The 64331-nt window shown below is 40.7% G+C and overlaps 1 protein-coding gene and 1 long non-coding RNA gene across 2 annotated transcripts; one reads left to right on the top strand and one right to left on the bottom strand.

Annotated features, from left to right (window-relative positions):
• Nucleotides 1–23122: 23122 nt before the first annotated feature.
• On the bottom strand, nucleotides 23123–25159 carry sox14 (SRY-box transcription factor 14). Its single transcript, XM_062396438.1, has one exon. It carries the CDS (start codon nucleotides 24653–24655, stop codon nucleotides 23942–23944), a length of 714 nt encoding a protein of 237 aa, XP_062252422.1. The 5' UTR covers nucleotides 24656–25159; the 3' UTR covers nucleotides 23123–23941.
• Nucleotides 25160–26749: 1590 nt separating this feature from the next.
• LOC133961302 (uncharacterized) lies at nucleotides 26750–32581 on the top strand. Its single transcript, XR_009921977.1, has 3 exons — nucleotides 26750–27005; nucleotides 31960–32028; nucleotides 32150–32581. It is a non-coding gene; the product is annotated as an uncharacterized LOC133961302 (long non-coding RNA).
• The last annotated feature ends 31750 nt before the right edge of the window (nucleotides 32582–64331 follow it).

Here is a 64331-nt window from a genome sequence, read left to right as displayed (position 1 = left end):
GATTTTCGGAGCTTCTAATCTGCCATGCCTCATTCAGACACAGCGGTGGCCACAAATACGCTGCGTCCTCAAACTGTGATAGATGGCTGGGGCAGGGGGAGAGAAGGGACGGTAAGTTAGAGAGCGATAGCGCTCAGTTCTTGGAAGGGAAGGAGAGAGATGTCTTCCACTCTGCAGCGCTGCAGCCTCGGAGAGAACAAAACATGCAATTAGAGCAGCAATACACTGTGAAGTGGTCATTACTAGAGCTAATGAGCGCGCTATCTGTCCGCACATTAAAGTGCCCGCTAACGAGGGCTTGTTCATCATCGGCAAACACAAGTCATCGCATAATCCTATCTCCTGTCCTCTCGTCCCCATTGCAGGGGGAGGCTCATTTGGACAGGCGGTGGACAAAAGAGTCCAAACATGGCAGGAGGATTTGGCTCTGAGACGGACTCTTAAACTCTTTAAAACTTGACCAAAACAGTCATCTCGAGAGGTACTTCTCACCTCAGCACCACGCTGAGCTGTGCAGCTGAGAGACGACCACGATCATCATCTTAAAACACATATTACTGTCTTTACCAAGCAAAAAACGCTGATGATATGACACTCTTTAAGTGGTCTGGCATAACACAACTTCGGGCTTGGACAAGCTTCAGTCGCTGAGGTCTTCTTCCAAGTTTCCACAACACCGTTACCACCAGCCAGCACAAGAGGGCACTGCAGCCAAGCATTTTTTTTTTTTCTGCTCCGGCTGCAGCAGCTGCTGTTGTGTGGCATCCCATTCTGCAGACTGATAAAGAAAAGGCAAGCGATGGTTGCATCAGATAAAGGGAAAGAGAACGCACTCCATAGGGTTCGCAGATTCTTAAACACTTATTATCTATTTGATTTGCTCCTGATTACAAAAATATTTTCATGGGCAAATCCTCCCACGGGGCGAGGTACTACCCCCCCACCCACACCCAACCTCCCTACATCTTTGTGCCCTTGTGTTTCTATTTACCCAAGAAGAAGAAGGAGTTGGTGGGAAGGGGGGAGGAAAGTTTAGTCTGTCACTCTCTCCGAGCAGCAGGAAATCTGTCACAATGAGAGTGAAATCTTTTGGCATTCATCAGCCGACCTGAACAGCAAATACAGCCGCAATGTAAAAAATTTAAGTCAACGCGAGCAAATTTAAAAGAGTGAGTGACACAGGAGTAAATACATCTGTGTTCAAATAAAAGAGCAAAAGAATAAACAGATGAATTTGGATTTTATTTTTTTTCCAGTGTGTGTGTTTGTTTCCCTGCCGTCTCCACGGGGCAATGTTCTGGCAGTCACAATCGGATGAACAAGTTTTTCCTCCGCCATTGTTGAGTCTCTAACACCCCGCTATGACTCATTTCCTAGCCTGTAATTATGTTTGGGAGAAAACACAGTTTAATTCTCTTTAATTGTGTAAAGCTGAGCAAACTGCGGGCTCGATCGCAGCCGTAATGTGTTTAACCTTGGGCACCAATATCCCCACATAAACCACAACTGTGTGAGACTGTAAGATAAAAGATGGGGAGGGAGCAAGAAATAGCACGACAGCGATTCGAGGAGTGGAAATAAACTGGTTTGTCTGCATTGTTTGCAGTGCAGTGCAAATGTAGGCTTGACATATCCTGATTTTAATTTGGATTATCTGAAAAGACAAAATCAGGTCAACATTTATTCTTTTTTTTCCTTGTCAGGATAAATTTTAATGAGAATAATATTATTAATAAAATCACGCAGCTAATTGTTCTATGGCAGTGTAGCAGACCCTGTGGAGGGAGCGTATCTGCAGTGCATCTCAGAGTGCTTCTGATTACTTCCTCTCCATTCATCATTTTGTCGCCTGGCCCCAAGGCATCAATAAACAACTGTCATGGATCCAGGTGATGGCATCAGTCAGCTTTCACAGCACAAAGCCACTAATGCAATTTTATTGTTCTTTATTTTATCATAATATTACATCTAACAGACAGATTCACACATTCACAAGTCTCCATGTTTGATTATCCGGCGAGTTTCAGGTAAAACTGTGTTTCCGCAAAAGAGATTAGCATCGTACAAACCTGGTGCTATCTCAATCTCTTTGTGGCGTAATAGGGTGTGATATAGTCTATCAACTGTAGCTTCACTGTGTGGATGTGTCCGTGTGTTGTATGCATAGACAGATAAACACACACACACACACACACACAAGCACACACAGAGTGATGTGCGATCAGAGCATCAGAGGGTTTAGCTGCAGTAGCATTGCCCCCAAGGGACTACTGCTGTGCCTGTGCAAACATGTGGACCTCGCGCCGCCACCTGGGAGCGAAAAGGGGAAGACAATCAAGATGAGCTGCCCAGATAATCTCTGTTTAGGACACTACATGCATTTAGGCTGAAACGCGAGACTACATGGGAAGTTGTTTTTGATCTGTACATATTTGTTCGGCATCTATATCAGGCGGCGGCTGGTTGCTGCCATGAAGTAGTGAACACGGTGGCCGGAGAGAACAGAGGTGGCGCCGGTGGGAGGAAGGAAGAAGGAGGGAAAACTGAAACTTGCGAGCAGGCTTGAGTATTTTAGCGCGAGCGCACATCACTTGCTAGACTAGAGCTCAAATAAATTCACGATTTAATAGGACTCCAGACAAAATCTGTGCGCAGAACCAATTTCAGAGCGCCCATTTTCGGGGTCAGTCTCATCTCAGCTGTGCTGGGCAGCAATCATGCTACGTGCACACAAATGATGCTTAACCACAATTAACCTGCAGGGTGTGCCTTGTACTCCAGGACCAGGCAATCTCACTTTCATATCGCCAAGAAGTTAGAAGTTAAGAGATTGTCTTGGCACCTCTCTCATCAAGCATCAATAATTGATTGAGGCTTCTGGGACACATTGTGTATTGTGTGATCGGCAAACTAGACCTTCGTGTGGGAGGAGAGGGCACCCGGTGGTGCTTTGCTTGACCCAACCAATCCTCTATTATTTATTACAGCAAAAAGGATCCTGGTGGCTGGGTTAAGGAGGTCAGTCCACATTTAGTGCTTCCTCGACGGACGTCCCTGTGGTTTAGATTGAGCATTTCGCGCTACGCTGCCTCTCCCCCACATGCCCTTATTTGATATTAATCTCAATCTTCTTTTTATCCGTCTTTTCATTGAGATTAGCACCTCTCTTTCTGCCCCAATCTGACATTCATTTTTCTCAGTGTGAAACATACTCTGCGCTAGAAGAATAAAATCCTAAACTGATGGTTTTGTGAGCGCACACACATCTAAGTTACACATGCATAAGATGATGCCACACAAATCAATTCTCCCCCACATGTTCATACACATATGTACACAAACACGTTTTTAAATCTGCCCCATGAACTGTTTTTACTGCATGTAGGGAGTTGGGAAATAATGCACCAACAAGGGCTTTGTGCGAACAGCTAGACTTGAATGGAAATGGGAAGCCGCTTCAGGTTTGTCTTTTACAGCGTTGACAGCATCACTGGCCAAAGGTTACGCCAAAGGCCTGCGGCAACAGCTTCGGCCGAGCCATATCAGTTTGTCCTGTCACCCCCCCATTGTTCACCGCTGACACCAGCATCCCACTCAGACACAAGCAGGGTCAAAGTTCGGACCTCCAACACTTACCCCCGGCGCTAACAAATGGCCTCTAAACCTGACCTTGGGCCCTGAGGCTAAAACAATGAGGTGAAACAACGAGGTTCCTCATGCAAACTGTGTTGGAGTGAGACAATAATTCTGCATGAAAAGTTAGACCTGTGAAATAATGACATGAAGTCATCCATCAGTGGTTAAGAAAGCTTAGGCCAAAGCACTGCAAGGTAGACGCTGAGAACAAACCTTTAAGTCCCTTATCAGCTGATGAAGGAAATTACACGGCTACAACCCTGAAACATTTAATCAGCAGTGTATGTGCTTCCATGCTGCATTGACTCTGTGCCACCACTTCCCTGCAACTGCCCTGAACGCCCTCAGGCTGTTTGCAGTCGGTTTCATTCAGGTCTTTTGTTTGTGCTGGAGTCTGGGCTCTGCTTGGGTGTCATAGTCGAGTCTCACTTAAAGTGGATCCATGTCTCAGATATTCCTCGTTTCAGAAACCACAAGAAGTCATTACTGCTACAACAGGAGAGAGGACACAACAAATGAAATTCCCCTTCCACAATTTGACAGATTTGGAACATTTTCAAAGAGAAAGATCCCGTCTTTGCAGCGCAGCCCTTCACAGCGATCGCAATCAAAGTGTGTCCCTTTGTGCGAGCGCGCACACCAGTGTGTGGTTGTCAAATTTGTGTTGCCGGGTCACCTTGAGCGTTGCGGTGCACATGGCATGAGGGTCCCGCCGCTGTCTGTGGTGCGCTTCGCTGAGCACTTCTCCAAGCGCGACACTCCCACTCCAGCAGGGATTTCCACACACCAACGGGCTCTGGGCCTCCATTGCTAACCATTAGCGGCGGATTAGGAGAGCGGGTAAACGCAAGAGGGCTCGGGGGGTGAGCTATCAGGTGGCTTTCATAACTGGCGTCCTCGGATGACCATCCACTGTTAGAAACCAGCTCAGCCATTGGTTTAAACATGCTTATCAAGTTGCATTAGGATATACAATCCAAATGACAACTTTTACACAAGAAAAGTACAGAAAATAGAGGTTGTCCATCTTTGTGTCATTCAAGTTTTCAAAGCTTTTAACTTCCCAGGTTAAGAAAGAAAACCTTGACCTCGACAGTCTGGCTGTCCTTCCACCCGGCATTTACTACCTCCCTTGACAGGAGGACATTAGCAGAGCATAAAGCAAAGTGGGTGGCTGAATTGATGATCATGGCATTGCCCCATTTAACAAGTTAAAACTTACACGTCTGCACCGGCCCCCACAGTTTCCTCTTCATAAAAGGAGCCGTTGGGGCAGAGCCAGAAGATTTTATCACTGCTACCAGCTGATAAACATACAAACAAGGCTCAAGAATCTCTTCTGTCTTCAAATTATTCAATGACCTGTCATAAAATAAGCACAATGAAGAATTAGGCACAGTGTTACTCTTTCCCTCTGGTCAAAAAACCCACTTACATCTGGCTTTTGTCTGCAATGGGAATGGATACCATCTGCATTCACTCCCACTCTCCCGTGTCTGTGCTTTGCAGTAGACACTGGTTTTTATCAGCTCTGGCTCCAGAGGGCAGTGATGGAAACATGACACCCTTTCTTCTTCTGTATTTAAGCAATCTAGACGCTGATGCTGCACCTTTTCTGGGTGATGTTATGACGCGCATTGAACTTCCAGGCATTGGTGCCAAAAGAACCAATAAACGTTTGTGTACTTTTGCAATGAAGGTACATATACGTCATCTTACTTATTGTTTTTTAAATCTTGAGAAAAACATACAAATCGCTGTATGATGCAAAATGCGACATCAGCAAGACAGCAAGGTGACAGAGCTTCTCAGTTTCCGACACGTTTGTGACGTTCATTATGACTCACAGGGGAAAAACCGAAACTCCTCTATTGGCAATGGGATAGGGGGTCAATGGCCCTTTTACCAGTTTAACCGACTTTTTAAAAAACAGTGTATATCTTCTCATTTTGGTTTAAAAGAGCTAATAATGTCTCTCTTTAGCAGCTAAATGCGCCTCTGTGCTCATCAGCTAAACTGCTTTCAGCTACGTGTCTGAACACATAGATGAGAAACCCTTACAGTTGCATGATGTCAAATCAGATCACGTTAACGGCGAACCAGGTACAACCAAGTACTAAGTCCATGTGGGTATATCAGTGTGAGTGACACCTTTCACATTATACAAACATTACTGCTCCATTGATAATTTCAAAAGATTGATTAAAGTGGCTTCAACGGCATTGAAGAAAGTTTTAGCTCAAACATTTACAGTAAAGAGTAAACTGCACTATTTGGCTTCATGATACAATTAAAAAGATTTGGAGATGTGCTGATATAACCACTAAATCTGATAAAAAATCCTGGCCCTGAAGCAAAGCTGTTGCTGAAAAGCCTCAGCAGAAGCTAACATTGTGTCCACAGAAGGAGCCCGCAGGCCTCGCAACCAGGGGCCACTGAGGTGTAACCAAGCGAATCTGAACGTTGAGCCTCTATTTGTCAAGGAGACAAAGGTCTGGTTTTCACAGCGAGGTCACAGTTGCATGGAGAAGAAAGCAGGACCCCGCCAGGTAAATAGGATGTCATTGTCCCACGACAAAAGCATAGTCTTAACCCTGTGACCTCATCAGCTTTGGGGAATGCTTTTCTATTCTCAGTCAGTCATCAGAAGAGGGAGCCTGGCTCCTTTCAAGACCCTGCCCAGACAGCACAGGTATTAGTTCCCTCAGGAGCCACTGGTGCACTTGCAGAACAGGATACACGCACTGCAACTTGTGGCAACATGGGCGTTTGCTTTAATGGCATTTAACAGCTTCATGAAGGAGGCAGTGATGCTACCGCACCCTTTTGTGCAGAAAAGGCTTTTGTTCAGAGATAATCAGATGATCTATTCCATGAAAAGAAATTCCATGTATTGTAAACTGTGAAACTGATATGATTTCCATGACACACACAGACACATTTAGCAGGTTGCAAAGAGAAACGCTCAGCTGCCTGATGTCTGATTTCCTGTTTCCTTTTGCTGCTGCCCCACATTTCGTTCAAAACCCCATCAAAAAACGACTTTCAGAAAAACGCAGTATCACTTGTTCTGTGATCACGCTAATCTGAACGCCTTAGCAGATTGAGAGCTTCGAGTGCTGAAAGCAAAGGCAACTCAATCTTAGAATTTAAAAGGCTTTTTTTGCCTCTTACAGCCTGCAGCCAAATGGCACTTGTGTTCTGACACGGCACATAAACAGACACAAAAGAAGTTATTAGCGTAGATGCAAATCAAATTACTAGCAGTGTAAACTGCTATTCCTCTCTGCACTTGGGCCTGTAATTACTCTGGCTTATAGGACTATAATGAATGCTAATGACACACTACTGCAAGGCCATCAGCAACACTTGTGTGAGGTTGGGTGATTTTCACTTAAGTTTTCCTTTTCTTCCACACTCAGTGCAAGATTAAAGGGTACAAGCATTTTAGTGAGGAACACTTGCCTGGAATATGTTTCAACAGGAAATCATTTAAAAATTAAAGGCCATAATTGGATGCATTCAACCATATCATATATAAAACGTATTTTTGCATTTCAAAAGGGATTACAAATTCAACTGCACAATGAGTCCTTGTGGAAATGACAACAGTTGCACACGCCTCAGAAAAAGAATCCGTCAGTGTTCATCACTGAATCTAATGTCACCGAGCAAACATTCTTTCTGTCTCTGGTGCTGGAAAATCAATACACAAACAAATAACAATAGTTTAACTACACAGTCCAAATTGGCAAGGAAACTCCTGCATGTTAACCAAAAGAAGTATGTTCAGGCTGTTTGGGTCTGACAACAGCTGGTAAATAGAAATATGGGATCATTATCAACAACAGTGACATGTAAATGTGGAATTCAGAACATTTTGAATGTACTGTACATTAAAATCACAGAGCAATCACACAATTCACATCCTAAAACTAATCAGTTTCTCAACGTTTAAGTGGTTAAATGTCAATAGATCAACAATCTTTTGTATATCTATATCTCGCCTGTAGCCACATTACACAAAACTGGGTGATATGGCCAAAAATGTCATCAATATAAAAATATCCATATCAGTCAATGTTAATAATTGTCATGACAAATGTCATTACTATTTCTGTTCAAATTTAGACCGAGACTCAAATTTAGACTGAGACTGAAAATTAGACTTTGACTGATGAGATACTGTGGTTTTAAACTCTTCTTTACGACCAGAGATTGACAAACACTCGATAACATCACAACATTGTACAAATCTGAGGTAAATCAATATTGTGAATAAGAATTATATTGATCTATATGGACATTTGGTATATTGCTATTTGTAAAAAATAATATGTATTGATATTGTTTCATGCCAGGCCCTACACACAATAACACAGTTGACAAAGCAATCTAACCCTAACCCTAACCCTTATTTGCATGTTTGAGTACACACTACCACATCTTCACCACAGTCATATCAGTGTTACATAATACTTCAAGTTGTATCAACCATAACCGCAAGTTTTTCCTTGACAAACCATGAAACCCATCAGGTGCCTAATTTGGTATGTTTCCCTGACCTGGTCTGAAGATCACTAGTACCAAGGAAATGCTGGATTATAGGAACTCAAAGAAAGCTGGTGGCACCAGGACCTCATAAGCAAGATCTGGGAGCCTGCCAGTGATGTACTACTGTGCCGTGTCCCACAGAGTAAATGGTTGGGCTCAATATCTAGTAAAGTGTCTGCATCAGGCTTTTTCAGGAGCAGAAGTTCTGTGGCAGGTTTCACAAATAGGCACAGTCTGCAGAGTCTTAATGATAAGCAAACAGACCCAGGCAAAGAGAAACACATCATTATGTGTATTTGTATATTTTTAACATCTGATTGTCATCCAATTTGAGACCTTTAATTAGATCACAGTGTAGTGTATGTACAAAATCTAAAGTGTAAAAACAAAACATTGTGGCTTTGGAGGAGTTTATGTGACAGATTATGTCCTGGCTGGATGCAGGGACTTCCTGGAAGCTTGTCATCACTGTGAGGTTGCCAGACAACAAGCAAAGACAGCTTTTAAGTATCCATAATGTGTTATGCTAGCTTCATATTCACTGTTCAGTCATGAGATTGATAAGACATTTCTCACCAAACTCTTAGCAAGTAAGCAAAAAAGCAAACAGTATTTTCCTTAAAATGGCATCTATTGCTTTAGTGGGGAAAAACACAATCTTCACATAGTGTGTGTCTACAAATTGAAATCTGCATTTTATTGTTGTATTCACAAAAAATAGAATGTTGCAGACAGTTTATTTTGCATCCATCCCCAAACCTGCTTATCGGTATGCTTAACCATCCAGGGGAGGGATGTGTTTTATGTGTCCCACAAAAAGGCTGCTGCATTATTTTTCCTGAAACGTATTTCTTGGTTGTTTTCTGGTCCACTTTGAGAGTCAGAAAGAGTGTGAGGCAGGTTAGCACGGCAGATTAGTCGGTGTACAGCCTACAAATACAGCATGTGTTACAAACGTGATACAAGCTTTGTTTTTATTTATATTTGATTTGTCACATACTAGGTTCATCCAGTGGTTATCAGACACTTACTTAGCTATAACTCGTCAACTCTAAAGTCCTTCAGAGAAGCTTGAGATAACTAGAGAACAGTTGGTCTGAAACGAGTGGCTATCCAGCAGAGCTCTGATAATCAACAGCAGTGACACTTCAAAGTTCCTCAGGCCTTCTTTTGTGGCTTGAACATCTTGTAGAACAGAAAATGTTTCATAAAGGTTCAACCCTCTTTTGTCCATGAGGCCTATGTACTGGTCATGTGAAAAGGCTGGGTTGTCAAGAGATTACCCTGTCCATCACTCTCAAAGTCTGTAAACAATCAGCTGAAGGTTATAGAAGATAGTCTCCTCATTTATTGACCATTTCAAATCAAATAAATCTCGATTTGTATATTGCCTTTCAACAAATTTGAAATACAAGGTTATTAATAAATATTACAAGATTACAAAGCTGTATAAGGAAAATACAAATATTGACATGCATTTAAATGAATTGAAGCTGCAAGCAGCAATGAAAGGTTCTTGCATCTTTGTACCGAACCTGTGTTGCTACTAGGCGTCATGATTCAGACCCTCTATGATCTTTGGGTTCTACACGAAGAAGCAGACTCTTCTGTTGTGTGAATGGATCATGCACATGCACACATGATCTTGCATCCTAAACAGGTACTTGTTAGCATCTTTATTACCAGTGAATAGAATTTTTTAATATTGTATAAACCCAGGCACAGACGTGTGAGTTGATGTAAAATGAGCAGTTGTGCTATTAATTTGTGTCTCTAAAACCTTAAAAACAATGCAGCAGTGAAGCCAAGTGTGATATTACTGAGTTAACGAGGCCAGAGCATTTCTGTGTAACTCCATTAACCCAGTGGACAAAGGAAGTATTCAGCACATGGAGCAGATTTAGTTCTAGGTTGTAGTTCTCGGTCAGGTAGTTTTAAAGGCAGAGAAAAGAGACTAATTAAAAGAAATATCAAGGTGAATACAGGGGTGACAGTGTCAGACCAAATTATTACCACAAACAATAGCAAGAGAAATGACAGACAAGAAGAACGAGTTAGCATTTTTCTGGCTTGTCTGGATTGTGCTTGAGCCAAATTGATGTTCTCATTCATTGCACCTTTACTCCTTAAATGTGTCCCTTGATATAATACAACTTCAGGTTTGTGTTGTGTGATCAGACAATGTCAATCATATTTACCTTGATGAGCGCCACATCTCCTCTCTCACTGCGGAGGAACAGGAGGATTTTTCAGACCACGGCGGACAAAGCAGCCAGAGTAAATCCCAGATCAAACAACATGCTGAAAAGTTGGGTCTCAAAATAAATAGCCGCCGTCAAAGAGGCTGCGGGTAGGTAAAGGAAGAGAAGATTGTCTCAAATGAAAGACAACCCATTGAAATCCTACTGAGCTATTTTCAGTAAGGCCCCTAAAAAAGCCGGAGAAAGGAGTGCACTGCTAAAGGTCAGCGTGGACCCAGATCATAGAACCTGAAACATGGCACAAAGATAAAGGGCCCGCTGAGAAATATCAATTACGCCATGACATTTTCAAGAGAGACAAAAGAGGCCCATATAATACCCCACAATGCAGTGGTGCTGGGGCCACGGCAACCTCTTCGAAAGTCACCAACTGGGTTGTCTAATTACATCACTACTGTAAATTTGAAATGTATAAGAGCAAAGAAATCTATCTAGTAATTCCAAAAACGTCTGTATGTACTGTATGTGGAAAGCATATCTCATGATCCCTTCATCTTGCCGCTTTCACACTCGGCATGTGTGACCTTAATGGCCAGAGACAGTGCGGTACTTTTCTACAAAAAAAAGGCACAATGTTCCTTTTGTTGTTGTAATGCTTTATATCGTGTTGAATTACAGAGTTAAAGTTTTGAACTTGATTATAATCATATAAAGTTGCACACAAACATTATTAAGGCATTTCTTTTTTCATCACGAAAAACTTTGATTATAAAATCTTCACTGCAGCTGAACCAGGTAGGATGAACACAAAGTTGTATAACTTCACTCTGCACCACAGACTGTTTATAAAAACCTCTGCACACAACGTCCAGCACACAAATTATAATAAGTGACAGTATATTGTAGAACTGTTTGAGGAGAGCTCACTAATGACAAGTAATCGTTCTGAAGTAGGAGCATCGACACAGGAGAAGAGAACAGAACATTCCAAACAGGCAGATTTACAGTGGGAACTGCACAAATAATTTAAGAGTAAAAATCTTCAAGCTTTCAAACTCACAATCATCAGAACGGTACAAATCATCACAGTTCCACAGCTTGATGGTTTTTTTTTGATACCACTTTACATAAAACGCTGTGTCCGATCTGGCTGTGAATTCAGATGACTTGGCCGAGAAGTTTCAGCTTCACCTTTACACTCGCAGAATCTCAAACATGTTTTTATTCATTACATTCCCAATGGTCGTCCAGTGAGTTGCTCATCTCCAGCCGCTTGAAGCCAGCATTTTCCGCTCAGGCAGTTCAGACCACATATCATCTGGTGAGGAAGCTGCCTCACAGGAAGCTGAGGGACCACTCTCCAGCTCTGTTGTCCCTCTTACATGGTGCACAAGTTAGTGTTTATATTACAAATATAAGGATCGAAACATTGCTACAAGTATAATGATAATTTTCTTTTATTTACCCCAAAGTGTCTCAATAAGCGTGTTTCTGTGATCAATGTGGGACTGGCCATTTGATCTGATATCAGCGTGTTCTGCAAATAATAATGTTAGATCTTTTTTGTACTATGCTGATTATCTTTTTGCTAAAATGTAATTTGGTGACAGTACATGTTCAAGGGGCCCAGTCAAACCAACAGCAAAATTAAACATTGATTGAATTTTCATTTGGATCTGCACCAAATTGCGCCATCTCATAAATATCAGTGCCTTAAACATGCCTGAATTATTAATGAATTATTGTTGATAAAAAATGTTTAAAACACTATGTTAAAGAAAGTGAAGTAAAAATCATTGGATCCAAAACCTTTTGCTGGTTGTGCACAGAACAGCTTCTTCATTGCATGAAATCGGTTGAACTGGTTTAGTGTAATCCTGCTAACAAACAAACACAGGTGAAAACATAACCTCCCTGGTGGAGGGAATAATAAATGATAAACGAGTAAAACACATTTGGCATGACATAAAATAGCAACATACAATAACATAATGGTTTGTTAAAAAGCGTTTATTAAATATTGACATGCTGCTTATTCTTTTCAAACATGGGGAACATGGTGTTCTCTGCCAGTTGTACACACAACAGTAACTGACAGGATTCCCTATTTCAACCACACCTCTTCAATATGGCATGTTCTCAACTGGCAAACCCGTTACTCTACCATAGTCACTTTGTATAGTCTGTGCGTCACCAAGGCTTTAACAACACCTTTTCCACTGTTCCACTCTCTGTTGAGGCTGAAGCCAGGTAATTATACAAAACAACAACTTAACCATGGGCACCCGTGCAGCATTACGTTGTGCTTTGGGCTTGTTGGTGCAACGATTCTGACAAAACATTGACCAGTCTTAAGAAACCTGTTTTAAGGAACTGCCTCAGTGCCTGATCACAGTGCAGCACAGTTAATAAAGTGAATGTGAGGCCCGAGAGATTCTCCTCCAGATTTACATTGGGCTTTACATTTAAATACAGAGTCATATGCAGTGCTAGACATTTTCAGCAAAGAGCAAGTCAGTGTCCCACACATCCAAACTAGTCCTGACCCACATATCACAAGTAAACACAAAAAAAGACATTGTTATTGGTATTACTATAATGTCATTACACTGCTTATAGGGGAAATATTTATTGGGTTTTACCCCTCTTTCTATGTTGCACAGTTCATTATCTGGAAGTGTTGGGCAGTTGCCTGTGTTTACCTGTTGGTTACCCAGCTTCAGTTCCACTGGTGAAGTGCCCATTCCACACATGCTGGTTTGGAATGGGCTGTTCACTTGTTCTGTGGTGATACTGGTTAGTTTTCTGTTTGAAAGACTTGCTGCTTGACTCAGTCCACAGAAGGCTGCATCACCGCTGCTGCACAAATGAGATGTTCCCCAAACTAGTTGGCCACTTGTTCATGGCACCATGCTCCATCGCCTGGAAGATGAAAAACTGCTAAATGAAACTCGATGTGATCCTCAATTAAGTAACATGTGTAAGACGTGACTTTATACTAATGGGTTTGGTCTTTCTATTGGTTTCAATCTTGCTCTTAGCCTGCTCTTATCACATGTCTGGCTCGACAGTCAGTGGTGGTTCTTTGCTTTGTTCCATTGAAGCCAAGCTTTTGTGGCCTGCTCCAAACAGATGTGGACAAAAAGAAGTAATGGTGGCTGTGGCTCAGGGGTTAGAGTGGTCCTTCTCTAACCAGAACGTCTGCAGTTTGATCCCAGTCTTCCCTACTCAGGAAGTACTGCATGAATGTGTGTGTGAATGGGGGAAAGTAAAACCGTACTGTGAAGCACTTTCAGTGGTCATCGAACTAGAAAAGCGCTACATTAATAGAGACCATAGATGTACCATAAGGGAGAAGGTGGAGTGAAAGTATAAAGCTCATTTTGAGGGGAACTGCTTCTTGCCATCAGGAATACTGAAAAGTGTTCTTACAGCTAACAAATAAGTTCAATTAATCACTTTTCAATCTTTATATACATATATTTTGGTGGAGTTTGGTTGTATGCTGGTTTTACGTGAACTCACAGTTGTGTATATATTATTTCAGTCATTTAAATGCCTTTTAATCCCATCGACTGTATATAAAGAGGCTCAACATGTCTCCACTACCTCGCATTGTACAAAAATTAAACCAAAATACCTCGGATCAAGGGGAGACCATTTTACTGTGATGATGTCATTTGGAGCCAGAGTCTGTGCAGTGGTCATTTTGGAGAGCAGCAGTATTGCAGTTCCGCCAATACATGTGCCTGACCAATCACTGAGCTGTGTCATGAAGTTTCACTCCCACTTTGTATAGCATCACAAAACGACAACCCACACTTACTGGAATAACTAACACTAAATAAAACATCAGGGTGATAAGAACTATCTAAAATGACAGAAACCATCTTTGAGAAAAATATATTTGACACATACTTTAATTTTGGCTATGTCCCATTCACTAACATGGAGGAGGTGCACTGCAGCTAGCCACCATGGGACGATTACGATTATTTGGATTCATTTTTGGGGGGTCGACCATCTTTATAAACTGTCTAAAGTTAATTCAGAACAGCTGCTACCCATCAGTAAAATGCAGTAGCGCACAGAGTGCATAACTTCATAATGAGCCTGATGTGAGTGTAACAAGCTTTAAAGATCGTGATATGAGGATGTGGTCACTACAACAACTTTAGCAACGGAAACAATGTGAAATTCACCACTCACCTTGTGTGAAGCTCACTATCATGTCAGGTCCTGGGAGGCACCTGATTCCTTACAACACTCAACAATACAGCGAATCAATCCTCTCTACAAGGCTGATATCTTATTCATCTGTTGCGCTGCGCTTCCTCCAGTATTTTCTGGCATAATGAGTCGGCATAATCAACACTGTACTGCTTTGTGCGGAGAACAATGTCGTACAGTGCCCGTCATTTCCTTCAGGCTGAATGGAGAGTAAAAGGGGGCACCTCTCATTCAAGGTAAATCAATACAGCGAACCAAAAGATTACCGTATAATTTTGCATACAAGGTTTTCTACAAATGATCTAAATGGTTATACAAATTCCATCTGAATATGTTTAAGAATTTTTAAGACAATCAATGTGATCACAAACCACGGCTGTAAGGCACTCAAGGCCGTTCTGTTTTGTTTCGTCAGATAGTGGAGCTGCTCAATTCAGTGGGTCTGGCCCTGACAACTTGTATTCACCTGGATTTACAGCATAAATACACAAGGACAAACATGAGCTCATCAGGACATGTACAGCAGCATGGCCACTGCAAATTCTAACAGTTTTATCAGTTGAACAGTTTAATTTATTTTAATTTAATGTTAGTGTATATAATGGTTGGCATTCAAAATGCAGGACCTTGATAATTGAGTGTGAGGTTTGGTTTGGTTTGGGACCGATTGTAGCTTCACGTAAATGTTGTTTCTTGTGCCTCCAGTCATAATAATCATAATAATGCTGCTATTTTCCACAGAAACAGACATTTTTTAGCAACAAAAAAAATCTTTTCAGTGAACATTTTACTTGAGGCCTTTGTAGCTAGATTTCGTAATCTCTAAGAGACAGGATGGAGAAAAAGATTGATTTCTTATATAACAGACTCACTGATCTTTTCATACTAAAACCCTCAATGAATGTTGGCTATGTTTTGTTTATTTATTGGATATACTGGTCAGCACCGTCGCCTCACAGTAAGAAGGTTTCAGGTTGGAATCCTGGGTCTGCTGGGGGTCTTTCTGCATGTTCTCCCCACAACTGCATAGTTTTTTTACGGGTACTCAGGCATACTTCCACAATCCAAAGACATGAGGTTAGGTAAATTGTTAGTTTACTTTAGGTGTGAATTGTTGTTTGTCTATATATGTTGGCCCTGCGATAAGCTGGCGACCTGTGCAGGGTGGACCCCATCCCTCGCCCAATGTCAGCTGGGATTGGCTACAGCAAACCCCAACCCTCTTTGAGACCCTCCAAGAATAAACAATACAGATAAAGGTTGTTGTTGGACGGATGGATTCGTTTCTGAGCAGTGGCTCTGGTCAAATAGCAATTACATGAGGTTAAATTATAATTTATACATTGTGTATATACAGGTTAACAGAAGTATGAGTAGAGAAGAGTCTTTCAGGGAGAAAACTGACTTGGTGGTATCACACCCATAGACTGCATATGAAAAGGTCACATGACTATCTAGTGTGTGGTGGTTAGCTACTGGTAATATTGGCTAATACAAGCCACCATTAACTACACACATACCAGACCAAGTGTAGACTGAGAGATGATCTGAACAAGAGGGTTACTCTGTCTCAACTTAAAATTGAGAAGTGTGGAAACTAGAGAGCTGAATGTTCATTTGCTCTATATGATAGTTTAATAATAGAAGGCTCTAAATGAAACAAAATTCAGATGCAAACATTAACACGCACAAGTGTTTTTGGATCATTTTGTCAAACGAGTCGCTGAAACTTGGATTAAATAACTTTTTTTAATCGCAGCAATGAAAGATAGACTATAACCATGCTATCCCCATATCCCTTCAAGAAATAGAGATTAATTTGAAGGTAATCATAAGTGTGAAAATTGCTGTTATCTTCTCACTATTCCTTTCAGTGCTAACGGCCTGTCTGGCTCCGAAGTCGTCTCCATAATAAATATTCATATACCTTTCAGGGTCTTTGTTACGTTGACTGGCTTCCATCAGTGTGATCGGCTGTGGCAAAAAAAACACAAACGGAGAAAACATACTACTGAAAAAAAAAAACGGAGTTAATATATAAATAATAATGACAAAGAGTGAACAGGGGGGATTTGGTACATCAAAGAGTGCTCTATCTTTGTGGCATGTAAACAGTGCGTGCCTTCAGTGAGTGGAAGAGCCCTTTTTAATGATTCAATGGAAGATTGCCACATCGACAAGCATCCTGTAATAAATAAAATTAACAAACATTTCTGTAGGGTCTTTTCACAGGGAAAGGGAGCCCAATGTTTTTTTTTCAGATAAGTGGTCTATACATCCCCTGCTCCTTCCTGATTAGTCTAATCCAGTGAGAAGTGCGTGCAGGGTTTTGATTGAGTCAGCCGTCGAGGACCCCGAGGTGAACCCTTCTGATAAGTGCCTTTACCTTTCACCTCCAGAACCCCACGCACGTCGCCTCGCCATATCCCACTCCCTCTAATCTCATTTGGCCCAGGAAGACATGCTCAGGCACAAGAAGCAACGATTAGCATCCTCTTTACCAGGGGATTCCATTGGCTTGGACTGCCAGAGCTGCCCTCAACCTGAGTCGCTCAAGGCTCTAAATCAGCCAGGTAGTTCTGTGTGTCTGTGTCTGTGTTTCTGATGTGGGTGTGTGTGTTTGTGTGTGTGTGTCATACCTTCATAATTGCATGTTTGACAACTTGATATCAGTATGTGTGTTTCCTCTGTTTGCCTGTCTGTGGTCAGGGTCACTTTGCCAAACATGTTCTCCTTTATTTCATGACATGATGTCAGGGCTGTAGCCAAGATTTTCTATTCTAAGGTATGGTTAGTGATTAAGTAACTAACCAACCACCAACCACGTTGTTTACATTTTATTGGGGGGTATTATTTATTACAAATTGACCCATCTTATTTATGCACTTATCTGCTGTGTTATATATTTGGTCATTGAGTTTAGTGAAGATATGAATTCTCTTTTATTATTTTTGACTAAGTTCTTTTAAGTTTTATTTGTCTAAATCTGCTATAAAAACTCAAACGTGAGTGATATGTGTGCAATCATAGAATATGCAAATCCTTCTAAATATCGGAAAAAGAAAAAAAAATCACTTATGAATATATCACAGACACATTCCAAAGGCCATGACCCCATTGACCTCAATGAAACAGTACTGTGCAAAGTGTAAAATACAAGCCATCGTATCATTCAGTCATATGCACAGTAAATTTAAAGAAGCTTTAGAAGCTGTTATTGTGGTCATAAATGTAAATGTTCACTCAAGTGTAATTCTTGGCAACTGTATTATCTTTAATTCCACCTTCACAAACCATCATGGTTTAATTCAATACACCAGGAGTTCTTTCTACTATATATATTGTTGTTTATGTCCGAGTGTTGTTTTATGTCCGATGCACCAACCACATTCATTTAATTTCCTATATGTGTAAATATTTTTGGCAATTAAAAAGAATCCTGATTCTGATTAATACCAAGAATGGTTAAGGACATTTTTCCCAAATTTGGTGAAGCGATGTTTAGTTGAAGACCTTGAGAACATGTACTGGACACGCCTCCCATTGATAGTGATGCAGAACCACGACAGTTAATGTTAGCATGTGAGGAGCTCACCACGCCTCAACTGACAAATAGTAATAATTCACATGTCACACCCAGCGCTGATCACGTCATCAAATATTTAAAATAGTGTGTCTAGTCATCTTTTAATCGATGCAAAGAATTTTCTGAGAGAAAGCAACTTTATTTATGAAAATGTAGATGAATGTGGTCGGCCAGTAGTTGTATGAAAGTCTCTACCAGGTTGTGCTGGCATGACCTTGTGCTTGGTTGCTGGCAGCTTCTCAGTGATGGGAGCTCCACTCCTCTGTATTTAAGAGCTGGTTTTCAAAGAAGAACTGTATCTTTATTTACATCCTAATTTAACTTTTCACAGGAACAGAGTCTGTGTTTGTTTCAAACAGTGAACTAACTTCTCATGGGAACTTAATAACTTCAACCTTAACTGAGTTAATACATTATTTTTAGAATCAGTAATTAAAGTGTTGTTATCATGACTACAGGTAACTATGCTGAGCATTGTGATATAGTTTTTTAATGATGTACCAACTTATGCATGTGAAAAGAACACAAGACCGAGTATTCATGAGCACAGACGACAACAAAAGAAAAATGTATTCATCCGCATGATGTGATGGATGGAAAGTTTATGCCAGATGTGGGTGCATAAGCAACAAAGATACAGCACAATAACTCAAAAGTGCACCCTGTATGAAATCAGGCACACATACATACACACACACACACACACACACTGTAAATCACCACACACCACTTAATGTATGGAAGGTGTCTGTGCAAAGCAGGACATGCAGAGCAATAAATATGCATGAGTGAATCAGGTGGACTGATAAGTGGCCTCTGAGTGTTTGTTTGTGTGTGTGTGTGTGTGTGTGTGTGTGTGTGTGTGTGTGTGTGTGTGTGTGTGGTCACTTGTGTGATCAGAAACTTCGCAGCTTCTGCGGCGGAAATACTGCCGAACATTTGAAAAATAAACTAAAACCCACTGCAACAAATGAGAAGAGCAGCATTATCAGGAAGTTTTAGAACGTATGGAAAAAATGAGAAATTAACCCAAATGTATGAGACATTAAGGACATGCGGTTAGTTTAGAACACTGGTCTCACACATGGGTGGCCACTCCAAGTTAATGAGAGAATAAACAGTCAGTTGAGCAAGAATGAAGAATAAAACAGTCTACAAAGTTGAATTGATATAAAATACATATTTTATTCTATATAATTGCTTTGTATTTTAAAAAGGACCCTGAGTCGGAATAATAAATATCATCAAGTCAATCTAGAGTGAGACTGTGTATTATTCACATAGAAATGTATGGCAGAGGTTGGCATGTGGACATTTATAATTTAAGGGGCCAACAGATACAAAGGTTGGTTTAAGTTGGTTGTCAGCTAACTTAGAATTGAAGTTTGAATGGGAAATGACAGTAAATGACAGTAAACCCGTCATCACGTTAGCTTTAATGAAATAGTTAAAAAGTGAATAGGCCTGTATATAAAGTAATGGTTAATGATAATAAGTATTTCCAAAAGAATTGTTAAACATGAAACAAAATAAATCAAGCAGCTCCAGAATGGAAAACTTCCAGTTATATTGAATGTGTGTGTCTCAAAATATGGGCCTGGCTGCATTAATAAATAAATAAATAAAACAATGGTGGGTTGTACTTAAATGTAGCTTCAACTAACAAGGAATCTGCGCAATTTCAAAAGATTTAAGAAGTGTTTAAGGAGTCTGCTTAATTTATTAATTTCTTATATAAAAAAAACCCATCAGGATTAGCATGTTAATTTATAAAATATCATATGAGTATAATAAGGTGCATAAGGATTCAAATATCATCACCACACATCAGACTGAGATGTTGGAGACCTGAAGAGCTGCAGGGAAGCTGCTGCATGTTATAGTCGCAAAGAGAAAAGTGAGAGTGAGAGTCGGCAGTGACGAGAGATGCAGAGTGAACTCCCAGTGTCCGGATCAGATCATCAACCTGCTGCTGCTGCTGCTGCTGCTGCTACTGCTGGAGACAAGACGCTGCTTCTGTAAGTGGTGAAGCATGTGATAGTATGTGTGTGTATCCTGCTGATGATTTCCATATCTGTACCCGATGAACTGACCACGTGTGTGTGCATGTGGGTGTGTGTGTCGGTGTGTGTGTGTGTGTGTGTGTGTGTATGATAGCCTGAATAAAAAATAAAATGACAAAGTAACACAAAGACACGCACTGTCTGTTCTATCTGTCGGGGAATAAAGTCTTGGTGTAAATCACTTTTCCGTCTGGCGCAGCACATTAAACAAACCGTGGCATGATTCTCTTTCTCTCAGCTCACCCTCATCCCCCCTTTTTTTTTTCTTCTTTATCAGCTCGTTCACGATTTCATTTCCTTCAAATGAGAATTCAGGGGACCCCAAATTCAAGCCCCCGCGTCTTCAAACAACACAACTGTACGGTTTTTACTTTTTCTCCCGTCAGAATGGTATCCCAGATTCAATTTTAGATAGACCGGGATTTAGCCAGTGATGATTTTCTTTATATTATTTTGGTCTTTCGGGAGACAATATTTAATATGCTGAAACGAGATCAGGTTTTTCTTCTCAATTTCCCCCCCACATTTTGTCAAATCTAAATGGAAAATAAATGGATCTCTGATAACCATTTAATAGCTTTTATTTATTCTCTATCATCACAAGAAGACGTAACAATAATTCTGTCATCACCATCATCAATAGATTTTTTTTTGCCAGCTTCTCCTTCAGGGCTCTACTTTCCTTTTCTCTCCTCCTTTTGATTTAGGAAATGAGTGCGCCTAAATTCAAAACCTCATTCTCAACAGCCACTTATCAAACTCCATTTACTGCTGATGATTTCAGGGTAATACTTAAAGACAATAATGTAAATGACCCATGGCCTTTAATTAAAAGTGCCCCCCCCCCCCCATCCCCTCCTCCCCGCCCCCTCCCTCCCTCCGCTAATTTTTGTTTCATCGGTTTCGTTTTATTTTATTATTTTATAAGTGTTGTGGAGGGGAAAGTAAAAAGCGGCTGCCTTGCCCCTCCCTCCCTCCCTCCTCCTGGACTTTTATCACTAAATGAAGCATATAAATGACCTGAAAGCGCTTGGCTGTCGCGTTAAATTAAATAAAATAAAGAACAATTATCCTCTCCTTTTTCTCTCTGATCTCGCGCTATAAAGGAGTCCTGAAGAGATAAGGCAGATTGAATTCTCTCTGTTGTGCTCCAATAAAAACGTCAAGGGAGGGGGGTTAAAGAGAGAGATTTAAGACACACGCACGCACACACACACTGCTATAATTTCAAATCATAATGTCCCCCTCCCATTAAACCATTATACCTCTCGGATGCCGTTTACCGTTGTGGGTTATTTATTCCAGGTTGGTTGTAACCAGGCTACAGTCAATTTCCGTGACGAAGTTGGATAATTGCAGGTGAAGTTACAGTGGCTGGAATGAAATAAAAAATATTCAAACATACATAGATGTAATATATATATTTATATATAAGCCTGATTTTAATTTGTGGGGAAGAAATAATATCCACGTCTGCTGCTCCTCCTGAAAGTAATTATAATTGTCTCATTTCAAAGTTGAATTAGGACGCTTTAGGGGGTTTGGATGTAAAACTTCACATTGAGTTCAATGAAGTATCACCCTAATTTACAGCTGTAGATAAGGACTAAAGTCTGTCACAAAAAAATCTACCCGTCCCCCACCCTCCATCTCCCCCCATCTTTCCTCCCCTCCCCAGGATGGAATTGCACCTTGGGCAACAGTGCACAAATCGTGAATCTTAACTTCTCTCAGCATATGTTCCTGGCAGATAAGTAAACAATTTGGATGTGGAAATGAAAATGTTCCTCTTTTTTTATTATTATTATTATTACCACAGTGGTTAATGTGGGGGCCGTGGACTCGGCGCGGGCCTGCAGCATCTGTCCTCCACGCGCGGTGCGGAGGGAGTGGACAGATGTGCAGCCACGCGGGGAGCTTTGAAACGCGTGAACACGAGTCCTCCACCCGCTCCTGGTTGTAAGCTGTATTGTCTTAATGAGCGCCAGAGCCGTCACTCACAAGTTAGTGCAGGTTGAGACACGTGAGTCAGTGTTTGACTCGGGGATATAAAGGCTTTAGTTGGGTTTTGGCTGCGGCACCTTAGTTTAAAAAAAAAAGAAAAGAAAAGTCAATGCACACACGCAGAGATGTTTAAACCGCAGTGTGGTGGTGGGCTGCTCTCCAGCCCAGCCAGCAACACGGAGGAGCAGAGAGAAAAGAAATCACGTCACATTGAGTTTGTTCCATTTGTTAAACCTATAATTAAGCAGGAGGATTTCTCCTTGAAGTGATTAAGCAGTCAGACAAGTCGGACGGGCGGATTCCCTCCGGGGAGGCCTCTGCTGAGCTGTCAACCATCAAAAAGATCACAACCGGTTCAGCCCGGTGTCATAATAATAATAATGATTATAATAATAACAGCAGAAATAACTGCTTCAGTTTGCGGAACACGCCTGGAACCTGTTTTAAACAATAGAAGGAGAAGTGGCTGCCAAATGCGGAGGCAGGAGTTTCACAGGATCGATTTTGGATGATTGATTTACACGCTATTGTTCCACTGCCAATGCTATTGATTAGTTTGGGGTCAAGTTGAGTTTACAACTCTTTAAATTTAACATACATATTTTTTTAAATAATTTTTTGAAACGTAAAAAGTATTTCAAAACTATATTTCCCTTTTATATAAATATTATTTATATTTCAAGTATTTATCTTAAATGTGTTTCATTATTGATTTATGTATCCCATTCTTCGTGTTTGTTTTAGTAATTTATGATCAGTTTGAAACCAGTTGAACTGGGCCTTTATACAGTTCTCACAACTATCATCTCGGTCATCTCAAGCACCCAGTAACCTACAAATACAGGAAATTGATCTGGTTGAAGACAGATTGTCTTTATTCGGAACGTCTTTGCTCAGCAATAGAACAAAGAGCAGGAGGTATCACCCTTACATACATTATCCTTTCCATAACATGACAGGTTTTAAATTACCATCTTAGATAGAAAATACACATATAACTCCTGGAAATCAAATAGAAGTTATCCTCAAAAAACAGAAACCAATAAAATGACGCTTGTGACTATATTTTAGCACTGAACCACAGGAAAAAGGCAAAATAAAACATTTGGATGTAAAGTGATTTTTTTTTCTTTCCTCTTAAATAGACGGTCTAGTTTTTATGTGCCGGTGTTTTTGATAAATAACCCGTATATAATCCAGCCTATAGGCCCTGATTTTATCGCTATCCAGAACATCATAAAATTACGAGTGCCAAATGTAGAATACCTTTAGGCCTATACAGGAAATAAGAATGCTAATTGTGCAAGCCAAATCGTTCAAAACAAAAGAGTAGCATATCAATAATCAACACAAGTCAGACTATCAGTATTGAAATGTACACAATAAATAAAGTTAAAGGCCTCCTTTTCTGGTTGCCATAAATGTTATAACATTTACATTTCTTACAGTTCACGGGCACTGTCCTTTTACACCAAATCCCAGCTTCTCTGCTCAGGTCAGGAACTTCTGGAAAAGTTTTATTTTCTTTCTCTTTTTTTTGTTGCCATAACAAGTCCAAGGCAGTGTTTGTATTGTTCATGCCTTTTTAATGGGGCGCGCTCTCCGTAATATATTTACATGCATTTCAGTATTCAAGTGAATGAAAAAGAGGAGAAGAGTCTTGTGGGTTACATGGCAGCGGCATGTGCGGATGAATATGGGTCTAGCCCACTCTTGGTCATACCTGGAAAAAGTATGTAGGCCACCGGGGGCTGTAAACTTGACGAGGACCAGGCTGTGCAGTTACACGGGACGACGTAGCCCGGGTTCGTGGGCGACGGGTGGGTGTGGGTGTGCTGACTGGGGCACCCGAGGGTGCCGAACGCGCCGTTCTGGTATCCCAACGAGGACGCGTACGGCAAAGCGCCGCTCAACGCGTGGGGCATCTCCGTCATCTTCTGGATGGCGCTGGAGCTGAACTGGCTCGGGTCGAGGAAGGAGTAAGGAGAGGACGTCGGCGGCAGAAACGCCCGGGCTTTGTCCATGGAGCCAAGCAGAGAGTCCGCGGCGGACATGGGGAGTCCCTTCAGGTGGTCGGAGTCCCCGAGGTAAGGCAGCGGGAACACGTACCTGTCCTTCTTGAGCAGGTTCTTGGGTTTGCGCCGGGGTCGGTACTTGTAGTCGGGGTGCTCCTTCATGTGCTGAGCGCGAAGCCTCTTGGCCTCGTCGATGTAAGGTCTCTTCTCGGATTCGGAGAGCAGCTTCCACTCGGCGCCCAGTCGCTTGCTGATCTCCGAGTTGTGCATTTTGGGGTTTTCCTGTGCCATTTTCCTCCTCTGGCCCCGGGACCACACCATGAACGCGTTCATGGGTCTCTTGATGTGATCAACAGGCTTCGACATCTTCAGACGGGATACTGTTTTATCCCCGGTGTTAAGGGCGAGGGGGGAAAGTTCTTGTCGCAAGGAAGGAGGAGGAAGGACGGAGGGGAAACTATTCACCTGTCCAGATTCCAGATACCAGTCATGCCACGTCTGGGAGCTTCTGAGTCTGGGAAAAGTAAACTCAAATAAAATAAAAAAAAGGGAATCCGTCCGCGGCTTGGCTTTTCTCTTTCCTGCGTTAAAACACTGGTGCGTCTCGGTGTTAAGTCCACTTACAAGTCAGAGCTGCGCCGCGCCACGTACAGGACAACAACACATGCATGCAGGATGCACGCACGTAACAAAATCCACAAAGGTGAAAGCGCTGTTCCGCAGTCAGTTTGCAGGAGTCGTAAAAGTGTTCAGTGTTATTTTTCTCCCGTCACACACACTCTCTCTCTCTGTCGCGCTCCCTCTCTTTCTCTCTCTCTCGCTCGCTCTCTCGCTCTCTCTGAGGTTGGTCGTCGAGCACCTGGTTTGTTGGGAATGAGCGGAAGAGCGTGAATGCGAGCCAAAAGCGGTGAAGTTCAAAGGCTGGGCTGGTTTGGTTTCTGCACGCAATCTGACATAATCTGCAGGGCGTTCACTCACCAACCTGAGCGCCAATCAGCACAGAGAGCGCCGATTATAATGGCTCCTGCAAAAAATAAGACATTATATATGTATGTGGGCTGCATTACAACATAAACAAAGAGCGGGTGGTAGTAGAGGAAGAATAAAAAGAAAACATAAGGGAAGTAAGGGTGTGTGTGTTAGTGTGTGTGTGTGTGTGCCTGATTCAATTTAATGTAATGAATCTCGACAAACATGGACCTTTGCAGTAAAACTTCAATTATGGGAGGTGACTACTTCCTGCAAAACAATCACCCTATAAAGACAAACACATGTCGAGTAATGTGTGTGCATTTATGTTATCATTTGTAAAATAAAAATGTAAAAATCGTAGATATAAATTTATATAATATTCATCTTTCACAGGAAATATTCGAATATTTATTCTCGAACATGGTTGTTCCTCTGCACCTGCAGGGTTTGGTATCTTGCTCAAGGACACTCCAGCAGGACCCCTGTGTCTGCATGTTTGTGTTTGTGTTTATGTGTGTGTGGGTCTAAAGAATTCGCATACGATACAAAAAGTGTCCTATCTCTCCTGTGTGGTATAAGAGAAAGGCCCATGCCAAGCGATTACGCACGGGCAAATACGCGCCAACACACGCAGCCATGGGCGCGCACACACAGTTCAGGGCCCGTGCCGGACGCTGCACCAAAGGAGAAGTCAGTGACAGCATTACAAAGAGCAAGGAAACATTACACGCACTGTACAGGTTCAGGGGAGCGTCACTGTGAGTCTGTAATTGTTGCATTAGCTCACATCACTGGCAGTGTTTTTGTAAGGAGGCACAGAGTGATCGTTTTCAAATGCTAATTTCACTGAGGACCACTGCCTAATAGCCCCCGGGCTAATGTGGCTGATATATGATTCCTTCAGCTGTGATTATACAAACCAAAGCGCAGGCAGCTGATTGTGTGCGTGTGTGTTTTCACACAGTCGGAATAGCTGTGATTAGAGAGACAACCCTCAGAGTTGTGTTTAGTTAGTGACATTGCGATGTATTTAAGGTTGTCTGTGGTCTATATAGGTGCATGCATGCTCGAAGACAAGTACGTGCACCCACAAGCGGAGGTTGTTGACCACATTCTATTACAATTACCATTTGATATTTCTCTCTCTCTCTGTGTGTGTCATAACATGAAACTTCAAAGTTTGTCTGACATGTCACCACATCACAGTTGCAGCCAATTTAGTGTAATATGTTTGGATGAAAAAAAATATATAAAATATTTTTTATCTTGTATGTTGTATATGGGAAGATGACCCATTTTATACACATTTGTGAGCTTTATATTTTCAACTCTAATATGGAGGTATTATCTCACACACGCAGGTTCTGTGTTATTTTAACAGCCACACTGGGACAAAGCGGTCCTACATGTGGCTTGATTTCCCAGCCTGTGATATTCAACATTACTGCACATATCTGCGTCTCTTTCTCACGCTCTCTCTCCGCTCCCCGGCTCCTCGCACACGCATGCGTCAATCGGCAGCTTGTAATGACACGATTTCCATCCACCTTTCTTGAAATGATCGTTGCCAAAAGGAGAAAATATTAATAAAATCGGGAGAAAAATCCTCCTCAGCCGGACAGAACAATGCAACCCCACAGATTTTTTCTTTGACAAGCGCTGATGGGATGGCTGCAAAAAGAAAGAGATCTCCTCACATCCCCGATCAGTCGGCAGCACTCTGATGTTCATCTGCAGCCGTGAGGTAGTATATGCACTCGCATGCTTTGCACTGTATGTTGTGGTTCTAAATTGTGTTGCGCTATATTACACACAGCAGAGCAGCGTGTGCAATTGGACATGTGGCGTTTAAGGCTGCTAACGTAGCCGCAGCAGCTTATAGTCTTCATTCTGAGATCAATGAATTAGATAGCAGCAAATTATTTTAGGGGCTGAGCCTCCCACTCACCAGGGAGAAGTCAGCTATGTTTCTTATTCAAAAACTGATTGTCTCATAAACGCGCGCCCCAAGTTCCCTCGACAATTCAACGGGATAATGAGAAATGCAATAGGTTTTGATTTGTCAAGGAGTCAAATGATTATTATTATTATTTCCATCGGCAGGTTTTTTTCTCCAATATTATAATATAATAATAATATCATAATCGTTAGTGCATTTGGAGCAGTGAATTTTCCGAGGTAAAACCCTTAAATACAGTTAATGGTCTAAATGGAATATTTGCTTTTACACCTCAGACAGAGTCGCCATAGAGGTATCCATCTACAAACTTTAGGCATTTGAATATGTAAATAGAATTACATTTTCAACGAAGAAAAAATAAAAACAATATAACATATAACATAAGTACATTTTACAATATATACAAATTCTGAGACAGGGAAAATACTAATGTAAAAATCTCTCTCAGGAAATGGAGGTATACATTACATTGTATTTATTTGGTTTATAAAACACTGTTCATATACAAAACAACGTCCCAGTCGTTGATAACATTAATTATGATACAAGACTGGTGAATGATTATTTTAACTCACTGAAACTTTGAATGAATAAACAAGTGATTCAAATCACACACAAGCAGAGACGTAGTGACCGCATTCGCACGCACGCACGCACGCACACACTCAGACACACAAACACACACACACACACACACACACACACACACATACAGAGAAAACTGGGATTATCTTGGGACACATGTCCATCCATCTCGCTTTACAAAGTGAATGGGGAGCGGCCCGACACACACAGAGCCTATTAACCAACTTGGGCTCCCGTGGAGAGCACGAGGTCTAAGCTCCCCCACCGTAACTGTCCATGGTGCTGAAGCGGTAAGAGGGTTTCACCACTGCACACATGCGTCCTCCCTCAAAAACTCTTAAAAGCCAGAGTTGACATTTCAATGCCTCTTATTGTATTTCGGGTCGTTTAGCGACGCTCCGGTGTAAGAAAAGAAGAAATTTTTGAAACTGAGGAAGACTCATGTGGGGAACAACTTTCCTAACTTTTTTAAGCAGAAGAATGTTGTGTAAGCCTATTTTACCACTGTGTGGATAACCACAACATTTGTACCATATTTGGAACTAATATATTATGACACCGTGAATTATCATAAAGACATTGCAATACTGTCAAAACATCCCTGTACTGACTGAACCTTACTTAAGCAACAATAGAGTCAATAGAGCACAGTGGAAAACACGTCGGACCAAACACATTGAGCTAATAGAAGATGTTACCATGTTGCTCTGGAAAATTGTCTAATATGAATGCTTGAATTGTTGAGAATGATGGTTGTGATATTAAATCAAAACATATTGTCTTTTACAAATATAAAAATACTTCAAAAATATATCCAGCATAATAATACTGATGATCTTTTTACATCATCCACTTACAACATCACTGCCACTGAGAAGAAATATATACAATGACCAGTGTGTGAGATGTATTGACAACATGGGGCATACATTGCAGTAAATATAAATACATATCATATCTATGAGGTGACATCATTTTTCAGTAAGATAGTAAAAAGGGACTTGATTGGAATATAAAATGACTAAACTTAAGCCCTTCTCTCTTTTATGCTTCAACACTGGATAGTACAGGGCTGAGCAGGGAAAAAAAATTAACAAAGGTTCAAGGCACCAGGTAATAATGAAAGGATAGGGGCAATACTTTAAAGACCATGAGGTCCACATCACACAATTATACAATACAATTAGGATTAAAGGGGCAAAACAGAGATAACAGGAGATAGGGATAAATTATCACAAAAGGAAAGATGTGACTCTCTCCTGACCTTCATTAGGAGGGAAAAAAACTCATTTAGAGCTGGCCTTCCTTGCAGGGGGATTTCAGCCTTTCACATGAGACTGTGACTCACAAGATAAGATTTTTAAATGAGTATAAACGAGAATATTAACTTTGACTAAACAATAACATATAATATATATTCAGGATAAAAAAATGATAAATAATACAATACACAGTGATACATGTAAATGGTGTAAAATATACATTTTAATAATTGTTGTTTCAATGGAACAGGACTGATTTCAAACACAATTTCATGCCTGTGCTTATGCATGGAAAAGCCAATTTCCATGCATAAGTATACTATTAGCATACTGCACATTGCATTATATTATATTATATTTTACATAATGTAGTTATACTGTTGGGGGAAGTAAACAGTCGACTATACAGGGAACTCATTGTTTCTGATATTTTGTACAATTGTTTTCTCATCAACATAGTAAGTTGACACCTAGAGGTTGTTGACGGTTCCTAGGTCAATAATGTAGATTTCACCATTTCTATTCAAACAACAACTTTTGCCTGAATAGCATCCAATCGATGATTTCACTACAGCTCTTTGGAATCACTGCTTAACCAAAGGAGCATTTAATCGTGTTATGTTCAGTCCATCTGAACACTATACGTCGAGGTGAAGAAGCTCGACCATCATGTTTTCCTCCTTTCCTTGTCATAATAAATCTACTAATGACTTGACAAAACTATGAAAGCAGGGGGCCCAGAAGAACAGACGCACTTGCTCAGATAGCTCTCTTTGGTGATTTGGGGACTGACCGTAGCCTTTACCCACAAAGCAAAGACTCAAAGTGGAGCGAGTTGGCCGTCCCCTCTTTCATCTTACAATGTAACAAACACTCCTAGGACTAACATGCTTCCCAAGCAGTTTGATAACACTATGAGGACTAAAGCACAGAGTAAAGTACATGTCCCAAGGCACCGGATTGTGGAATTGAGTCAATAATTAAGAGATTCTCATCCAGATCTCACGTCGTCCAAACCTCACAGATCATACTATTGTCCATAATTTGCTTCCATGAGCAATTGTAGTAGTGGCATTCCATGGAGACAAATGTCCAAACATCCATTTCCAATGCCCGATGACCATAATGCTCCATAGTCTCCAATGACTTTTTCACTGAGAGATAGCAGCGTCATCTCCTCCGGCGGCGCTCACTTGGCTCTGCATCCTTAGCTGGTTTCTATGTCTTCCTTTCCGAACTATAAGGACTTGTCCAGACCAGTCCCCCAGTTCATGTCTCTCCTCAGTCTTAGGGTATTCTGTTAAATATTGGCTCCTCCACTAATGTAACCTCACACTTCTTTGCCCTTGTGGCTGCTGAGAACACTTCAGTGAGGACCTTAAAGGGCACCCTTCACTTCCTGATGCTTGAGAATCCGCCACCTGGAGAAGTCATCTTGAGGATGTGAATACTCCTAAATCTTTTCTTATGAGTTCCTTTGTGAGTCCCTCTCAGTGCTCCCTTGGGCAACAGCCACCTTTTCCCAGAGCAGGAGAAAGAAGTAAACACGGGATCATTGCTGCTTTCATCAGTCCAACTTGGAAAGATGTGCTGTGATACCAGAGACCCCAATAATCCTGCTGTAATCAGCAGGCCAGCATTATACAGATGGTACAGATGTGCACCAAAGATCTGCAAGGTCTCCCAGTGTTTGACCTTTCAAGCTCCTGCTATCGCCCCGGCTGAACTCTTTGGGTCCCAACTGATTTTCCAACTCAAGCCAGTCCCCACTAGATGCCTGACCTACACAATAACAGTTTCTAAGAGGACTGGTTGCCCTGAGGAAAACTTTGGATCCTGGTTTTCACCTAATTGATGCTGATCCCATTTTTGAAATTCACTGGAGTCCTTTATTCAGCAACTCTACCGACCCTTAAATCGCTTGCAAGACACAGCCATCGTAAGGAGTAGGTTTCCTGTCATGACCATACCTTAAACCACTCTTTCTTCCACCAGTGTATAAAAGATATATAGGTATATACAGTATATATGCAATGGGATGTGATTGTAAGGATATATAAGACCTAAATTAGCTGTCTGTTGAGCAAAAGCCCAGTCCAAATCCAGTCCTACTGGAGCTCATGCACAGATATATTTCAGGGAAACATAAGGGTTAATTTAATCTAATGCTTATTGTAGTCATATATTTTAGTTTTTACTTACTTACTTGTGTATTGAAATCTCAATTTTCAAGGGAGTTCTACTTTCTAAATGCCACACAAAGCTTGAGGAAATAATCATTACAAATACCCTCATGGCTGAGAGAAGATGATGATGTACACGACTCACCTCTGACAAGTGTTCCCAAAGCACAACTAATGTTATTCATGGTTGGATTCTACATTTTGTATGTGGGGGAAGAATTATAATTAAAAAAAACAGCTGTTTTACAACTTTTTAAATACAATATTACTGATAACACCGATGACACATTCACACTCACTCATTAACTCTCATTATGGCCCAAAGCCATATCTCATCAGTGGCCGTAGGTTGCCTGTTGGAGTGCGTGCCCAGCATTAACATTCAGGCTCCGTCAGCCCATATTAAAAATTGGAAAAATAGTTTTTAATAAATACGGCACAGCACAGTGTGAAGTGTAATGTTAAGATTAATTGGATACGGTGGTTGTATGACAGCGTATATACCCAGAGGTAAAACAAATGTGGCATTTATGGAGAAAGCATATTGTGTTGGTCAGCTTTGAAACCATAAAGATGTGCGTGCTAAAAGTCAGATAAGAGCCGGATCAAAGTATAACTGTAATTCAAATAAAACACAATATCTTATATTTTAGCACATAAAATATCTTTCTATTTACCAAATATCTATTTTTTAATCTCTTGCAATAGAACTACCTGTGTGTCCACTGAGTCTGGGGCCTGAAGTTCAAGTTGCGGTGCAAAGCTCCCATGAGTCAGGTGATGAATTCAAAAGTGAGACTGAAAATCAATATTCCACAGTGCTTCTCCTGAATGTCTCAGAATTACACACATCAATCAACCTCCCCTCTTGTACCTCTTCTCTCTGTTTTGTTTGCAGACTTTTGCATCCTGAAATATGATGCAGAGAAAACCTCAGGTGGACAAACAGCTGCTGGTGACGCCCGAGCTGAGCTGTAGGTACTGAGATCAAAAAACAGCGACAGCGCAAAAAGTTCCATTATGAGAAAGAGACAGTTACAGAATGTGAAAGCGATTGAACCCAGGCCGACTGACGGAGAGAAAAAAAAAACCCACAATTCTACAAATCTGTATCAGTGAATGATTAATTAAATTTTGTTGAATGATCTATTCTAGCCTTGTGAGATATCAGTCTTCATTTCTTTTTGCACTTTTACAGAAGATCTCAAGAGACGGCTAGTTCAAAAGACGGTTCAATTTAGAGTTCCCACTGGAAATGGTTTCAGAAAGTCTCTGCTATACGTTGGGCTTTGATGTGTCTTAAATGTCGTAATGTTACTGTTCGGAGATGGGGAATAAATTCGGTTAATTCCTTCCATTGTAAGTGATCTTTTTTTCTCTTGCTTTAAGGTACTTCACAAAAATATGAAAAGGTTTTCAAAGACGTATCCATGTCAAACTTTTATATGCAACAACTTTTATACAGTAGAGTCACTATTTTCCATATCCTATTGAGCATAGACTACCCGATGAGTATAAAGTACAGATTAGTTTGTATAAGTGAACGTACCATATTTAATCATCATAATTCAGTCATTTGACAGAGAAGGTCTTCTCATGTGTGTCCTGCCTGGCTGTTATGTTATAATTGAATAAAACACTGACCTTTTTCATGAAGGACAACCATTTTGATTTGATCTCAGCTCGACCTTCATCGTGTTATAGCTGGAAAGTGACTCAGTGTCAGAGGGTAAAAGACCTTTTGATGCGGCAGAACATTTATTAATCAAAAGGAAAGATTGATTTCCTGTCATCTGCGTTTATTCCACTTTGGTAAATTTTCAACAGCAGTTGTCTTTGACCCTTACATTCCTTCCTCGTGACTGTCACATTTAGACATGTGCATTCACAGGTAGATTTTGGATAGCTGTTTATTCACAGGCAAACAAAACTTGAAAAGCGGAAATAACCTCGACTCGGAACTCTTGAGGGGTGGACTAAGATTGAAATTGGTCTGACTCCCTCCCTCTCTCTCTCTCTCTCGCTCTCTCTCTGTCTCTTTCTCTCTCTCTCCCTCTCTCTCTTTCGAATTGAGAGTCCATTGTAGTGCGTCAAACAAAAGGTTTTTATCAGAGGTTCTTAATGTAACCCCCTCCCCTCACTCTCTCGGCCACCAACTCGTTCTTCTCTTCCTCTCTTTTCTCATTCATTTATTCCACAGTGTGTGGAAATAGGCTGGCCAACAATTAATTTCATAGTGAATTCAGGCAGGATCTATTACCCCTCTCTGCCTCTATTGCCCTAATGGAAATCTATTTCACTTCTCTTTTGTGTCCAATATAATTTAATGCCCATTTTATTAATGGCCTGAAATAATTACGGAAGGCTTTTGTGATCCTTGAGTATGTTTCATTTAATTGTGTAATAAATGTCTAATCAGAGCTCCCATCTGAAGCCATTATGGCATTAAAATTAACAATTACGCCACAAATGTCTTGGTGAATGCGTTGGGGTCTATAGAAATCATAGCTGATAACAAGACACATATAAATCATTCATGAGAATTTTTTCAGAGAAAAGCAAAAAGAGAGATAGGAGGATGGGAGGGAGAAAAAAGAAGTGGGGGAAGAAAAGAAGAGAAGAAAGAGGCTGAGTTTTCTTTATTCCATTGAAAAACCGGGGATGGCCAAAAGATAGGGCATTTTAAAACTGTGTCACCCTCTCCAGTTTCTTTCTTCCTCTGTCTCTCTCTATCTCCCTTTAATTTGCCTTCCTCTTTATTTTTGAAGTGACAGATTTCACTTTGGGAATTCATTAACCGTTAACTTGGGCGATAAAATATCTATCAGGCCCTCTGCCCGGTTGCTTTGCTAAGCTGCGTGGCGCCCCGGTTCGACGTTGTGGGTGACCGAAGGCAATTAAAGAGGCTTCACACTCTCTCACTTCTGCCAATGTCACTTTCTCTGTGAAAACAGGAAGGCTGCTCAACATACCAGCAAGAATTGTTTTCTTAGTGGCCAAGTATACAAATTTCATGGTATGGGGAAACTCCATCTGCCACAAACCCTTGTCAGTTCCTCTGTGTCATTTCCAAGCTAATATACCACAATTGGTTTTGGTGAATCTATTTTAATAGCACAAGGTTTTGGCCTTTGACTTTGTTCTCTATTGCCATGATGCACAAAGGGCCTCCTCCGGGCAACAGATCGTGCCATGGTCCAAACCCGGCTCTTTCATGAACATGGCTTTGATGTGGATGACGTCTCACATTAATGAGAAGGTTGATTTCACACAAACGCCCTCTTGGAATCAGGCAATCTCGGATAAGTTGGTTGATATCACCCATCTCTGACTCTGCCCCCATCCAGCAGAGGAAGAATATCCCAACTGGAGTCTCAATAACTCACTAACTTGAGTCCCAGAATGTATTGAATATGATTGGGTGAATTAATTTAATATCTTAGTTGCACTGTTGCCGTAAGTTCTTTGGATACAAATACAATTCTTGTTTCGTTTAAAGTTCTAACACATTTTAAATAGTGTAGTAGAGTAGTTTAGGCCCACACACAAGAACGTTTTAAAGAGGAAGAGGGTATTGTCCAGTAAATAAAAGGTTGTGGTTTCAATCCCCGGCTCCTCAATTCCAGATGTGTCCTTGTGAAAGACACTGAACCAAAAATTACCCAGACAGCTGTGTGTGAGTGCTGTGTGATGTGCACATAGACGCTCTGTATAAATGTGTGAATGGCACTTTGAGTGGTTATCAAGACTAGAAAAAGTTTATATAAATACAGACCATTTACAATACCGCCCTGCGGACCCTGCAGTGCTCATGGAAATGTTATTTAAAGGGGACATATTATGAATTCCACTTTTGTAGTGCTTCTACACGTTAATTTGTGTATCTGGCTGTCTACCGTCCCAAAAACTCTGGAAAAAAACAACGATGTGACAGACATTTCATTAAGACCCCAAGTAACCATATCAACTGTGGTAAAATGGGCATATGATGGGTCCTTTAAAGCATGCTATGAGTCAACATAAAATCTGAATTTTTATAGAAAATTACACCTCAATATGAAGCTGTTGATATCGTACCAAATCAATAATTACTGCAGAAAAAAAATGTCCAATGGATTTCTAAAAGGATGAATACAATTTTTAAGAACATAATTAAGACAAATATTTAACCTTGGCCAAAATAAAGCTGAGCTATTAACTGCGATTAACATCTCACTTGTGTTTCAAACTAGGGCCTGCCGCTGAGGACGGTACCAACAAATTAAATCTTTTATTTTACATGTGATATTTGGTAAATTTTTGGGACGATGATTACTGTATAAAATTCAAGATGGGGGATGTAATGATCACAGTGTGGAGGCTCAATTCTTCAAAGACTGGAATCTGACTTTATCGTTTACATTTAGATGTCTTGTCACTTGGAAATATGATTGGAATAGTTACTTATTTGTAGCCTTTAGATTAAGATACATTCCATAAGAAAACATGCATGCCATGTATTCTCTCCATGTATCTGTATCAACTACCCAATAATGGCAAAAATACACTCAAAGGTTGTACCAGTCCATTTGATGATAACTATCAACGTTGATGATAGGCTTCACTGATATTATTATATACTGAAACATTATAGCATAGTCTATTTCATTCAAAACTAGAGGAGCACTCAGAGAGCAACAACCTCTGCCAAGGCTGATTGGCCGCTATTGTATCTAAATGTATTGAGATCAGATACATAAACCATAGACACAGAATTGTTTTGAAAACTAATTAAAACTGTTCATAGATATGAGTACTCTGCATTCATGCCTGAAGATCTCTCTGCAATATTTGCTGAACATTTTTACCAATAAATATCCAAGGTCTGCCCGCTCACCTGGATCATCTACGAGTTCTTCCTCTTCCCATAATGCACCTTTCACCCAGTTTCAATCAAACTGGTTTGGTTGTTTTTTGAGAATTCTGCTCACAGACAAACAGCAATGAAAACCTAACCCCCTTGGCAGAGTTAATGACATCTGTTGACCACTGGGGACAGACCAGCTACATTGGCATCCATTTACAGAACAAAGGTTTATGATGTAATTTTTACCAAGAACAATACTGACGCTGTTGTCCAACAATATAAACACACACTTTTATTTTCTACATTATGTCAAGAATGAGCCCTTATTCTTTCTACTTTAACATTTGTGTGCAGTTTGAAACCCACAAGGAAAATACTCCATCAGCATTGATGAAAACAACTATATAAATACTATTAATAATGTATCTGCAATAAAAAAAAAGATATTAACCATAAATTGGATTCAAAATAAGGAATCTTACCAAACAGTAAAACTTTAAAAATGACAATGTTTGACTATGTTGTTACTGCATTTGCTGTCTGGCTTGCTTGTTTTCGCTCTAACAAACTTACAGTCCATTCCTCTATTGTTGTTTCAAAATAAAATTCAATCTTGTAAATAAATGCTTGTTTGGGAAAATAATGTTTTTTACAAAATGAAGACGGCCCAACGAATTACAACTCGTGATGAAGCGAGGAAGAGCAGCGTACACCCACAGGCACTCAGAGGCAAATGCCAAGCTGATCACAAATCACTTCACCATCTCGGCTATTTACTACACGTCTCCTTATTAGGGTTTCTTTTGTCCAAACAGATCTTCTGCTATTTAATTATGCATTTAAATGATGTGCAAATTAACCCTGGCATTTTCACAAAGACACTTGTGATCACACCTCGCACCTTTTTTTCTCCCAGCTCCTTCCAACCAATTTAATCCCAAGCTGCAGATTTCATGGTCAATTTTATCTCAGTCGCTCTCAAAGAGTCCATCATCCATTCTTCACAACTTTCCATGTCCCCTTTCTCTGCAGATTCACTGCGAAATTGCCCATTCAGGTTATCAAATAACTGTGACTGCTATAAATTTTATGAAAACACCCAGTGCTTTGAATATATACATTGGGAAAGCTGACCTCCAGCAGCAATTAGTCTTAGTCTTTGTTTATCCTTTACAGAAAATCACAAAGCTCCTTTCATTCTTTTTTCACCCTCTTTGTTTCTGTCAGCATTTAGAAGTCGACTCTCACTTTGACGCTAACTCAACCTCTTCCTGTATTTCACATTCTGGTCATATGTACAGCAGGAAAGTTAATACATATAAGTTCCTTCCATCAAGCTATGGCTAAACACTTATGGAGCTACTGTGGGTATCTGGTAAACTTTTACAAAAAACGTTAACATGTTTTCCTTTCTTTTCCTTTTTTTTCAAATTTAAAAAGTACAATCATTATCTAAACACATGAATGGAACCACATAATATACTGTCGAGAGAGTTTTTTTTTCCAAGGCTGGAGCTTTACTAAGGGGTTTTACCACTGGAAATATCAATGGGATTACAAATGAACAGAACTCAGACGTTCCCCTTTCTCTTTGGCTCCTTTCTCTTTGGCTCTCTATCACAGACTTCCCACGTGCTGTCACTTTATGTGCCTGTACATGGTGATAGAAATACAGCTGAACAGGCTTTGTTTTAATGACCTAAGAGTATAGTGCGAAGCTCAAGGCATTCAAGGTGTGTCCAAATCCACTTTTGTTAGTTTAACACTGGGAAAATTATACTGCTGTGTCAGGTGTATGGCTGTAAAAAAAAGTGTTGACTACACCTTGGTAGTAAAAACATTTTTAACCAACTTATATGTTGCACTTACATGTAGCACTTGTAGTTCTGCTTTTTAAATACTAATTTTACTTACATGATTCTTGCTGTTCTGGGTTTCTATCCTCATGGATCCTCTAAGAATGCACTTAGGCTGTGGTTGCTCGCCGGTAAGCAGTCTGTACGAAGAGCAAGAGAACCAGAACACATTGACCATAATGCTTTGGCTATCGGCTTTTAAATTATTCTAGAGGCTAATTCGTAGTCACACAATCATCATGGAGATTTGAGATTGCTGCTCCACTGATTTAAGTAGTTTGTTACATCATTACCTCTACGCATTTGAAACTAAACACCTACTGTCATAGGCAGCAGAGTCCAAAGATGTCCCATTTAAGAAAGGTAGTTGCAGGTAAAAGAATAATGAAAAGGATTTAAGATGAGTTCAAACAACACAGAATTATAAACCAAATGTTGAAAATGCTTTCTTATAAAAAAAGTTTTAAGCAGCGAAAAGGTGGTGAGTTGTCAAGCCTAATCTCATCAGGCAGGAAGTTCCAGAGCCTCGGGGCCCTGATGGAGAAAGCCCGGTCATCCTGAATAACCTTCCTTGACCTAGGGACAGCTAATAATGACAGGCTGGCCGATCTCTGGTTACGACTGGGATTGTAGGGAGTCAAGAGCTCTGAAATGCAATTGGGGAGAGCCCATGTTGAGCTTTAAAAGTTATTGAAAGAATCTTATAAGCGATCCTGAGTTTAACTGGAAACCAGTGAAGGGATGCAAGGATTGGTGTGATATGAGCCCTATGGTTTGTTTTGGTTAAAATACGAGCAGCAGCCTTTTGAACAAGCTGCAAACAAGTTACTGAGGTTTGACTAAGGCGTCTGTAAAGCGTGTTGCAATGGTCCAGACATGAAAAGACAAAGGCATATATGAGTTTTCTAAGTCAAGGGGAGATAGAACTGATTTAATCTGGGATATACAGGATTTCGTAGGTGGGAGTAGCAGGATTAAATTATCTCATTAACGGGTGTTTAAAAATTGAGTTGGGAATCGAATGTGACACCTAGATCTTTAGCTGCTGTTTTAATACTGGCTGCCAGTGAATAGGTTGTATTTTCACCTGCTAGCTGATCGGGACTGAAGGTTATTACTTCTGTTTTGTTTGAATTTAGCTGAAGGAAGTTAAATGACATCTTTTAATTCAGGGAAGGAAACTTCCCTATTAGCTCAGAGTGATTAGCATCTAAGCACCAGAGCCTTGGATTATATTAAGGTTTAATTAAATAAGATAGATAGGAGAAAATGTCTACATGTGACCTTATAGTGACATTAGGTCTCCTGCTTGATTATTTGTTTGTCGGAATCATGATTATTCACACGTCCTCATTTAACAGGACTGGACAAATATTTGGCTAAATGAAATGAGAACTGTTTATGTCAGGTGCAAAAAAAAAAACATTTGTGTAATAAAAAACTGCAATAACTGAATTTAGGCTGAAAGCAGTTGTTACTATGACGTGTCACTTTAGACAAAGCTGTCTGTAATGAAAACAGCACATTAGGGCAGCATTTTCATATGTTGGCTTAATAGACTTTGGATTTTTTTCTTTGCTGAATGGTAATGCTGTTCTATCCTGCTGCTACTAATATAAGAAGTAATAAAGATAAAGGCAACATCTTTATAATATTTAGTCACAGAGTCTGAGTCCTCCCCTTTGTCTTTAAAGAGACCATGGGCTATAATTGGAGACCAGTGCACATCGTCTCTCGCCTGAGAGGGTAAATGAGGGATCCCTAGACTCCAGGATTACCCTATTATTGAGAAGACGTTCCACTAAGCCTCCGCCACTGACACATATTCCTGTTCTATGGCCTATTCACTTTGAAATATGTCTTGTCAGGGAGGCTTACAGAAATCTACATAATCCTTTTTCATCACAATTAAAGATACCACTGAACAATAAAATTGCTTGCTCTCTGGTTTGTTTCATGTTGCTTTGAGAAAAAAAGGGGTGAGGGAAAATGTCGCTGAGCATTGCTGAAGGTTGCAAAAGGCTGCAATGAATTTAGGTTCATGACTGAGAGCAAAGAACTGGAGAACATCCTCTGACCCTTACGACTTGAAAACAAAATGTCAGTTTCTGTCAAAATATTTGTATATTTAAATGATAAATAAATAACTCTCCTCTTGCTCCTGTTGGAAATTTGTTGGAATTTTGTTTGCTTGATTTTGACAAACTTCGTGGAATCCAGTGAGCAATTTTAAATCACAGTTATTACATTATGACAAGTCAAACTAGAATGTCTCTAAGTAGAGTGCATACCCACACCAAATTGCAGACACTCATCGATATCAGTTCCCTACTTGATGGAGGTAATAAATAACCTATTGATCAATGGCTTTGAGATATTATTCATATGTACTAAGCCTTTTATTGGATCAAACTATAGTGTCAACCTAATGTTGTGACAATATTCAGTCGAATTCTGTATAAAAGTAACTCTGATGAAGCACACCGACATAGTTTCGGCTACAGTATGTTAAAAGAATACAAGTTTAGTTTGGGACAGATCATTAGAAAATTAAGGTAATAGTACATTATAAATAATGCAATAATGTCATTTGTGACAGGTTTAAAACATATAATATGTCGGGCTGTAGTGTAATATTCAGTCTATTACTGAATGTTGACTTGTCTGAGATTGATCAGATGTAGTCAGACCAGATCTCATTCCAAAAACAATATACTCTATGTGAGTATATTCACACCTGCATCAAAATGTTTTGTCCTTATCGAGGTAAGATCCCATGTCAATGTTAATAGGTTTAATTATGGTATTTAAGTCAATTCACCACCAGGTTAACTGTGATATTTTAGTGTTTAGTGCCATAATGCAATACAACAATGTGCTGAATTCAAAGTATCTAGCTCCTTTCTGAGTAAAGAAGTTAATATTATAGGGTCATAGATAGCTTATTATATCTCAACCATCAAAGTAACTAGAGGAGTACAAAAATGTATTAAGTACACTGCAGACTGGATGTGTGCTAGGCGTGGCAGTATCTCCATTTAAAGGAATGTTCACATCCATTGTTCAACGTCAGATATGAAAAATATGTAACGCTACTGTTGGATAAACAATATAACAAAATACTGGATTGCTTCCAATCCAGAAATAGACAGGCAAAAACAAAACCGCCTTTCTCTTTCTTCTTGTTCCAACCAGTCTCTTCATCAAGTAAGTGCCATGGAAAATAACAAACAGGCCTACAGCGAGGCTCACAGTAATACAGTGTACACAGTATATCTAAATGAGACATATGTAGTGAATGAGATGGTGAATGAGCCGGACACTTCTAGGCACTTATCATTGTAGCAAAATGCCTAGTAATGTCCCGACCAATCAGAATTAGCCGGACACTTCTATGCACTTAGCATTATAGCAAAATGCCAAAAAATGTCCCAAACTTGGTGTTAGGGAAGTACAATACGTGGGACACTTGTAGGCACTTTTCATTACAGCAAAATGCCTAGAAATGTCCCACACTAGTGGTTACAGAAATGCAATACTTGGGAAACTTCTAGGCATTTATCATAGTAGCAAAATGCCTAGAAATGTCCCGACCAATCAGAATGAAGCGAACACTTATAGGCATTTATCATAGTAGCAAAATGCCTAGAAATGTCCCGACCAATCAGAATGAGCCGGACACTTCTAGGCACTTATCATTGTAGCAAAATGCCTAGAAATGTCCTGACCAATCAGAATGAGCCAGACACTTCTAGGCACTTATGATTGTAGCAAAATGTCTAGAAATGTCCCGACCAATCAGAATGAGCCGGACACTTCTAGGCATTTATCATAGTAGCAAAATGCCTAGAAATGTCCCGACCAATCAGAATGAGCCGGACACTTCTAGGCACTTATCATTGTAGCAAAATGCCTAGAAATGTCCCGACCAATCAGAATGAGCCGGACACTTCTAGGCACTTATCATTGTACCAAAATGCCTAGAAATGTCCCGACCAATCAGAATGAGCCGGACACTTCTAGGCATATATCATAGTAGCAAAATGCCTAGAAATGTCCCGACCAATCAGAATGAGCCGGACACTTCTAGGCACTTATCATTGTAGCAAAATGCCTAGAAATGTCCCGACCAATCAGAATGAGCTGGACACTTCTAGGCATTTATCATTGTAGCAAAATAACTAGTAATGTTCCGACCAATCAGAATTAGCCGGACACTTCTAGGCACTTATCATTGAGGCAAAATGTCTAAAAATGTCCCTCACTTGGTGTTAGGAAAGTACAATACGTGGGACACTTGTAGGCACTTTACATGAAAGCAAAATGCCTAGAAATGTCCCACACTAGTGGTAGGATTCTGATGTTTGGCAGGTATAATATTTATCATTTTTTACATCTTTGTAAAAGCTTTCAGCGGGTTGATGGGAATGTCATTAGTTTTGCAGGTTTGAAAGCAAAGTATTGAACAAATCTATCCTTTGCATCGAATCAAAAGGAAGATCAGATCACCCTAACAGTTCATCCTAACAGGAGCATGAAAAGCTCTGCGAATTTGAGATGAAAAATCGGAGCGAAATCAAAACCGTTAGAAAACTAACAGTTGTGTATCATCTGGGGACCATGCATTTCAATGTCACAAAATGTTGCACCAATCTATTTAGCTTATGTTGAGATATTTTAATGGATCATTGAAAACTTTGACCTGCCTTGTGGCACAAGATGAGAAGTCGGTGGATAATAAATATCACAGGGGCCCTACTCTGGATATCTCAGATGTACCAAAGGTTTAAAGAGCAATCCATCCAACAGTGAACAAGATTTTTTTTTCATGAAAAACAAAACTGTCAACCTCACAGATCCACTGCCTTTTTCAAATGTGCCTATAGGTTTTTTCTGTCTATTGGTCCAAAATATAATGTGAAATATTATACATTTTAATATCCAATAAAGGACGGCCAGTTATTTTGTGTACACTGGGCCGTGCCTATCACATCTTGGCCTCGACTGAAAACAGAATGTATCTTGTGGCTGCATTGCATTATTGAAGCTAAAGTCAGTGGAGATGTTTGTCTGTCTCTGTCCTCTTCCTCGTCCCTGTGTGACAACACTGAATGTATGAAGAAGTTCTTGCATTTTGACTCTGAAGGGCTGAACCCAAAACACGACATTTAACATTCATGTTCTCCTACGTTTCTGTGAACTGTAAAGAAAATTTCAGAGTGTCAACTAAGTTATTCACAACCAGGCTGGACCATATCTGAGAGTTTGTAACCTTTTCTTAAGGAGCAGCAGCAGTGAAGTTAACAAGTAACGTACGATCCACAGTCTCCTGCAGGATTTTTTGAAGTGCAGTGCAGTGAAAAGGGCACGGGAGAAGGGCAAACATAATCTTGCTCAGAATGCCCACAAGCCTGGGTTTTATATCCGTTGCTTCTTTCATCTCTTGCATCTGTATTCTCCAAGTCCTTACTTGCAGTGCTAGGTTAGCTGGTGTCATGGCAGAGGCCCAGTGCCTAAGCACTGACACAGGCTACGCACGGCCTTCTCTGTTGGCACCTGTGACACCTCTCCATCTCATAACAGATCCCTGGAAATCTGCTGCTTCAGAGATGCATCATACATTTGCTATTCTGTTGTTGATTTTTGGAATTGTAAATTATTGTCAGGGTAATTGCATTTACAATGTGTGTGATTTATGATCACAGTTTCTTCTTTTTCTTAAATTTTCTGTTATATTTAAACAAATATTTAAATATTTGTACTTTATTTACCTGCAATCTTTTGGCAAGTGTATCGTTGATTATCTTGGAGGCCCCCAACAGAAAGTTGGAAATTAGTTTTAACTGAACATTTACTGTTTTAGTATCAATAAATAACATCACTGAAAGCAATTACACACATAATTGCTTTTTTTTTTTTTTTTTTTTGGTTAACATTTTCTGGGAGTGGCACTAATATTCCCCATATATGCCACAGTACAATGCAGCGGTGGGGAACCTTTTTCCAATTGAAGGCCATTTAAACTTTTATAACATCTTTTGCGGGCCAAACAAATTATAAATCTCGCTAACCTCCTTAATGCAATTGCTGGAAGTGCCTCAATCTGACAATAGATCTGATTCTGATGGTAGTGATGATGAAGATGGAAAAGTAATGTTTGACCTATTCAATTTATTTTTAAAGTCGTAGTCAAGCAAGCATTCACCAATCCACTTTCAAAATATGACCTTCTCTTTTTGTAAAGAACAGAGGTCTTTGTATCACTGTATATAACAAATATCTGGTTCAGCCATAGATTTTAAGTTCCTCACATTATTGATTCAAATTATTTACAAAATATAATTTTTAATTGTGAGGTCTTGTATAATTAACGATTTCAAAATAACATACACAGTACAGATCTCTCTGATTAACACTGATTTGTGGACACTGTCACGCTAACAGGAGGTCCTTTAAATTACAAATTTCCTAACTATCCATTTACTCCAATATTTCTCTATGTAATCTCAACTGGAAAAAAGTTTGTAGCATCCCTGCCTTCAATCTGCAACCCTTAGGTCGTACACATGGCAGTCCTTGTTTTGTTGTTGACAGTGTAATCCTTGGAAGTAAAGCTAATTATCTTCAGAAGCATGTCTTCCAAATACCAATTTGTAAGTGTCTCTGCAGCTGGGTGGTGTCTAGAAGGGATACAGGAGATTTCAGTAGGTAATCTCCATTCACACTGAATTCTGAATGGCTGCTGGTGGCTTTGGTTCAGAGTGGATGCGGAACTGAACAACAGTAATGTATTTATCTGCCAGGCAAAGGGAGATTGTCAGAGCAGGTGTCAAGGTGTCACATCCACTGTCGAACCCAAAGTGAGTCATGAGTCACAGGTATTCAAATTAAAGCAGAGTCGCAAGTCTGATTTAATGTACGTTGTGGTGACTGAGAATGCTACATGTATATATTGTAATATCAAGCTACTGAGACCAAAACCTATCAGCCTTACAACATCGACGCCTCTTTATACTAAAGGCTTAGTCTTAACATCTTCATGGCATGATGTCTGGCGTGATTTTTTTTTATATATACAACAAGTTTCCCAGATTTTGTGTGAAGTAAATTCTGTCTGTCTTAATCTTAAAATCATAAGATAAGAAAGTGGTAGAGAGGAGCCAAGCAATGCCTTTAATTCTGACAAGATAATTACCTGCATTAAAGCTCTCACTTACTGTACAAAGCTAAAGGTGGGGTTGGGCCTAACACTTTTAATAAGGTCTGCGTTGAAAGGCGGCAAACTTGTCTTTCAAGTTTGATTGGATTCAAAACAATCAGGTTGAAAATTACATGATATAGGCTGCTCGTCATTATATGAACAATGTTCACATGCTCCCTGCTCTCTTTGCACAACTAAAGGTTGAGGCTCATGTTGATGTCATCTTGATGACACAAAGGAAGGCGTCAACCACTACTCCAGTAATCCGAAAGCACGATGGTGACTCAAAGGGCTCGGTCACCATAAGCAAGATCCATCTTGCTCAGCTGCACGCTCTCACTTTCGGCCAGAACCACAGTGAATCGGACCAATCAGCAGGATGTAACAGAGGAAATACACTCAACGAGAAGCAACGGATGGTTAACAACACTGGTAACTCCTATAAAGGTTAGAAAATGTTGCTATAGCCTCATTTATATTAGACCTGAAGTCAGTGAATCATTGATAGTAAAATACTTGAGAAAGTAATTTAAGGTAGGTTTTACTTTTTAATTAATGACTTATTACTTAGTAAAAGTAATTAGTCATTAATACTTACAGTCACTGTTTTTCTCTCAAATGAACAAACACTGAACTCAGTCAATAATTTTCCAGAAGGTTAAATGTTTGATTGGAGTGGTCTGTGGTACCTGATGAGCTCCAGCTGTGTAAAGATAGACCACATGACCCGGTGGTCCACGTCAAATACAGTTAAGGTGTTTTTCTGGGGTTTGCTCAAGTCTTCCTGTTTCTGATACGTTTGTTTATAATTAATTTGATGCAATAAAAATGATGGCATTAATGTATAGCTGACACTGATTCGTGATTGGTCGAGCACATGTATCTGTGGGACCTCAAACATGGCTCCATCTAACATCGCTGTTGTGCAGAATCTGGCTCCAAATCAGGTATCAGGATATCTAAACTTCATTTCTTGGTAGAAGGAGCAAGTGGAGCGATGTCGTCCTGCTCCAAGTGTTCTGCTGGATGAGGATATACTGGCCAGGGATAAATATTACAACCTGGAGATGGAAAATGTGTTATTAACAATGTATTAAAACTGATTACAGCATTAGTAAATTAAATTTTACTTTCAACTAATGTAATCAAACCTACTCTCACCACAAGATTGACCATTTCGCTGACATAACATTAGATAGGTCCACAAATAGGTCAATGTTTACTACTAACATCCTCGAACTTTTCCTCATTCAGGTAATAAAAGTGTGACACAAGCCTACAGTACTGTATGTTTGAGATTTTATGTAGTCAAATTAGTTTTTTGCTTTGGGTTAAAACCCAATTACCTCTTGTAAACCTTGTAAACATCATCATATTTTATGATGAATCTAAAACAAGATTTGAAATGGTATCAAAGAAATCACAACATCTTTTAAAGTGAAAACATAGGAAGACAAACAGAGGGCCCTCATACTCATTGTCCATTTCCCCACACAAAGCTGCGAGCCAATCAAACCCAACTGATGACTTCTGACCTTGATAAAGGGACGCTGAACCCCGAAGGTCTCATAAGCTTTGTGTTGACAGGTCAGAGAGAGAGTTAGCTTAGCATATAATTAATGTTTAATAACCCCCGGTTGTTTGTCAACACTTTTCCCACTGTCTTTTTGCATGCCTTATAATCTTCAGACTGCCTGCAGGCACAGCATTCGCTGATAGTATCTTAAGCCTCTTGTTCCAATACCCTGGCCTGGCAGTAACAACACTGGCCAGTCACTCATTTACAAGCAAAGATAAATGCACAGTCCTTAATCTGTCTCCAGTTAGGTCTCCAGCAACACAGCACAGGCCAGGCCCACGTCTTTAACTCCTCCTCAGGCTTAGCTGCTCCATCAGCCCTGCTGCTGTCATGTAGGCTGCCTCTGCTCTCACCTCTATCACCTGCCACACAGGTACACAGTGATAAGCACACACACACCAACACACATACAGAGCTTTGGTCTCCCAGTAGTTAGGATGAGTTGATAGCGATTTTTTTTGGTCATCTGAAGTGCAGGTATATTATTTTATCAATATTTTTGTGCACTATATATTTTGTTTGACACAGCTTCTAATTTAGTGTAGCATTCAAACTACTTTGCCCAAAAGTAGAGTTAATATAATCTAGAAGTCATTAATTGATTATTCATCAACAGAAATTGTATCAGCAACTATTTTAATAATAGATATAATAGAATGGAAATGATACAAATCGAGACAGCTGAGATGGTGAAAGACTGGAGCGTACCTGTACAGTAAATTAAGTAAATTGTTTGTTAGTTTTAAGTAATCACATTACTGTAACCTGTAACTGAGCAACACGTGACTGCCCAATATTGGTGCATTGCCTAACAGCACTGGTGCGGAAACTGCTGTACATGAAAACTAATTCCAGCGTACAATTCCAAGTCTCAAATTTTAAATGTATGTTTGTGTACAGACTAAACAAAGGAAATGGCACATGTTAATTAATGAGCATACAAGGTTCTTCTAAGGCTACATCCATATTACGGGACACCATTTGGAAATAGTGATGAAGACACTATACCAACCGATTGCTGAATGCTACCGGTGTAAATCTATTTTAAGTGTTGTGGAATTAAAGGTTCAGTGTGTAAGCGTTAGCTGAAATGGATCTATTGGCAGATATTGAATATAAAATAATCCTAGTGATGTTGTCTCTAGTGTGTTTAATCTAAATTGTACTAATTGTTGTTTTCTTTATATAGAATGGCCTTTTTATTTGTAAATACTTTACATTTACAACAGTAGAGAGTTTTTATGACAACTGAAGGTTTCCACAGGTTATCTTTAATGTTTGGAAGAGGAGGGTAAGGTGAAGCTATTCAGCTGCAACCTGCAACTTCACCACTAGATGTACCTAAATTATACACTCTGAACCTTTAAATTCTGCATTTTACAATGAAACAACTATTAACACGTGTAGGAAAACAAGCTCATATTGGAGCAGTCTGCAACAATTCCTGTTAACATTGGCACACACTTGCTCAGTGTAAGTGAGTTGTCACGTGCTCTGCACGGGAATTAAAACTGATCCAAAATGCTTTTGTGGATAGAGATTGTTTCAGTTTAGATGTTATTGTTTTTAAACAAAAATGTAGTAGTATAGATGACGCCTGAGGGTATTTTGAACTTTGAATAGAAGCAGAGCAGCTGTTTCATCTGCTTCAAGTCACTCTACTCCAGCTGCAGCCCTGAATGCACATTAACAACTATATGTTGTCATTTAACTAAAGAAAGCGAGTGATTATATTTTCCAAAAATGTTGAACAATTTCTTTAACCTTGTGTGAGAGATTTTATTTTTTATCTGTTGAAACAAACAGGGCTATGGTCGGTGTACAAGCCGCACTGTTCGGTTTCAGCCTCTCATTAAAAAAAACAAATTGGTAAAAGATTTTCTTGGTGTGGAATTGCTCCTGAGTTTGGATTATTAATATTTCTGTTTCAGTCACTCCTGAGCTCAGGCAATTTAAATCGTCAGGCAAGCACAACAGAATCACTGCCAGTGCCATATAATTATTGAGGGAGAGAGAGAGAGAAATAAATAATGAAACGCGAGTCACTTACACAAGCTCATTAAAGCTTATACTAGCCACTCTATTTTCCTTTTGGTTTGAATGAGACAAAAGGAGAACAATATCCCATTAAAGGCTGTTTCCACATTCTATTCATTTGAATTGCTGGTGAAGTGTCAGTGTTTTTCTGTGGATTAAAGTCTGATAGCACTCGCAGGAAGAATGATTCCCCCCCATTTGAAGACTTGTGAATACGCGCAAGCAAAGACACACAGCAAGAGGCAGAGGGGAACAGACAGAGAGAGAGACTGGAGGAGAACAGATGAGTGGGAAACATAATGGAAGAATGCTTTGAACGCACTGTCTGCAGAGGGTGAATTAGGAGGGAAACAGTGTGATTATTGTGTGCTGGTGGTGCTGGTGGTAGTGGCGGTGATGGTGGGATCTTGCCAGCCCCAGGATGCTGATAGAAACCACCAGGGGTACAGGAAGGGAGCAGGCAATTGTGATTTATGGGTAACAGCGGGCTGATAAGGCAGCTCCCTTCATTTAATGCCTTATCGGCCGCGTTAAAGAAAGGCCACAATTTGCAGCATTCTTAAAAGCCCCAGATGTGACTAATCTCTGCAACCTTCCAGACAATCTGTCTCAGGGAAAACTATAGATCACTCACTTGTCTCACTGATCTCGGCCTCAGAGGGGGGCGGTGGAGGGAAAATGTGTGCTTGTGTGTTATTAACCTAGAAGTACAAGGCAAGAGTGGAAACTATCACAAAACCTGAATCATACAGAAATAACTTCTTAATATCTTGTTTGGATAAAAAAAACTGAGATAAGATGTCCTGTAGTTTATTTACTTAACTCATCATTTATTTACTTTACAAATAATTTACCACAGCAAACACAAACTTCCTATTCCTCACATCAGGTTAAGAAAAGGATGGATTTTGCTAAGACTGGACTTCCGATTGTTTCCATTCATATTAATTCTTGATCCTCAAACTCATTTAGAAAAATCTTGTTTGTAATGGCACTGACATTGTATAGGCTTTATTATTTATTAGGTAAAATAAAGATGATAAATATTGACCATATTGAGCCCTGTACAAACCTGGTATTAACATCCATCCTGAGGCTCCATGTGGACTTGATGAATTGTGGACCTGGGCGGTTGCAGACACTGGCAGACTTCCCCTAAAGGAACATAAACAATGGGAAGTACTGACATTTGGATTCAGCCCCAGTTTGATGATGTGACTCATGATGGCTCCTCACCCTGAGTCCAGTTCTGTTGAAGGTTTCTCCCTGTTTAAGTGTTTGCTCATTGTGGGAACTGTTGATCTATAGTATTGTGAGGTCTCGACCTTACTGTGTAAAGGGCCTTGGGATGTGTATGTTGTGATTTGGCGCTAAATAAAATTGAATCGAAGTGAATGATACAGGTGCAGTAGCCAGTGATCATCTATACAATCAGCTGAAAGTCGATTTCAAATTATAAGAAAATCTCACTCTGCCCGGTTATATACACATTTGTCCTGAAGGCATACTTTCACTGTCAGACTCCCCATGAGCTCCAATGTCAAGGTTCACTTATTTAAACTCCCACCATCTAAGAACACCTTCCTAGGATTCACATGTGGCGCTTCATTCACTCAAATGTTTACTTGGCAATGGACATAAGTACCCTATACATCTGCCAAGGAGGTTGTACTGTATGTTTTCATTGCTGTTTGTATGACTGTTTGCATGGTTTCCCAAAATAGATTATATTGAAACCTCATGTTTCAATATAATCATTTTGTTTTTCATGGATCTTGATGAGAAAAATACCAGCATGTGTGGAGTACTGAGTGTGTGAAAAACCCAAATGCAAATAAAAATTGAGATGTACTGGATATAAATGTGGTTACATATATCGGCCTTGATGGAGGTATTCACTCTTCTGAGCACCACCTCTACCGTTTCCTGTAATTTGGCAAAAGAGAAAAAATAATAACATAATAAATATAATTTGTAAGAGACAAGATGATTGTTTGTGTCACATTTATTTGAAGGTGAACAGAGAAAACAAAACTTCACCTCAGTGGATTAAGTATTGTCATTAAAGTCACCACCTAAACAGATGCTTTATGATTGAATTGCACACACACACACACACACACACACACACACACACACACACACACACACACACACACACACACACACACACACACACACACACACACACCTCCAGCTCTGTGTCACATCTCAGCACTGTTCTACCAATAAACTGAAACTCGACAGAGCAGTCCCACTGATCAATACTAATCACAGAAATAATTACTCACCCAAGCTTAGGTAGGCCATTGATTTTTAAGGCAGTTGTTTGCATTACTGTCATATCTGATCTTAATCATCTTAAAGGGCTTTTTTTTTTCTTGAAGTTTAACGTCCTCACTCATGTTGCGTAAAAAATGTATGAATGTCATTACAAGGTCTAATCAATGTGTCCTGATGCACTGAGCAACAGTTCTAGTGACTTTCATGTGCAGGGCTGCTTTCTCACAGACATGAGCATTAACAGACAGTGTCATCGAGGAGAAAAAATAAATAAATTCATATTGTACAGCACAGCAGGGGCACATCGATCAGTTCATGCAGTGTGCCAGATAAACAATAGTTCACTTCCCCTCGGAGCCTCAAATTAACCGGACAATTCAGATACAACACTCGCCGAAAGAGAATTCACACAATGGCCTGCATATTGATAACCAGTATGTTTTCCACTCTGTGATTCGCTCTCAGGCTCATTCCTCCACTAGGTTCTTCTAATAGTTGTGGGCAATAAGCTGGAAGGAAGTGGAGCCGCGCTCATCTTCAGGTCAATCATCTGCGACGTGACAACGCCTGGTAATCCCTCCTGCTCCATCATTCCCCTCTGTGGTTAGCACGCGTAGCTACAATCCTCCCAATGTAAGCAATATTTGACTTTAAAGCGCTCGTCCTTCTTTAAATGGAGAGCATATATTTATTTTCATACGCCTCACTGTGTTCTACAAGTATAATTAGTCTGGGATACTCAGCAGCTGATTTCCAACCCCCCTTCTCCTGCATTCTTAAGTATTCATGAAAGCCAGTGATCTGACAAATGGAATTTTTCAGCTTGGTAACATCTCGCATCTCAGACCCTATTCCAACAGATAATCCTGTTTAAATATCCAGCCCAGTTTACACAGCCCAGGTAGCAAAAGATCATCAATCTGAGCGCTTATACATGCGTGCCCTCTCACATACACATACATATACATGTAGGAAATGCAAAAAAGATGCAACAATATTTGCACATTTGTTTCTGTTTGTGATAATGTCCCTACAGGAGGAATGAACAGAGGATTCTTGCGGTATTTTGTGATGCGTTCAGGGATCAGTGGTCACCTGACTTCCACGCTTCTGTAATGTGAAGTCCGACCGCCGAACGGTATATCTATCCCTGGGCGGCTGCCGCTGCTGCAGCCTTGACTTTGCCGTGCCGGGCCTATTCTCAGTTCACCAGGCTAATTCATCATGAACGCTCCTTCAACACCAAGGTCAGTTACATAATGAGTGGGGTCAGCGTGATAAAGGCAAAGCTCTGATTGAATCACAGCAGAAAGGTCCGCAGACCTCGCCACCTTACAGTTTCACATTTACCCCATAACCTCTGTGACTAAACATGACCCGCACTGCCTTGTGCTGCTGTTATGTTCCCCACACCGCACGTATACCGCCCACTGGAGTGCTGGCAGCTTGCGTATTGTTTACTCTCCGCTCTTTGTTGCCGTGGTCCACTGGGGAATAACCTACAAGTGATTTTGGCATTTGACAGGGTTTGTATGATGTGGGAGGAGGTGGTGGGGGTGGTGGTGCAGTGTGTTGGGAGTCACCTATTTGCTCAGGAGGCTGGGCCTTTCGGCGTGTTGGTCCACGCCGTGTGCGCCCCATCCACTCAGCCTCCTGCCCCCCTCCTCCATCTCTGTCTCCCTGTGTTTCCCCAGCGCTCAAGCCCGCCTGCACGCCTGACAGACAGACAGATGCTATCTGCCGCGCATCTCCAGCTCTGGGCCTCTATCACTCCCCACAAACAGCCCATTGCCTGCACACAGGCTGCAAATTTCTTCTGCCTCTCTCCCTTTAGATAAGGGGCAATATCAGTGACAGAACATATTTTATGTATGAAATGTAGCTCACAACAAGCAGTCAAGCATTAGGTTTGTTTAAATAGATGATCCTTATCGCCATTCTTTCAACACGGAGTTCTGACATTGTTCTCCGTTTATTTTTCTTCGCACACAATTCTTTTTATTAATGCTATCTGGGGCCACAATTGGCTTTTAGAGAGGCTCCTGTCTGGGGGTGGAATTCATTGCTATTTTAATTATAGGCAGACCGTGTGTGGAATATTTCCTCCCCAGCCGCGGTTGTACTTCTTCCTCCTAAAACCCCATCCAGTCAACATTCCAGCGGATTATTTGCCGGGGATTTCTCTTGTCAAAGAAGCGACACTTTTTCCCCTACTGTTGGCTGTTGTTAGCATCAGATATTGGATGATTTCCATTTAGTGCTTAGGTTATGCTTGTCAGTTTGTGCCCAGCATTTTTGTAATGATGGAAATAAGATCTCACAGATGCCATGAGTCGAGCTGACATAATAGTTTGGTTTGTGTGTGTGTGTGTGTGTGTTTGAGAAAACATGGTAGAGCTATCAGGGACTACAAAAAAGGTATTTTATCAAATATGACATGTTAATATTTATGTAGTTATTGTACTATTTTTTCTTTTTCTTTAGATATTTGAATGCAGACAAAAGCTGCCTTTATACAAATCTAAGATCCTGTTTAATAACAAAATGTCCAATATCTCAAAACAAATCCAATAATATGATTTACTATCTCTGTGCTCTGATTAGATGTGTTGTTGTTTTTTAAAGCGTTATTTTGGCACAAGAAGCTCTGTTGGGTTTGCCCCCTATAACCCCCCCCCCAAAAAAGCGAAGCCTCACCCCCAAGGCACACACACATACACACACACACACACACACACAGACACGCACAGAGAGGGGGTGGGAAGCATGCAGGTCATTACCATAGCAAGCTGGCGTGTTTCTGAAGATACACTTGTTCAGAACAGACAGGGGCAAGAGGGGGGTAGGCCGGGGTGGCAACACAGGCCCAGTTTATTTCAATAACAACAGCCAGACACAAGGCCTATCTAGTCAGACTTTGAATGAAACACTTGGGCTCTGATGGAGCGATAAGACACAGATGCTAAAGAGGAGAACTGCTGAAACGGCCTCTTGACCCTCGCTTTGCTTTGTTATCGGGGAGACTGGACACACTGCATTTAGTTTGTAGTTTGATGAACCTTGTAACAGGACTGTGTTTTTAACACGTCTTCATTTTTAGTGATTTTTAATTCATGCTGATTGAGGAAATGAGTATGAATAACATGTAGAGAAAAAAACAAAAAGAGGCTGCACCCTCTTAACCAATTTACTCTTGTGTAAACCTGAATTGTTAATTACCGAGCGATCCTTTTCACATGAATGGCTCTGTGTTTACTGTGGGGGCCACTGATCTATCCCCGGGGAAGACTATGTCAAGTGCTTTACACATAAACAGATGTGATCCTTTATTTTATTTATTTTTCCTGTTTTTACAAAGGTAATCCTCGAGGTTAAATCTGCGCTCAACTCGACAGCGAAGAAGAGCCTTATTGTTTGTACAGATAGAGCGCACACTTAGATTTAAGAGATGTCCTAAATCTCGGCTTGATTTCCTATGTTAACTGTGGCTTAGCTGTGGCTGGGCTGGATGCAGGAGAGCCTGTTGAGAGTTAGTGGAGTAGTTGTAAATATGTGGTAACACTTTCAGTGGTAATCCTCCTGCACAAAGAATTGCCAGAGATTATGGACCGGTTGTCTGACAGAGAGAATCCTCCGGCACAATCAAATTCCTATGGCTGCCGAGATTTGTAGAGGGCACAATGCTGTAGTGCTCGGCTCGCCAGTAATGTGAGGGCAAGCTGCTCCCTAGATGGAGAGCTAAGAAGCAAATATAGCATGAAGTGCATATTAAGTAAACAGAGGGTGGCTAAAAATATAGCATGGCAGCAGGAGAATGGCAGCAGGAGAATGGTGTTCGACTGGAGAACACTTCAACCAAGACAGTTTGACCCGTGCCTGTCCTCTCCTGTTGATCCCCCGCCGACCCTCCGCGCTCCGCACTGACCCGAGGTCTGAGGAGACGCGAGAAGCCGCCGCCTCCTCCTCCTCCACCTCTTCCTCCGAGCACTACACAATCGCCCTCGCTGACACATTTTGAGTGGGGTTTAAGGAAGTGAAGTGAAGAGAGAGTGTGAGGGAGCGAGAAACCCCACCACAGCCCCATCGCCCCGAGGATGAATAGAATGTAGAAGCCGTTTCATTTTGAAATCGGCCTCTGCACTTGGCTGAACCCACAATAAAAGTTGATAATTGAGAAGTGAAAGAGAAGGATCAATATGACTGTGAAAAAATGGAGGCTTGGGCTTATGTTTAATGCAGTTTAACTGATATTTAATATTTTCTGCTTTCTCTCTCTTCTTCTCCCTTTGTCCACATTAAAATACTTCAAAAGGAATTCTAATAAAGTAGAAATTAAAAGGAGCGTAGATTGGGGTTGGAAAGAGAGGCCTCTAATCCCGCTATCTCTTAATAATTCAAAGTCTCTTTTATTTTCTGAATAAAAAGCGGAATTAATCTGGCACTGTGAAGCTGTCCTCTCTTCTCACTGTTTAAATAAATCCCCGTTCGTACATTAGACGCGAGGAGGCCGGCTCTGGCTCCTCGCCAAGCTCTGTGTCAATTCCCTCCTGCCTCCTTCCTTTCTCTCCCAGCCCCTCTTTATTCCCTTTCTTTTGCTTTCTGCCAGGGAGGGACCTATGAGAGAAGCCATGCCACCAGAGAGCTGCTATCTCCAGAACCTGCTCAGCACACAGGCCTATCACAGGCAGCTAAGACCACTTAGCTCAGGCCTCCAAAAGGCACCCTTATGAAACTTTACCCAGATATTAGGGCACTGTGAAGCCAAATGATATATTACAAAGGCATTGTGTAAAGGGGTGAACATTTATAGTATCTATATGAGGCATGCCCCGGCTGTCAGAAGAGTTATTCTGCTGGCCTTTCGCTGAAATGGAGAGGTGGGCATTTTATCCTTTAGCCTAAGTACCACATTTAATTTTTTATTGTGCTATTAACAAATACAGATACACTGTAAATTCTAATAATGAATTAAATCATTATGTGTTGTTTGTTTCATTGACGATTCAGCCAGTGTCTCTATACAAGCGACAATTTCAACAATTCAACAATAAGTCCACTCCACAAATGGACGGCTAAGTCGCACGGCTCTTTTTCACAAGACAAAAGACAAGCCTTTGAAAACTGACACCATGAAATAAAGCTTAGGCTCCAAGAGCAAAACTGAGTAAACTGAGTAGACAGAGGAGTGGGGATAGAGGAACAGACCCGAGCATGAGCACACAGGCCTGAGGGGGCCTTGATTAGCGCTGCCCTCTCTATCAGTTCACAGACTGCCTGTCTTCAGAAGCCCCTCGGCAGCAGGTCTCCCCTCTGTGTCCGTGAACCCCTCCTCTGGTGCTGCTGTGGGGCAGGAGGCTGCTATAGTCAACACGCCGGCGCTCTCTGCATCCCAATGATTCATCTGAAGAGATGAGCGCTGAGCGCTGTCCTTGCTCTGATAGACGCCTTTTGTGGCACTCTTAGAATCTAAGATCCTCAGCTCGATCCTGGATCAGCCTTCCCTCGCTCCTCTGTGGTCGGAGATTTTTGGTTTTCATCTCGGATGCTCCGGCTCAAACTGGCCACACTTGCGATAGTGCCGATACTTTCCTCAGAGACTCCGGCTGAAAGGCAAACAATAGCTTCAGAGTCCTCATATTTTCTTGTGAGACTACGCCTTTGAAAAACACGGCCGGTGTCATCCAATTGGCAGTTTATGATTTAACAATGTGCTGGAAAATATCGGTATCTTCTCAAGGTGAAGCCCTGGACTCCTGCACGCTATAACCAATACACACACCTCATTATGTGTGTTGAAAACACCTTGATTTTGTGAGGCTGTTGGAAATGAGATTGACATGCTCCGTCTTGGGCCAAGTCTTTCTAAAACCCTGCGTGGTTAAGTTTTTTTCTACTGCTATATTTCTCCTCGCAGAAATCACCACTTTATATGTTATCAAATGATATAAAAAATATCAAGAGAAGTAGGAAATAGAGGAGGCCCAGAGGGAAAGTGTAAAGGTGTGTCTTAAGTTCCCTGAAGGCAACAAAAAGTCATTTTCACTGAGGTGTGTGCTATTTTTATTTATATACCTCCTTCGCTCTGTTTCTTCATACATACTGTTTGTGGGGCTATCGTTACACCAGACAGAAAGGTGGGGGTAAAACCATTTGCATTAGCATCACTGTCTGACTCCAGGCACTAAGCAATGATACTTTATTCCATACCATTCAGAGGCCCATTATCAGTCTACCCCCTCTGTCCCCTCTTCCAGCAGGGAGCTCACACACACACACACACACACACACACACACACACACACACAAACACACACACATATACACATACAATTACACGACGCGCCGCACACACTATTCCCATCCAGCAATATCGTGGCTAGCATCTCGTGCAACGCTGGCACAGAGGTACAGGACGGGTGCGGGAAGTGGAGGGGAGGGACATTTCCGGAGGGGGGTCCTGGCATGTAATTGTCCTGGTGAGCACTCAATAGCACCTTAAACCAAGCAGGCAATCTACAAAGCTGTGCAGTGAAGGAGGGAAAGGCCCTGTGGCTATGGGGACCCTAATAGGAACTTCTTTCTCACAGAGATAAATGGAGAAAGTTCCTTTTATTTATCGGTAGCTGCTGTTTGGGACTGGGGCTATCAAAGCACAGCAGTGCTATTTATCCCTCCAAAAAGGATTCGTCCGACACAAGGCTGAGGGCGAAAGAGGGAAAGAGAAGGCTAAGGAGGGGGGCGACCGCTGGAAATTGCCAGAAACAGAAGGTCAAACTGTTTATCTTTTTAGTCCCATATCTCCCCTTCTCCTTCATTCTTCTACAACTGTCCTCTCACAGTTTACCTGTTGTTAGAGATAGACGGCCGAAGTAATAAAACTCTTTTGGTGACTGTTTATATGGAAAGCAGGCGCGTTCACAGTGCGTCCACAGGCAGATCAAACTAGCAGGGTTATTCCAACATGATGCAGTGGAGATGAATAAATAATTAGTTTTCATTCACTCTGTAGTTACAGCGAAATTCAAAAAGAGGAAGGAATCGGAAAGGAACAAGAAACATAACCCCCATTCATTACAGGTTAATTGCTTTGCTTTGATAGTGACTTTTACATGCTAATGCATAATAATGGTAGCTTATCATGTGAAGACACCAAGAACAAGAAGTGGGCCCTTAACCGTTTCTCACCTAATTGGTAAAAACCAAGTGAAGGTGAGTGAATATCACACGTGAGCTCATCCCCCGCGTGTCCTGAGCGTCACTCGGAGAGCAGCTCCACGGTGTTCAAGCATTCACTCTGTCGTGGATGAGTGAGCGTTGTTAAGTGAGGGGCTGTCTACATGTCAACTGTCATGACCCCACGCATTTATTTCGTGTGGGGTGCATTGGAGTCAAATGACTTGGAAGTAGCAGATTTTTATTTTTTTTACAGCAAAATTAGCACTTCCAACATTTCTGACATCCTTTTATAAAATAAATACCACTGTCATCCAACCGGCTAATGACGCAAGTGAAATAGTCTTTACTGATATAACACATTAGGTTGTTTAGCTTTGCCTTCACCTGTTCCAGCATGGATACATGTGATTTTCCTATGAGCTCTAATGGTGATTGAGGTTTTGTTAAATCTCAATCTGTTTTAATTTGATTAAATTAATCTTTTTTTTACAAATAACAGATAAATAATGGGACAAACGACAAATTTATCATGGGACTTGGTTAACAAAAAAGAAAACTGTCAGCAAACTCTCTGCGGCATTTAAACATCTTTTTGCATTTACTTATGGTTTAACGGCTGCAACTGTTGGTTTCAGTCTAACAGTTGTGACGGGGGAGAATATCAAAAACGGGGCCAAACAAAGAGTGTGTGGGGTCTGTCTTTTGACTTGATCCAACATGGAAGCCACTCACTCTTACCTATTGACATTTACTGAACTTTTACTCAGCATCGTCCGTGTGAACACAACAGAATCGGCATATTTCAGCATGTTAGGTCCAATATTGATTTTACTAGCATGCAAAATCCGAACATTAATGGATAGCCTATCTATAATTGTTTAGACTAGGAAGGCTACCAGGTAGAGTGCACTTAGCACAAATAGATAAATATATTTTTTTCCTCACATCAGTTTGTTGAAGAGAAGGTAGAATTTCAGTCATCGGAAATTTGCTGTGACCAGCGTCATGCTGAAGTGGATTTTCTTGCTTTTCCATCACTCGGATGTCTTCTAAGCATGTGTCCCAATTCTGCCCGCACCATGCAGAAGTGACCTGATGACAGTGATGGATCATGAAACCAAAATCAAATGAATGTCATCGCTTCCCGGCTCATTTGCGTTGCTCTCATCTAACGTAGGAATCCTGGAGAAAGAGCTCAGTGGACGGCTATCTTGAGGCCAAGCGTGGTTTAGAAGGTGAAGTAGGACCGGGCGAACCACACACTGGTGATGAATGACTTTACTGATCCATTACTGTCTATTTTAGTCCTGCAATCCAAGTGGGAATGCCCACATCAAAGCCTGGCTCCTTCCTAAGAGGAATTCCCCTCATACTTGGACATGCAAATGAGTAGGGCCTCCTCCAGGCCCCCACACCTGATTGAGGCGTGCAACACCATTGCCAGCTACGTGCCACGGGAATTACATACCAAGGGATGGCATCCAATTGGACCAAACTCTCCCAAAGCAATTTGCTTTGGCTTTATTCATTGGCATAGTCAGGCATGGCAGCACTTCCTTTATTTCACAGCCATGCCGCAAGATTCCTGGCTGGACCTCGCTTGGAAGCCATATTATGGCTGAGAAAGGAGGAAAAGAGGGATTTGCTTTTTACAAAAGAATAGAACATGGATCTGTGTCAGTGTCTGTGCTCAGTCAGGTTTCGGGGATGTTTTCACTTGTTGCCTGAGATTACGATGAGATGTTTATGATTCTCTTCCTGTTCCTGATCCTATTTGAACAAAGCGATTGTCACAGCTCAGAGTGAGCACTGCCAAACAAGTTTTCTCTTCCAGGAACAAAAGAACACATGAAGGTGATAATCTAAAGCCACCACTGCAATGATAATTGATTAGTTTGTTTCAGTGCTCGAGGGGTATGATACAAAAGTTTTTATTTAAAGATGTCGTTTAACTGGACTCCAGGTCAAAGAAATACTGAAAATGGAAGAATACAAATCTACCAACAACATGAACAATTTAAATACAGAGATGTACAGAAACAGACAAACTCTGAGAGATTTTCACCGAACCACAAAGAGACGGCACTTCTCTGATTTTCGGTCAAAAAAGAAGGAGGTCACTCAGCTCCCTGGACACTTCTGCCGATTAGGGAACATGGGAAGAATAATAGGTATTTCCGTTAGCAGTTCTTAGCAGGAAAAGAGAATTTATGTACATTTAGATGAGTGAAGGAAAAACGGGTCAGCGGCGGCAATGGACCATCTTTGTGGAGAAGAAACCTGGCTGAGGGAGCAGGAGTGCACATTTAATTTTTGCTCAGCCATGCATTCGCCGAGCAGAACAGCACACGGCCACTCTCACTGTAACTACAGTCAAAAGACCTGGGGTCTCTGTACGTCGGAGTCACAAAGTGGGCTTTCTATCCTTGTAGATAATGAGATAGCAAATGGACGAGTGCCACAGCCCTTTTCTTTGAGAGCCCCTATATGTGGCTCAGACACCTCTGTGAGTTCCACGCCTTAGCTGGGATCCACTCACATGGCCCCGCCATAATTAATTTGTCTTAATTGCCCTGCTGCTCTGGTCGCTGTCCCAACATTATTTCTCCACTCTCTAAAGATTTCACGTCTAAAAAAATCTCTCAGATCGCTCGACAGGGGGACTGGAAGAACAGTCAGTCTTTTGTGTCACGAACAAAGTAGACAAAACAACCACAACATGGGCTTTTGTGTTGTCATTACGGAAATAATGTGTATTGCTTTTAGAAAAGAAAAGACACCATGCCAGCTAATTAATATTAATATGTGCAGTAATTCATATCAGGTTTGAGAGGATGGGAGGGAGTGAGGCTCTGGATGCACTGCAGGAAAGGTGACCAACGGATCAGTGTGTTTAAGAGTTGAAAAGAGCTTGTGGGGAGAGGAGAGGAGAGGAGAGGAGAGGAGAGGAGAGGAGTGGAGAATTCCCACATCCTCCAGCCAAAACTGCCTGATTGTTGTGCAGAGCCAGTAAACATGGAAGAGGTTATTTATTGCAGTGATAGAGTGTGTACAGGTGTTGCTGTATGTGAAGGCGCTGCTACAATTTGTGTTTGAGGGGTGACGTGTTCTCTGTTGACAATGTGTTGAATATAGAACAGTTCAGATGAAGCTTGCCAGTTGACGTCTGATTGATGTACATTCAAGCCTGATGTAGTTTTGTCTTCTGCTATTGAATTTCATGGTTAGAGTGTGTTAATCTGTAATGGTAAGTGTTAAGGTAAAGACAAACATTGTTATAATAGCGACGGAGGAGTTGTGTTAGTTCAGGACACTCTTTTTTATGGTCTCTTTTAACTGTATGATGGTGGTGGGGTAAGCTATGTTTGTTTAAGGTCAACAGTCAGGAAAGAGTCGCCCCTAAAATGATGCTAGAATCCAAATATAACAACAATAAAACCCACAATATTCACACCGTGCTTAATATTCACAAATGTGTGGTTTGTAATTTTCTGGTACATATTACTTCTGTTATACATCTGTGGTAGACAAATGAATCCACCAAATAAAACAATTAATATAAGGTTAAAAACAAACAGAAATAATGGAATATTATATTTTTCTATGTAATAGTTCAGGAGTTAAAATGTTCTGATGTAAATATGTAAAAAAAATGTTTGACCTTTTCTTTGATTAGTTTAGGGGAGGATTCATCGTTACATTTTGGTGTTATCTATTGATGCACACTTTTAATTATTGTGTAATACAATGAGTGGTTTATTCAGCCATGGTATTCTAATGTAGTTTAATAAATATATATGTATATATATATAAAGTCCTGAATTCAAAAGTAAAGCAGCTGTCACAGTCTTATAGAAACATTATCTCCAAATTCTATATATTTCCAAGAAATATGTTTTTATCGATGAGCCGTTTTTCAAACAATCCTATGGGTTTTAAAATGATTTAGTTGGTTCAGTTGATTTAATACATTTATATCAATAGGAAATTATCAGAAAAAAATTCTTTACATTTCCCATCTGTGTGTTATAATTTTATATTATATTATATTATAATAACCAATGAATTCATATTTAATTAGCCATTTAAATGTGGGTTGAGGTAGTAGTAATTCTAACAACAGCATAACATATTTTTTTACGAGGATTATATGTTCAGTTTGTGAAAGCGACAGTCGTCTTTAAGATAACGTTAAGACGGGTAGAATATTTCCCTGAGTAATGTGATTCAGTGGATGTGTTATTTTAATTGATGTACTAAGTAATGCAGCACTACTGATTATAGGACAGGTTGGATTTGTTCTTTCTTTCAAATTTTTCAATCGCTCAATTGAGTGAACAAATCTCAGATGAATGGCTAAATAACACTTTGAGTGGGTAATTGTGAAATTATAAATGTAGTTTTGATAAGAGGGACTTTTAAATAAATGTTTTGGGTTTTATTTATTTGTTTCACTAAGAATCCACCTTTACACCTTGTTCTCTGGCAAAATGCCCTTCTTCTGCTCTTCCACCAGGATTCCCCACCCAGAGAGCCCTGTCTGGCAGATTTGTGCCTTTCTTGTGCTCCTTTCATAGAGCAGAGAATGCAGCTGAAAGGCAGGGCAGGCTTCCTCGCTGCCCCGGGACCAGTCCAAATTGTAATCCTATTCCTCTGTTTATCAAAAAGAGGGAGAGAGCAGAGAGAGGGAGGCATTGAGCTGACAGCTTGATTGTGATGCTCCTGTCTGATAACTCAGCTAACCTTATCCATCTATTTCACCTCAACCTTGCAGCCATGTCCCCAACCCCATTCCACCTGCTTCATCCTCTACCCTGTGAGAGCCACACACACAAGCACACATACAAACACACACAGGCTTACCTTGCACACACACTCTCTCCCTGTCTCTCTCATTCCCGTAATACACACACACACACACAAATAATCACTGCACACCTCTGACCCCTTTATCGAGTGTCGGTGTTAATCCTCATCTCTCTGCTCAATGCAGAGCACAATCACAGAGACCCGCAGGACCTGCAGTTAGCGCTGTGGTTAAGTAGCCCACGGTGAAGAAGTCTGTGATAAAGGTGGCACAAAGGGTCAGTAGCTGCTAGGAGCACGGGCCGAGCCCATGACTGGCCGTGGCCTTGAGACAGGACAAAAAGGCGGGTTGCGGAGGACGTGTAGAGCGATAGAGGGGCTGAAGAGGAAATGGAGGACAATGAGAGAGTGTGCACGGCAAAGGGTTAGGCTAATAACTGGGATAAGATGGGAGCATGTACGTCTTTGGTATTTCAAGTTGTTTATTCAAACTCTACAATGATGAATGCATTGGAGCAGAGGGTTTCAAAGTCTGACACTGTGGATCCCCCTGTAAACACTGTCAAGACAACTGCACCCACAATTTCTACGATATTTATATTTATCTACTGATTTGTTATGAGATTTCTAAGCAGATTCAGGGACATTTGTTTGTAATGGACACTGAAGAGAAAAGACTGCCTATATGTGTCTCTTGATCGTAGATCGTGGCGCTGGCTAATCGTAGATTATGATGACAGCTAGATTGCTAAGAACTACAATTTCCCTGCTTACATATGTTACTACTACTGGCAATACCACTATCATTACAATTGTCATTACTGTTTGCTTCACTTCCCTTCACTCACATTTTGAAAACCTCTGAATAAAAGGTAAGAATCATACACAGTGATGTGGAGTTGAAGTAACATGTGCATTAGTCAGCCTGCCAGCCGACACATTGCAGCTAAGTTAACGGATGTTTTGCAATTAATATCATCTAATTACTGTCTAATGAAAAATGACACACACCCATTAAATTAAAGCTTTTGGAGGATTTTTTAGGTTGATGGACTGTGGAGTGTTGATAAGTAACATATTTAAATTGAAGCCATTTGCGGGTTTTATGTTAACATCCAGCGAATGTGATCCAGCAAATCAATCAAGTGCAGCACAGGTAGCTTTAATGATATTCGCCTATGTTCAGAAAACATTCATCTTCCCTGCCCCTTCTGCATGGAGGATTGTCCTTGGGACACCCGTACGACACACAATGACGACATGTACCCAGCCAGTGCAGAGACACAGGCAACGCCC

The sequence above is a fragment of the Platichthys flesus genome, chromosome 9 (assembly GCF_949316205.1).
Source record: "Platichthys flesus chromosome 9, fPlaFle2.1, whole genome shotgun sequence".
Classification (NCBI taxonomy): domain Eukaryota; kingdom Metazoa; phylum Chordata; class Actinopteri; order Pleuronectiformes; family Pleuronectidae; genus Platichthys; species Platichthys flesus.
Note: the sequence above shows the minus strand (reverse complement) of the source record. Positions and strands in the feature narration are given on the sequence as shown.

Excerpts from the sequence above, each read along its gene's own strand:
- sox14 (XM_062396438.1), bottom strand. The coding sequence starts at position 24,655 with ATGTCGAAGCCTGTTGATCACATCAAGAGACCCATGAACGCGTTCATG.